General features: G+C 45.5%; 10 pseudogenes; all 10 read left to right on the top strand.

Annotated features, from left to right (window-relative positions):
- Positions 1-22,471: 22,471 nt before the first annotated feature.
- On the top strand, positions 22,472-22,577 carry LOC141160413 (U2 spliceosomal RNA; annotated as a pseudogene).
- A 5,633-nt stretch (positions 22,578-28,210) lies between these two features.
- Positions 28,211-28,316, top strand: LOC141160464 (U2 spliceosomal RNA; annotated as a pseudogene).
- Positions 28,317-29,168: 852 nt separating this feature from the next.
- LOC141160384 (U2 spliceosomal RNA) lies at positions 29,169-29,278 on the top strand (annotated as a pseudogene).
- Positions 29,279-30,091: 813 nt separating this feature from the next.
- On the top strand, positions 30,092-30,193 carry LOC141160365 (U2 spliceosomal RNA; annotated as a pseudogene).
- An 823-nt stretch (positions 30,194-31,016) lies between these two features.
- Positions 31,017-31,118, top strand: LOC141160317 (U2 spliceosomal RNA; annotated as a pseudogene).
- Positions 31,119-31,977: 859 nt separating this feature from the next.
- On the top strand, positions 31,978-32,087 carry LOC141160377 (U2 spliceosomal RNA; annotated as a pseudogene).
- Positions 32,088-32,908: 821 nt separating this feature from the next.
- On the top strand, positions 32,909-33,026 carry LOC141160333 (U2 spliceosomal RNA; annotated as a pseudogene).
- Positions 33,027-33,858: 832 nt separating this feature from the next.
- LOC141160458 (U2 spliceosomal RNA) lies at positions 33,859-33,960 on the top strand (annotated as a pseudogene).
- An 831-nt stretch (positions 33,961-34,791) lies between these two features.
- Positions 34,792-34,907, top strand: LOC141160336 (U2 spliceosomal RNA; annotated as a pseudogene).
- Positions 34,908-35,739: 832 nt separating this feature from the next.
- LOC141160467 (U2 spliceosomal RNA) lies at positions 35,740-35,845 on the top strand (annotated as a pseudogene).
- Positions 35,846-72,089: the final 36,244 nt, after the last annotated feature.

Consider the following 72,089-nt stretch of genomic DNA (forward strand, 5'->3'; position numbering starts at 1 on the left):
CAAATGCTGTGAAAAAAACTTGCACAGCACTGGCACAGACCTGCCTGGCAAAACTTGATAGGAACTGATGTAACCTAGTCCTGAAAAGGACTCCAATTACAATTAGTCTTTACTCCCACAATCTATCTATTTAAGAGCACAGACCTGCCTGATAAAAGTCGTAGGAAATGCTGTAACCTAGTCCTTAAAAGGACTGCAATCACAACTATTCCCTACTCCCAAGCTATCTGTATATTTGTGCGAAAATTGGCTTGAAATTAACAAGGTATAGCGCACACAGCAACAGTGGTGCCGTCTAACACGCAGCTGCAGCAGTGAGAAAATGGTGGCGACGGGGAAAATGGCTTGGTCTTATAGGGCAAGGACATGTGACATACACTGCCAATCACACATGCCCTTGCTTGTGTGAAAAAAAGCACTTCGCTCCGTGTGTGCGCTGCTGATAGGCTGACAGATTGCACCTCCCCACTGCAAATGCGGGAAAGAGAAAAAAAAATGGAGATCTTCATTGTTCCTGCAGAGATCCATCCCCTGCCCCTCCCCCCGCCCCGCTGTACACTCAAACTGCGTATTAACATTAATTTTCATCATTACTGAGAAAAAATCCAGTTATGATTTTGGTGCACGAACAGTTATCGAACATAACCTTGAACAGCCGAATTTTTCTCAAATTGTTCGTGTTCGCCGACCGGCTCGAACACCGCCCAAAACAGCTCGAATTTGAGATTGGCGAACAGTTCGAGTAGAACAACGCTCATCTCTATTGCTTAGATGTGAACTGCCTCCCGCCATCATAGACACTCCTTTTAATGATGCTCCAAAGGTTCTGAATGGGGTAGAGGTCAGGGGAGCATGGGGGTCACACCATAAGTTTGTCCCCTTTTATGCCCATATCAGCCAGAGATGCAGATGTTTTATGTGCAGCATGAGATGGTGCATTATCATGCAGAAAAATGATCTTGCTGTGAAATACACGGTTCTTCTTCTTGAACCATGGCAGGAAGTGCTGTTTGAGAAAATCCACATACATTATGGAGTTCATCTTTAGCGCCTTCAGGGATCCTAAAGGGGCCGACAATCTCTCTCCCCATGATTCCAGCCCAAAACATTACTCCACCTCCTCCTTGTTGGCGCTGTAGCCGTGTTTGCGTGGGGTGTCCATCAACCAGCCATCCTCCACTCCATCCATCTGGACCATCGAGCGCTGCACGGCACTCATCCGTGAACAAAACAGTTTTGAAATCAGTCTTCATGTAATGTTTGGCCCACTGGAGCCGTTTCTGCTTGTGTGAAGTGGATAGAGGAGGTCGACAGGATGGCGCATGCACAGCTGCAAACCTCTGAAGGACCCTGCATCTTGTTGTTCGGGGGACGTTGGAGGCACAAGCAGCTTCAAAAACTTGTCTGCTGCTATGACAAGGCTTTTTTGCCGCTGCTCTTTCAACCTGACGTAATTGCCTGTAGGAAAGAGTCCTCAATTTGCCCTTATCAGCACGCACACGTGTGTACTGTGAATCAGCTACATACTTCTTGATTGCCAAGACACTTCATCCTGATCATCGCACAATGTTGATTGTAGTCATGCCTTGACCTAAACACTCCACAATTTGTTGCTTCTCAGCAGCCGACACATCCTTTTTCTTTCCCATTTTGGCAGAAAATGTAGGCTGCTTAATAATGTGAGAGAGCCTTCTTAAGTAGTCTTGCCTTTCATTGGACACACCTGCCAAACTAATTAGCACAGGTGTCTGCAATTGCTTACAGTGATATAAAGAGCCCTGACACACATCACCATCAATGAGTTTAACTGACAAACAAACAAATTCTTCCCTTATCACTCCTAAACACTTTTTGTATAATAATTTGGAACGCAGTGTACATGTGCTTTTCCACAAAACACCAGTGGTTCACGTAGTGAATCTTACAGTTCTAACTTGCCAACCGTGGTCTGTATGGAGTTGTTCAATAAAGGGCCCAAAATTAAGATAACATAGATGGGAGAGGTCTCTATGAATAGGAATTCCTAAGTATTTGATACCCTGTGAGGGCCAGGCAAAGGGAAAGTTGGACTGGATGGAATCCTATATGGATTTGGGGAGGGAGACATCGAGGGCCTCAGACTTCGCTGCATTGATTTTAAAATTTTACCATGTAACAAAGTGATCTATTTCAGCCATAACAGCATGGATGGATATATGTGATTGAGTGATATATACTAGGACATCATCAGCAAATAGAGAGCACTTGTACTCGGTGCCTCCCACCTCAATCCACCTAATATTGGGGTTATGGCGAATTGATGAGAGCAGGTGCTCCGTCACTAGGATGTATAAGAGAGGGTACAGAGGACATCACTGCCTTGTCCCATTGGTGATTGTGAAAGGTGATGAAAATGTTCTGACGCACCCCCTGAGCCTTGGGACACCCGGAGCCGGACCCTTTTTGGTGGATGCTGGTGGTTGTAGTCTTCGTGGCGGCGACCCAGTTCCGTGGTTCAGGGCGGTCAAACCAGTGGCGGAACTATTTATGTGGTTTTCATGTTTAAATGTCCGACTACGCCACCCGTGGATTGCGGTCAGAGTGAACCGCCGCTACAGGGCAGACCACTGAGGCTGGTGTTGTGGGTGCAGCAGAGCGTAGCATAACTCCCCACGGGAGGAGTATAGCCTCAGGGCAGTGTATGCGGAGGATGGGGGTGATGGTGCAGGGCAGCAGCAGTAACGACACGGAGTCAGTGATGCAGTTCAGGGCCTTTACTCACAGTTCTTATTATCCAGACCACGTCTGCAGGTAACGGCTGCCCACGTCGTACTGTGCTCACCAGGTGAGGGGCTCAGACAACTCCCAGATAACTTTGGAGCACTTCACAGGACCCCCTTTGTGTGTCCTTTGTCTGGCCTTTCTTACCAACACTTCTGTCCGGCTGCCTCGGGCCTCCTCTTGGTAAACTTGGCACCAGTTTCCCTGACCCTATGTGGTGCCTTCCTAGCGGGTGTAGCGAGGGGCTGCGCCACATAAATTGTCAGAGCCTCCGGTTTCTAGCTGAGGGTCGTTTCCTGCCTCCACTTGTTCGGGGACCGGTCTCCCCCTTTGGCCTGACCCCTCCACGCAGGTGGATTCGGGCGTGCGGTGGCGACTCGCCCGTCCGCACCCCTGGGATCCCTTCATTCCTCGTTCCTGGAGCCTTCTCCGCTCCTCTTCCTTCCTTCTCCCTCTTCCAGGCCTGGGCCTCTGTTACTAGGCCCGCCTCCGGAGCAGAGCTCATGCAGAGCCCCTGCTCCCTGCCACTTCTGCTCAGACTTCTCTGCACTGAACTAAGATGGTGCCCACCTTTTATACTCCCTTCTCAATGCACCCAGGAACTGCTTCCTCCCTGCTCCTGCACTACAGGGTTCCCCTTCCTCAGTGTTCCCTCCCCCCACTCCAGCCAGGGACAGGGACTGTCGTGCCCATCTCAGGGGCATATTGGTCGCCCTGCCCCACGGCAATGTGGTGTAATGCATGCAGGTGTCGGGTCCTGATCCACACTCCATCCTTACCTGAGAGTGAGATATCACACCTCTGGGTGAGGTGCAATACGTCTGTAGCAACCGAGCCCTCAGGGTGCTACAGTTCCATTTATCTTCAGCCTAGGTGACGTATTGCGATACAGGGCCGTGATTTTGGCTATAAAAGGGTCCCCTAGACCCCTACCCCAAGCTTTTTAAGAGAATCATATATGGCGTGCCAGGAGACTCTATGGAATGCTTTCTCAGCATCCAACGAGAGTATCTAATTACAAATTTTTAACTGCATCTAGCCCATGAAATACTTTGTGCCTAGTAGCAGTGTCTGCTAGTGAGTGGATTATCCCGGCTGTTAAGCAAGCTGCACCACCTGTAGTTTAGACACTTAATTTTTTCAAAGGAAATGCTTCGGGACCATGGGATACTTAGTGAAGAGCATCAGGAGGCACCCCAAGGCATAGGGGCTGGGACTGGCAGTAGGATGCCTTGCGGTGGACAGCCGAGCTCGATCCTTATAAAAGCTTTTTAACTGCAGCAGCTTTAGTGGACGCTACTGGAGCTGGAATTACCGCGGCTGCTGGCATGAGACTTGCCCTCCAATAGATCCTTGTAAATGGATTTAAAGTGTATTCATTCAAATTAGAGAGACAATTTAAATTAAAAAGCTTAGAGCTGCCTCCACCACAGGGGGGCTCGCTCGACCCACCAGCGGACAGGCACCAGTATTGGGAGAGGGGGGCTGGCCGTCAGGGTTCACCGCGGCTCTGGCACAAACCCGGCGACACGGAGGTGGCACGGGCAGGAGCGGACTGGCCGTGTCGGCTTCTCACTTTTTGGATTTTAGAAGGGCATGACATACCTATATCTGTGTCTCCCCCTCCTTTTACTCCTCCACCTCTTTTATTTTCGCATGACTATATGTACTTGTCACTTTTCCAAGTGTTAGTTATGTCTTCTGAGCAGTTTGTCAGCTTTTGGACACCTTTGAAGGTGTTTTCTATGTGTTTCTATGTGTTTTTGTTTGCCTGCCATTGGTTTTAACGGTGTTCGAAGGTGTTCGACGAACAGTTCGACGAACAGTTCGGCGAACACACGGGTGTTCGACGAACCGAACCGAACTCGAACACTACGGGGGTGGCTCAACACTATTTAGGAGTTATAGGTGAATGTTGAAATAAATGCGCAATTTTTGCACCTAAATTATTTATTGCCACAAAATCTTTTTTAACATCCTATTTGAGGAAAAGTCGCCGAGTCTCAAGCCGGAATTCCAAAAAATGTAGTCACAGAGGAGAAATACATAGTGCAAAGTAGTCAAAATGACTACCTCAGTAGTTCTAGTGTTAAATCACCCACTTTCGCCCCATTCAAAATAAAATAATAATAAAAAAAAACCACATACACATATTTGGTATTGCCGCGTTCAGAATAAACTGATATATCTATTAAAAAAAGAATTAATCTGATTGGTAAACGGCGTAGTGAGAAAAAAATTCTAAACGCCAGAATTACGTTTTTTGGTCGCCACAACATTGCAATAAAATGCAATAACGGGCGATCAAAACATCAGATCTACCCCAAAATGGTGTCAATAAAAACTTCAGCTCGGCGCACAAAAATAAGCCATCACCCAGCCCCACATCCCGAAAAATAGAGACGTTACGGGTCTTGGAAAATGGCGTAATTTTTTTTTCTTCTTAACAAACTTTGGATTTTTTTTTCACCACTTAAATAAAAAAGTACTTATACATTTTTGGTATCTACAAACTCGTAATGACCTGGAGAAAAAGAATGGCAGGTCAGTTTTAGCATTCAGTGAACGTGCTAAAAAAAAAAAAAAAAAAAAAAAAAAAAATCTGTGGTATTGTACTTTTTTGCAATTTCACTGCATTTGGATTGTTTTTCCTGTTTTCCCGTACACGATATGATAAAACCAGTGATGGTGCTTAAAAGTACAACTCGTCACACAAAAAATAAGCCCTCACATGGCCATATTGACCAAAAAATAAAAACACTATGGCTCTGGGAACAAGGGGAGCAAAAAACGAAAATGCAAAAACGGAAAATCCCAGGGTCCTTAAGGGGTTAATACTACGAAACATTAAATTAGACTGGATCCAAAGACAGTGTTAGGTTGCATCGAGACCTTTAAAATGGTATATCCAGCCAGTGTGAGACCAGCCCAGGGCTCTACCGTGAATTCAGTCTCCCAACCAAGGAACAGGAGTTTCCCAGGGGAGGAAATTGCACGACCCACCTCGGGGTCCTGGGATACCCCAGCACCCCTGGAACATTTGTGTGCTGAAGATTTAGTGGTAGCAAAGCAGATACTGAGAGAAGAGTGTCATGCATTCTCCAAAGATGACTCTGATATAGGTTATATCCCATCATTGCATTTAAAAATCAATTTGAAAGACACAACCCCAGTAACCAGAAGTTACATGTCTGTGCCGAAACTATTACATCGTGAAGTGAAAGAGTATTTACAAGATCTAATCAACGGAGGTTGGGTCCAAAAGTCGAAGTCGTCTTATTCCTCTCCTAATGTCTGTGTTAGGAAGAAAGACGGTAGGTTGAAACTCTGCTGTGATTACCGGGAACTAAATCGAAAGTCAGTACCTGATTGACACCCGATACCAAAAATCCAAGATAGGCTGGATAGCCTATCAGGAAGTACCTGGTTCCCTGTCCTCGATCAGGGTGAGGCATACCACCAAAGGTTTGTCAAAGAGTCCAGTAGACCCTTGACAGCATTCATCACACCGTGGGGATTGTATGAGTGGATCCGTATACCGTTTGAGCTCAGTTCAGCTCCAGCAAAATTCCAGAGGAGCATGGAGACATGCTTAGAAGGATTGAGGGATGATATCTGCCAGCCGTACTTGGATGACAATGTGGTACACAACAAAACCTTCCGGGAGCATGTTGAACACGTGAGGACCGTTTTACAACGGTATCAACAACACGGAGTTAAGTTGACCCCAAAGAAGTGTGAACTGTTCAAAAGGCAAGTCCAATTTCTAGGGAAAATTGTGTCCGGAGAAGGATATAGCATGGACCCAGCAGAAATCTCTCTGGTACTGGCCTTAAAAGACTAGCAGCATTCTACTGTCGGGGAGTTGAGGCAGATCTTAGGATTCCTCTCCTACTTTCGTACTTACATCCGGAATTTCTCCAGGATTGACGCCCCATTATGCCTCCTCTTGGGGGGACGAGAAAGTCAACAACATCCATGGAGAAAAAGAAGAATGCGGGCAGGACTGGGCTTAAAAGAAACAACGCAGTTTCGTTCCAGCAGCCTATTCTCTGGACAGCAGTCCACCAGGAGGTATTGGAAGAACTAATAGATTACCTGGTAAAACCACCCATCTAGGGATATCCTAATTTCAACTTACCATTTGTTCTTCATTGTGAAGCTTCTCAAGTTGGACTGAGAGCTGCCCTGTATTATTATTATTATTATTATTTATAATTATAGCGCCATTTATTCCTTGGCGCTATACATGTGAAAAAGGGGTATACATACCAGAAAAATTACAAAAATCTTGAACAAAACGTGACGACTGGTACAGGAGGAGCGAGGACCCTGCCCGCGAGGGCTCACAGTGTACAAGGAAAGGGTGAGGATACAGTAGGTGAGGGCAGAGCTGGTCATGCAGCAGTATGCTGAAGCGAGAGTTACTGCAGGTTGCATGCTTGTCGGCTTGTCGGAAGAGGTGGGTCTTCGGGTTCCTTTCTAAGGTTTCCACAGTAGGCGAGAGTCTGATATGTTGGGGTAGAAAGTTCCAGAGTAAGGGGGATGCAAGGGAGAGGAGATAAGAGGGGATTAGAGCAGGAGATCTTCTGAGGATTGGAGGTTGCATGCAGGTATGTTATCGGGAGACTAGGCCACAGGCAGGTTGTGGATGGCTTTGTATGCCATGGTTAGGGTTTTGAACTGGAGTCTCTGGGCAATGGGGAGCCAGTGAAGGGATTGACAGAGAGGAGAGGCCAGGGAATAGTTGGGGGACAGGTGGATTAGTCGGGCAGCAGAGTTTAGGATAGATTGGAGGGGTGCAAGAGTGTTGGAAGTGAGGGCACAGAGCAAGAGGTTGCAGTAGTCGATGTGGGAGATGATGAGGGTGTGCACTAGTGTTTTTGCAGATTCATGGTTGAGGAATGTGCGGATCTGGGAGATTTTTTTGAGTTGGTGTCTGTAGGACGTGGAAAGGGCTTGGATATGTGGTTTGAAGGAGAGATCAAAGTCCAGGGTTACCCCGAGGCAGCGAGCTTGCGGGACTGGGGAGAAAAAACAGCTATTATTGATGTTGATGGGGGCATGAATGAGACGGTGGAAAGATGATGAATTCTGTTTTGTTCATGTTAAGTTTTAGAAATCTAGCAGAGAAGAAGGATGAAATAGCAGACAGACATTGAGGGATTTTGGTTAGTAGGGAGGAAATGTCAGGTCCGGAGAGGTAAATCTGTGTGTCATCAGCATAGAAGTGATACTGAAAGCCGTGAGACTCTATGAGCTGTCCCAAGCCAAAGGTGTAGATGGGGAAGAGGAGAGGTCCTAGGACTGAACCTTGGGGGACACTGACAGATAGGGGGCAAGATGAGGAGGTGGTGTGTGAGTGGGAGACACTGAATGTCCTGTCTGTTAGGTATGAAGAGATCCAAGATAGGGCCAAGTCTGTGATACCGAGGGATGAGAGAGTTTGTAGTAAGAGAGAATGGCCCACTGTGTCGAAGGTTGATGGCAGGTCTAGGAGGAGGAGGACAGAGTAGTGTCACTTGGATTTGGCAGTTAGTAGGTCTTTGGTGACATTAGTCAGGGCAGTTTCAGTAGAATGGTGCAGTTGGAAGCAAGATTGGAGGCGGTCAAAGAGAGAGCAGGAGGAGAGGTGGGAGGACAGTTCAAAGTGGACATGTTGTTCCAGTAGATGTGAGGCATAGGGGAGAAGTGATATGCAATGATAGCTAGTCAGAGAGGATGGGTCAAGGGAGTGCTTTTTGAGGATGGGTGTGATCGAGGCATGTTTGAAGCATGAGGGGAAGACACCAGTTGTTAGTGACAGGTTGAAAATGTGGGTTAGGGTTAGGATGAAGATAGTGGTAAGGTTGGGGATGAGGTGGGATTTGGTCAAGTTCACAGGTGGTGAGGTGTGATTTGGAGAGTAAAGAGGAAAGTTGATCTTTCGTAATGGTGGAGAAGCTGGGTATGGAAGAGGAGGATTGAGTAGGTGGGAGGAGGGGTTGGGGGGACTTTAAGCAAAAACTTTGTCTTATGGTGTCAATCTTCCGCTTGAAGAATGAGGCAAAGTCTTCTGCTGAGATGAGAGGAGAGGAAGGAAGCACAGGGGGGTGGAGGAGAGAATTGAAGGTGTTGAATAGTTGTTTGGGGTTGTGAGAAAGGGAGGATATGAGAGATGAGAAGTATGTTTGTTTTGCTGTAGTGAGTGTGGACTTGAAGGTCGTGAGGAACTGTTTGTGATGAAGTGCTCATTGGAGTGAGACCTTTTCCATCTACGCTCAGCAACACTGGAGGCCTGTCGCAGTTCCTTGGTTAGGCTGGTGCGCCGGGGTTGCCTGTTCATTGTGCAAGCTTTGGTATGTGTGAGAGGGGCTACCAAATTGAGTGCTGCAGTTGTTGTGGTGTTATATAATGTGGCAGCAACATCTGAATCATGTAAGGAACTGATATCTGTAAGAGGGAGGAGGGATTCAGAGAGTGAGTGTAGGTCAAGGTGTTTGAGGTTTCTGTGAGGGTGTGCTAATTTGTGGAGTGGGGATTGTTACACTGGAGAGGAGAGGGTAGAGAATGTAAGTAGGTTGCGGTCAGAAAGAGGGAGGGGTGAGTTAGAGAGGTTAGACAGGTAACAGAGGTGGGTGAAGATGAGTTCCTGAGTGTGGCCATCTTTGTGAGTGGCTGCAGAAGACCATTGAGTAAGGCCGAAGGAGGAAGTGAGGAATAGATTATTAGAGGCAGCTGAGAGAGAAGTGTCAATGGGGATGTTGAAGTCACCCATGATGATAGTGAGGATGTCAGCGGAAAGGAAGGGAAGTAGCCATGTGGTGAAATGTTCTAGGAAGGTGGTGGTTGATCCTGGGGGGTGGTAAATGCCAGCCAGTTGGAGGTTGCAGTGCACTTCAAAAGAGAGGAGAGTAGGGGATGGTGGCAGTGGGATTTTGATGAAGGAGCAGTTATCTGGCAGGAGAAAGCCAACTCCTCCACTATGCTTGCCAATGGGGCGGGGTGTGTGGGAAAGGTGGAATCCGCCATATGAAAGTGCAGCTGAAGAGGCTGTGTCAGAGGGGTTGAGCCAGGTTTCGGTGATGACGAGGAAGGAAAATTTGTTAGTTATGAAGAGATCAAGGATGTAGTAAAGTTTGTTGCAGACAAAGCAAGTGTTCCAGAGAGCTCCTGTTAGTGGGACTGGGGAAGCAGGGGCTGGGCGGATGTGTATGAGGTTAGAAGGGTTGTGAGAGTTTGTGATAGATCGTGGATAGGAGGTGGAAGTGACTGTGGGGATGTGATGATGGGGTCCAGCATTTGGGGAGATATCGCCAGCAGTGAGGAGGAGCAGAGAAAGTGTTAGTACGTGGGAGCAGGAGAGAGCATAAGGTGGCTTTCTGTGCTTAGAGACACAGGATTGAATGTTGAGGAATAGTTCAGAGGAAGAGGTGAGATGAATGGGGAGGACGGAGGGAGAGATGAAGAGTTCCTTGCTAGGTTTAGGGATTAGGGGTGGTTCTAAGTAAGTGAAGGATTAAGGGGGTGAGAGAGAAGACAAACACAAACATTGTTTACAGTGTCCAATTATCCAGTTCCCTTCAGTTCCAATTCAGGTATAATTCATATCTCACACTTAAGCAATACACTTAAGGCAATGCACTGCAGACACATCTATAGCAGACTCCTTGTTCACAATATGTGTGCTACAGAATGCAGTCAGGTGTGAACCAGAGGGGAGTGGTCTGTTCTCATCTTGATCAGCTGATTAAGACTAAGCCAGATGCAGGGTATTCAAGAGCCAAGTAAACATGGTCATAAATAAGGCTATGTGCCCCGATGCAGAAATGCTGCATATTTTTTACGCTTCTCCCTGGCAGGAAAAATGCATGCGTTTTTTACATGCGTTTTTCCCGCCAGGTAGAAGCGTTTGTAAAGCGTCTTTGCATGCATTTCTGCATGCGGGTTATCAAGCGCTTTTCCAAGCGATTTTAGCAACACTAGGAAAAGTGCTTGACAACTTGTTCACACTATATAAATCCATGTAACCGGCATGGATTTATAGTAGTGTGACCAAGTTAGTTAAAAAAAAAAAAAGAATAAGAATGGTAAAAAATAAAAAAATAAAGTGACGTCATTGAGCCATGTGATGGGTCACATGACTCAGTGACGTCATGGCAGGTCCTTCACAACAGCGCGAGCATTGCAAGAGACCGGACGAGCAGACAAAACACCGGGAGGACAACGGAAGGTGAGTATAAACTTAATTTTTTATTTTAAATTCTTTTTTTTACAGTTTCTATTGTACCCAGGTCTGGATGAGAGTCTCCTCTCCTCCAGACTTGGGTACCATCCGCACATAGAAACGCATAATATCCGTGTGTACAAATGTACGGACACGGATATTATGTGTTTCAATACAAGTCAATGGCGGCGATTACGCTGTGTGTCCGCAAAATTAATGGACATGCTGCGGATTTTTGAGCGCAGCATAAATGCTGCGGAAAAATTCGCAGCATGGGCATTGACATTGCGGCTTGTCATTGGGGACCATGGGGGGCGGATTACCAAGCGTTTCCCAAGCATTTATGCTGCGGAAATTCCGCAGCATAAATGCTTGGAAAACGCATAGTGGGCACACAGCCTAAGAGTGGGGGGTATTAGTTAGTTGAGAAACATACCATGTGCATATAGAAGCAGAGGAAGGGAGAAGTCAGGATGGGAAAGCTGGGTCACGTACCATGTATATAGAAGCAGAGGAAGGGAAAAGTCAGGATGGGAAAGCTGGGTCTTGTACCTGTGGGAGGAAAGGATAAACAGCATCAAGATGGGAAATTGAGAGTCATTGGTTACGGTTCCAGAATGTTGACAGACGCCGAGAAGAATTACCATCTACATTCAGGAAAACTGGAGATCCTGGCCTTGAAATGGCCTATCTGTGAACGATTTAGAGTTTATCTCTATTACAGCAAAGAGCTTGAGGTATACACTGGCAACAACCCTTTGACCTATGTCCTCACTATAGCCAAACCGAATGCGACGGGTCAGAGATGGGTCGCTGAACTAGCTGATTCCAATTTCAGTATCAAGTACAGGCCAGGAAAATGCACTGCGGATTCTGATGGATTGTCGAGAATACCATTAGAGCCTAAGCAGTTCATGCAAGAATGCTCGGAGGAAGTGAGTCTGGAAGCTATTGAGAGCACTACCCAAGCAGTACAAGCTCATCAAGAGGAAGACACACCATTGTGGTGTCCGTTGACAGTGGAAACCAGTGTAAAAGTAAAAGAACATGATCACCCCCCTGTCCATTCAACAAGTACCAAAAGGAACAATCCATAAATCACAACAGGAAGATCAGATAATTGGCAGAATACTACTTTATGTGGACCAAAATCGGTTTCCAAGAAGACGGGAGAGAGATAATGAGTCACCAGCAGCATCTGTTTTAGTTAAATAATGGACGACGCTCTACCTCAGTGAAGACAGTATCCTGTATCGTAAAGGAGGACATAACTGGCAGTTGGTACTACCCAGAGTATTCCATAGGTTGGTCCTCAAAGAACTCCATGAAAACATGGGACACCTGGGAGTGGAAAGGACAACAAGCTTGATCCGTGAACATTTCTTCTGGCCTACATGCAGTGAGATATTGAGAGGTATGTGACCAGGGAGTGTGGGTTTCTGAAAGATAAATGTCCCAACACATTAACCCGGGGAAGTATGGGCACCATCCAAACTACGTATCCATTTGAGATGGTCTCAATAGACTTTCTACATCTTGAGACATGCAAGGGTGGTTGCGAATACATATTGGTGGTGATGGACCATTTTACTAGATTTGCTAAAGCATATGCCACCACCAATAAATCTGGTCGAACAGAGGCAGAGAAGATCTTCAATGATTTTGCTTTGAAGTTTGGGTTCCCTACAAAGTTACACCACGACCAAGGAAGAAAGTTTGAGAAGCAGCTCTTCCCCAAGTTAGGAAAGTACTGTAGAATTCAGAGATCCCACAAAACACCATATCACCCAGAGGGTAATGGACAAGTGGAACATTTTAACCGGACATTATTGTCAATGATGCGCACTTTAACAAGTGATGAGAAGAAAGACTGGAAGAGTTCTCTGACAAAAGTGGTACATGCCTATAACTGTCCAAAGAGCGAGGCAACAGGTTACTCACCTTTCTTCCTATTGTATGGACGATTGCCAAGACTGCCAATCGACATCATGTTCGATACTCCGGTGTCAGAGACTTACAAAACATATCCGAAGTACGTTCGGAAATGGAAGGAACGAATGACAGAGGCATACAACATAGCGTCCAAAGTGGTTACGCAAGGGCAGAGCAAGAGTAAGGAGTACTATGATCGAAAATGTTATGGAGCAGAATTGATGCCGGGAAGCCGGGTGCTAGTCAAGAACGTACGTGAAAAAGGTGGCCCAGGAAAGCTTTGTTCATACTGGGAATACAAGGTGTATGTGGTCGTAAAGAGGAAAGCCGATGACAGTCCAGTGTAAAAAATTTGATTAGAAACAGGGGACAAGAAAACCAGAATAGTGCATAGGAATTTATTACTACCCTGTGATTATCTCCCACCACAACAAGACTTCCCAGAAGCTGAACGACATCGACCGAGATCGACTAAGGGACCACCACAGACTGAAGCTCCGGAGGTGGATAGTGATCTTGAATGTTCCAATGAGGAACAACACACCGTTGTATTTCTCGGTCCGGCAAGGAAAAGGATGTACCATCCTCAGGAGATTGAACTAAGTCCCAAGGCTCCTAAGTTTGTACCAAGGAATACAGATGAAGTCCAATTCAGATCTGATGATCGAACAGCGATCACTGAAGAGACCGATCGACACTCAGGAGGAGTGGAATTACCAGACCGTGTGGAAACAGACAATTCAGGAGAACTTACAGAGGCAGCTCCAAGAGCATCTGAGGAAGCACGAGAAATGAGTGCTGCGGACGAAACTTGTGTAACCGAAGAACCCGTGGTACCTGAGGAACAACCAACCAGGAGGATGTCGACTCGAGAAGTGAGGAGGCCCGTGATGCTGACGTACGACACACTTGGTGAACCGAGTCAAGTGCCAAGGACTGTTGACTGGAAACAGGTATCTCTGCCTATGGACCAGGTAAGCCCACTTGAGTGGTATTCACCACCGAGAGGCAGTATTGAAGATGTTGCCTGGTGGAAAGACTTGTTTTCATGCTTTGATTTTCCTTAAAAGACTTTGTAGAAACAAAGAACCGTTAAGGCCTAGTGAGAGAAAGAGCTGGTTGAAGATGTAAGAAAAGCTCCAGCTGAAGAGATGCTGATTGTGTTGTATTAATTGTTGATTTCTTAAAGGAGTCTCACAAGAAAAAGGTCATAGAATAGGTTGTTATCAATGTTTATAAATATTATACCAATTTGACAATGCTAATTTGTATATAAAGTTACTCAACTTTCACCACTGTCTTAGAATTGGTCAGGTTGACCAATTAAGGCGAATGTCGAGGATGACATTCAAAAAGGAGGGAAGAGTGTGACATGCAGAAGTAGTGCTGTTGCTTCAAAAGCACCTAGCAACTATAAGAGTTAAAACAATCACAGGAGACAGGGAGTGTGGTGCTTCAGAAGCATCCAGCAGCTAGAGGGGTTAACACAGTCACAGGAGACAGGGAGTGGTTAGCAAAGCCCCAGGGGGATTGTGGGCAACTTGTTTATTAGTCTGGCTGCAGCCGAAGGGAAAGGTGGTGTGTGTGATTTGTACCACACAGAAACGCTGGCAATTGAACAGGATTCAAGTCAAGAGGGAAGCTGAGTGCAGGTCAGATAGACTTCCTGAACTAGCATTGCAGGTTATCATTGGGCAGGAAGATTAGGACTGGAAGGAATTGTATTACAGGGATCATCTCCCTCATAAAACCCTCCCCCCTCCATCTCGATGCAAGATAAAGAATGCTGTGTACTACTGTGCCTTTGTGAAGGAAAAGCCTGTGGTTATGGGTGCATAGAAGTGTGCTGCTAATGAGACTTGATCTGTGCTGTACTATGCTACTAAGAAAGACTGTTTATTAATGTGCCTTAAAGAAGAAACTGTTTGCTACTGGAGCCTGTTGCTCAAGAGACTTAAATTGCACTGGCCATGCGGCTTCATATTAAATGCTATTGTTCAACTGTTCAAGAGGACTCTTGTCAAATGTGTCTGGTCAGCAAGTGAATCCATTTACGTGTCTGTGCCTGAGGGTCAATACCCCTGTATGACTGAGAGAGCTGCAGTCTATAGTCGCCCTGAGTAACGGTTCTTCCTGGATACCAAAGAATTCATGAAACCTGTCTCACCCCTATCTAAACTTAGGCGCCGTGCACATAACATTGGTGGCTCGTACAGGGACTCCTGTGCAGGAATCAGCATGTAGAGGGAGAAGAGGCAAAGTGTCTGGAAAACACAGCAGCACAGCACCTCAATTCAACCCAACTCTGCTACACCAGTTAAAGGGGACCAGCCCTAGAGAAAACTCACTAGCAGCAATGGATGTGGAAATACAAATGGACAGAATTAGTGAGCTGCTTCTTCAGTTAACCTGTGAAGAATTGAGAACAGTAGCAGAACATATAAATATGTTAAAAGAACAGATTTGTACGTGTCTGTGCCTGAGGGACAATACCCCTGTATGACTTAGAGAGCTGCAGTCTATGGTTTCCCTGAGTAACGGTTCCCCCAGGATTCCAAAGAATTCATGAAACCTGTCTCTCCCCTATCTAAACTTAGGCGGCGTGCGTGTAACAGTAGGCTCCACAATCATGGGGAAGACTGCTGACTTGACAGGTGTCCAGAAGGCAGTCATTGACACACTCTGCAAGGAGGTTAAGCCACAAAAGGTCACTGCTAAAGAAGCTGGCTGTTCACAGAGTGCTGTATCCAAGCATATTAATGGAAAGTTGAGTTGAAGGAAAAAGTGTGGTAGAAAAAGGTGCACAAGCAACTGGGATAACTGCAGCCTTGAAAGGATTGTTAAGGAAAGGCCATTAAAAAATTTTGGGGAGATTCAAAAGGAGTGGACTGCTGCTGGGGTCATTGCTTCAATAGCCAACACACACAGACGTATCCAAGACATGGGCTACAAGTGTCGCATTCCTTGAGTCAAGCCACTCATGAACAATAGACAATGCCAGAAGCATCTTACCTGGGCCAAGGAGAAAAAGACCTCGACTGTTGCTCAGTTTTCCAAGATGTTTTCAGATGAAAGTAAATTTTGCATTTCATTTGGGAATCAAGGTCCCAGAGTCTGGAGAAAGAGTGGAGAAACACACAATCCAAGCTGCTTGACGTCTATTGTGAAGTTTCCACAATCAGTGATGGTTTGGGGAGCCATGTCGTCTGCTAGTGTAGGAGTGTAGGTCCACTGTGTTTTATCAAGACCAAAGGCAGTGCAGCCGTCTACCAGGAAACTTTAGAGCACTTCATGCTTCCCTCTGCCGACCAGCTTTTTGGAGATGGAAATTTCATTCTCCAGCGGGATTTGGCGCCGGTCCACACTGCCAAAAGTACCAATACCTGGTTTAAAAAGAACAGCATCACTGCGCTTGATTGGCCAGCAAACTCGCCTGACCTTAACTTCATAGAGAATCTGCGGCGCCCCTGAGGGTTCAGTCGCCACAGATGTACTGCACCTCACCTGAGGTGTGGCACCTCCTTCTCTCAGGTAATGAGGGAGTACTGCCCGGGACCCCAACTCCCGCATTCAACACTACACTACTCCAGGCTGGCTGGAAGGGCATTATGCACTTCTTCTGCTGCCCTGTCCCCGGCTGGAGTGGGGGGAACCAAAGAGAGGGGGAACCAGTAGTGGGTGTGGATGGAGGACATAGAACAGGGGAGCACTTAGAGAATAGATATATAAAGAGAAGCCATCTTAGAATAGCCAGTGCAGTCAGTGAGTAGTAAGGAGAGGAGAGGAGGGGAGCAGAGTCTCTTCAGGAGCTCTACTCCATAAGTAGGGCCTAGTAAGAGAGGCCCAGGAGGGGAGCAGAGGAGAAAGGCTCCGGTAACAGAAGGGATCCCAGGGGGTACGGTGAGTGCAGGACGGCACCCGTATGCCCGAATCTGCCGAGAGTCAAAGGGATCAGGCCGCAGGAAGGGAACCGGTCCCTGGACCAGCCGTGTTTCTCCAGGTCTCGACTGGAAAACCGGAGGCTTCTGCACTTCCATGGTGCAGTTGCCACAGCCTCACCCTAGTCTCCGTGAAGGGCATCAAGTAGGTCCGGGAACTCCAGGTTGCCCAGAGGGACCTCAGAGCACCCGATCGGGACTGTGTGTGGGGAGCGCAGGGCAGGAGGGAGAAGACCCAGAGTGGGAAGTCGGCCAAGGAATGGACATAAAGAAAGGAGGTCCCGTTAAGTGCTTCGAATATATCTGAAGAAGTGCTGAACCCCTGCCTGGCAAACGCAGCACGACGCGGGAGTCTGACACCTGGACAGTGCACCCGAGGAACCTACAAAGAACTGTGAGTAAACTCGGATGATTGCACTCCAATGTCTCTGTCAGTTATTTCCACCACGCTACCGCGCCTGCACTACAACGCCCAGCATCACCATCTGCACCAACGCTGCCCTGGGGGGCCCACTCTGCCTGTGGGGAGCAGAAACATCCCAGCTGCCATCCCATCACCCCCGGAGGTCTGCAGCAGCGCCGGTACTCATTACCGGGAACTACAGGTGGCGTCACGAGACAAACTGTTAACAAAAACCCCCTTTTGAAGAGTGACCCCAGAGGACGGGCCCGGGGGCCGACTGCTGTGACATCCTACAAAGAAGGTAAAGGCCCGGGTACCGAGTTCCCCCCATATCAACCCTGGGCGAGTCATAATCTTCCTGGCATCGTGAACAGGATTTCATGCCCGTTATCATCGGGTACTTTGTGCCGTATTTGAACTGTATTTCTTCACTGAATGTGGCGCCCTCCCCAGAAGAATGGGCGCCATTATGTGCGTACTCAAAGACAACAAGGAATCACCTCCCACTGTGGGCCGGCTCCCAGAATGGTGCCAAAAGCGAGGGCCGCCCCAAGCAACAGTGACCATGTATGTAGATGTGTCTGTCAAAGTGGGGGACCGCTCCTAGGAGTGACCGACAACAGGCTGCCATGGAACCGCCCCCGAAAGGGGAGAGGAGGAAGAGAAAAGCAGTGGAGACAGGGTGTAGTCTTAACTAGTCTAGACAGACTGCACCCGGCAGCCAGCATGGAAGGAAGCCAGGATCAAGCCTCCACTTCTGGCCTGCAGCAATAAGTGCCCCCCTCACCCTGGAGGGAGCAACAAGCAAGCTGTCCCCGGAGGATGCCGAATTCCTCCAGATCGAAGTGCAAGAGTTGAGCCAGCGTGTGGAGAAGGCCCAGCAAGCAGCGGTCGCACTGTTGAAGGAGGAGCTGCTGGCGAAAATCACAACCCGACGGCAGTCAGTGCTGCGTGCCACCTGCGGCGCCCCAGCCCCGGCGGAGCCTGATGAGCACCAGGAGGCCATGTGCAGCACAGGAGCAGGTAGGAAAAGTTCCCCTGTCCCGGGCGCTGAAAGCGCCGACCTGCTCCTGGGCCTCCTGCAGCACCCTCTGTCCCTGGCTGCGTACGCCCTGGAGCAACTCCTGTGCCCGGAAAACCCACCCCCGGGCGCCGACTCCGCAGACCTTCTGCTTGGCTCCCTCCCAGAACCGCCAGCCCCTGCACCCAAGTGGGTGCACGGAGCGCCCTCTTTTGACTGGTCCACAAAGTACGAGGACCAGCAACAACTTCCTCTAGTCCCCGCACCAGCACCCCCGGCTGCCCGCCAAGAAGGAGAAGAATGTAGGTGGGTCAAACGCGTGGGGGGGGACCTGATGGGGTTCCCGCAGTAGACCCAAGCTCAAGCTCTGCAGAGAGAGGAGTTCTGCAGACAGGAGGTCCTTCAGCTGGCAAGAGAACGGCGCACCCGGCAGGTGCGCTGGGAACAGATGGAGGCCAGGAACAAGGCCTCCAACGCCCACGTCCGTCAAACAGAGTCCATCCGGCCTAGTCCCGTGCAGAGGGACTAATAGTCAAGTTTGATTTAGAAGCCGGATGGGGCTTTATACGAGATCTGGAATTTGACATAGACATTTTTGTCAATCGGCGGGATGTCAAGCCCCACCTGGAACAGGGCCATCCCGACCGAAATCTCTACCCTGGTGACCATGTCACCTACACCAGGCACCAAGGGGAATGTGGGTGGTATGCCCTCCAAGTGCATAGTGTGGTCGAGGAGGAGGAGGACATGCCCCTGCAGCCTGAGGCTGATGACCCGGCTGGGTCAGTCGGCAAGAACCAGGCATACCCCCGGCAGGAGACACCATCACTAAGTCAGAGTGAGTGGAAACTGTAAAATAGTTACCCATAAGGGTACAGTAAAGAAAGTTTATTTTTGTGTGAACTGAAAAATGAATATGTGCATTTAGTTACCCGTGAGGGTATAAAGACTGTAGGTTATGGACGGTGAATAACTGAAAAACTGTCCCTTGTAAATAGTTGCACTTATTAAAGTGCCCCCTATTGGTTTTATATCAAAAGACCACTGAACAAAAACCTGTTTGGCGTGGCCGAAGACGTGGTCCAACACTTGGATCACTTATGCCCTGTAGCCATGCCCAGGGCTTACGTTGGGGGTTTTCAGACGGGTCCCTCATGCTGCTCATGTTGCACCTTTACCAGTGAGATGGACACCTGGTATTGGGACTCACCGTAACTTTAAGAAAATGTTTTATAAGTGTAAAGGAAAAATGTTATTTAAAAGGTCTTATACTGTTTTGATAAATGTAACCAGTAACATTTAAGAAAAAGTGCCTCCCATAAAGGGAAGAAAAAGTTGTTTATTATCTTATATGCGAATGCATTCTAAAATTATGCATGTCTGTAATATACCGTGTTTTACTCTGTTCTAGCCCGCGGACATGCTGTGTTTTGCCGGGGGGGAATGTGGCGCCCCTGAGGGTTCAGCCGCCACAGAGGTACTGCACCTCACCTGAGGTGTGGCACCTCCTTCTCTCAGGTAATGAGGGAGTACTGCCCGGGACCCCAACTCCCGCATTCAACACTACACTACTCCAGGCTGGCTGGAAGGGCATTATGCACTTCTTCTGCTGCCCTGTCCCCGGCTGGAGTGGGGGGAACCAAAGAGAGGGGGAACCAGTAGTGGGTGTGGATGGAGGACATAGAACAGGGGAGCACTTAGAGAATAGATATATAAAGAGAAGCCATCTTAGAATAGCCAGTGCAGTCAGTGAGTAGTAAGGAGAGGAGAGGAGGGGAGCAGAGTCTCTTCAGGAGCTCTGCTCCATAAGTGGGGCCTAGCAAGAAAGGCCCAGGAGGGGAGCAGAGGAGAAAGGCTCCGGTAACAGAAGGGATCCCAAGGGGTACGGTGAGTGCAGGATGGCACCCGTACGCCCGAATCTGCCGAGTGTCAGAGGGATCAGGCTGCAGGAAGGGAACCGGTCCCTGGACCAGCGGTGTTACTCTAGGTCTCGGCTGGAAAACCGGAGGCTTCTGCACTTCCATGGTGCAGTTGCCACAGCCTCACCCTAGTCGCCGTGAAGGACATCAAGTAGGTCCGGGAACTCCAGGTTGCCCAGAGGGACCTCTGAGCACCAGATCGGGACTGTGTGTGGGGAGCGCAGGGCAGGAGGAAGAAGACCCAGTGCGGGAAGTCGGCCAAGGAAGGGACATAAAGAAAGGGGGTCCCATTAAGTGCTTCTAATATATCTGAAGAAGTGCTGAACCCCTGCCTGGCAAACGCCTGGACAGTGTACCCGAGAAACCTAAAAAGAACTGTGAGTAAACTCGGATGACTGCACTCCACTGTCTCTGTCAGTTATTTCCACCACGCTACCGCGCCTGCACTACAACGCCCAGCATCACCATCTGCACCTACACTGCCTCGGGGGGCCTGCTCCGCTTGTGGGGAGCAGAAACATCCCAGCTGCCATCCCATCACCCCTGGAGGTCGGCAGCAGTGCCGGTACTCATTACCGGGAACCACAGGTGGTGTCACGAGACAAACTGTTAACAAAAACCCCCTTTTAAAGAGTGACCCCAGAGGACGGGCCCGGGAGCCGACTGCCGTGACATCCTACAAAGAAGGTAAAGGCGCGGGTACCGAGTTCCCCCATATCAACCCTGGGCGAGTCAAATCTATGGGGTATTGTCAAGAGGAAGATGAGAGACACCAGACCCAACAATGCAGACGAGCTGAAGGCTGCTATCAAGGCAACCTGGGCTTCCAAAACACCTCAGCAGTGCCACAGGCTGATCGCCTCCATGCCACGCCGCATTGATGCAGTAATTGATGCAAAAGGAGCCCCAACCAAGTATTGAGTGCATTTGCTGAACATACATTTCAGTAGGCCAACATTTCGGATTTTAAAATCATTTTTCAAGCTGTTGTTATAAAGTATTCTAATTTACTGAGATAATGACTTTTGTGTTTTCATTGTCTGTAAGCCATAATCATCTACATTAACAGAAATAAAACTTGAAATAGATCACTCTGTTTGTAATGACTTTATATAATATATGAGTTTCACTTTTTGTATTGAAGAACTGAAATAAATTAACTTTTTGATGATATTCTAATTTTGGGAGAAGCACCTGTATCTCTGTTTCAGTTAATGGATGTGTTTCAACCTACATATGAAAATGATTATCCTTATTATCTCTTTGGTGCAATTGGTTACTCATATGGCAGGTGTAGATGATTTTCTCATTTAAGAGAATCGAATCTAATTAGCAAATGCCACTCTGATCAATTTCTGATCAGGGCTTGATCAGAGTGTGAGCATAGTGTGATCCGATTCTCTCAGATGAAAAGATGGATAAAAAAATGTCTTCATCTTCTCCATTTGGACTATAATCCGAGTGCAGTCCTATGGATTCCCTGGACTCATTGACTTGCATGGCTGAGTGCAATCCAAATATCGGATCAAACTCGGGCATGCAGTGATTTTTTTTCCTCAGACAGACACGGTCTAAGGAAAAAAGTGGACATGTGCATGGCCACATAGACTAACATTGGACAAAACATTGGATTGCATTTGGACCAAAAATACGATCTTCTGCACCTGACCATACACCTGACTATAATCCTACAAAATCCCTGACTTTGTGCAAGTGTGCCTACAAGAATTGATTCTGTCTTGAAAGCAATGGGAGGTGACGCCAAATATTGATTTGATTCACTTGAAATTTTGTAAAGTGATAAAAATAAACTATTAACATGTCTACTTTGGAAAGAATTCTTAGTTTGCAGCATACCTGCATAACACTTTTGAACATTACTGTATATACTGTATAACATCTTTACGCCTAACATCAGGTTACTTCAGTTCCCAGATATACTGTCACTGTCTAGAAGGTTGATGGATCTTTTATACTGGCAGTGAACTCCATTTAATAATAGACATGTAAATTATCCTTTTTATCCTCATGTTTAAACACCATATACCTAGTCAGTGGCCTTGTTATCAGCTGCTACTCTTTTAACTCAACTGTCCCATCAGTTGGGTGTTGCTGAGTAGCACGCATTTAAAAAAAATTTGGGGGCCGCTACGATTTCTTTAGTGAAATGTTGGCTCCCTCTGGTGGAGCACTGACTTCTTTAATTTTCTAAGGGGAGTCTTTGTCCCTATCCCTACAATGGGTGCCTTCTTGAAGCCCGGGTGCTGTCACAGGTCAAAACCAATTCAGGTTATCGCTTCTGGGCCTTTTGGCAGACATCAAGTGTAGTATCTGTTCTCATTTAGTATATGTGTTTTGCTTTTACCAATATATTGTATTGTAATATTATCTATCTATCTATCTATCTATCTATCTATCTATCTATCTATCTATCTATCTATCTATCTATCTATCTATCCCTTCCTTCCTGAGATAAGCTGCAATAATGCATTTGTCCTTTGCTACACCGTTGCACACATACCATATACCTAGTCAGAGGCCTTGTTATCAGCTGCTACTCTTTTAACTCAACTGTCCCATCAGTTGGGTGTTGCTGAGTACCACGCGTTTAAAAAAAATTTGGGGTCCGCTGCGATTTCTTTAGTGATATGCTGGCTCCCTCTAGTGGAGCACTGACTTCTTTAATTTTCTATCTGCCCGGGTCGAAGGTCCGGGCAGTATTATACTGTGAAACCTTCACTAATTATTTAATCTTTTTGTCACTGTGTGTCCACTTTTTCACGTGTGTCCTGGTCCTTACTAGGATTTTGTCGGGATGCGGCTACCTAACGGGTTCCTCTCTTGACAGGTCTAGGGGGGAGTGTGTGGCCATCAAGATCCGCTCCCCCCTGAACCCTCTGGCTCTCCTCTTTTGGGAGGAGAGCATTGTTGGCTCCCCTCTTCTGGGAGGGGAGCACAGTCTTTGGCTCCCTATGCCTTGCTCGGGTGAGAACTCGGGCAGGTGCTGGGGGTAAGACTGGGTCGCCTCTGGCTTCGGCTGGAGGTGGCTATTTGTCCCTGTTCCTCGCTGTGGCCTTCTGGCTCGGAGGGACGGGGAATGTTTTGGGGGACCCTTCTCCTGTTGGAGAGGGTATCATGTTGACCAGCATCCTAATGCACTTTTTTGTGGCACTTGTCACTTTTTTGAGCGCACTCGGGTTTATAGACGAATTCAGGCTTTCGATAAAAAAAAAAAATCTGTTCTCATCTATAATATAACCGGGGATACGTACCTCTGACTAAAGCCTCGATAGACTGCGCATGCGTGACGTGCAGTCTGGCTCCAGACAGAAGCAGGCATCCAGCCGTTACAGGTAAGAGGAGGTGTATGGCGCCGGAGATTGCGGTATGCGTAGGCACTGAACGCATACCGCGATCTCCGGTGCCATACTTACATACTTACCTGACCGGGAGGAGTGTTGCTGCGGTGCCTCTCTTCGCCTGAGACCGGGGCAGGAGTGAGGCGTCGGATCGACGCATGCGCATAGCACTATCCGGCGCCATTTTACTGAAGACACATTTACAGTGTGTCTTCAGCAAAATGGCACCGGACAGCGCGGTGCTACGGTGCAACACTCCTTCCCCGGCCTCCAGCAGAACAGGACGCAGCAGCACTGGAGTACAGAGAAGAAAGGTGAGTTTAACTGTTTATTTTTTTTTTGTATGTGTGTACAGTGTGAAAGGGATGAGGGGGCCACACATACCAGGATTGTGGGGTGAGGGGACCATGCATATACCAGGATTATGGGGTGAGGGTACCACGCATACCAGGATTGGGGGGTGAGGGGTACCATGCATACCAGGATTGGGGGGTGAGGGGTACTACACATAGCAGGATTGGGGGGTGAGGGGTACCACATATACCACGATTGGGGGGTGAGGGGTACCACACATACCAGGATTGGGGGGTGAGGTGTACCACACATACCAGGATTTGGGGGTGAGGGGACCATGCATTTACCAGGATTGGGGGGTGAGGGGACCATGCATATATCAGGATTCTGAGGTGAGGGGTACCATGCATGCCAGGATTGGGGAGTGAGGGGTACCACACTTACCAGGATTCGGGGGTGAGGGGACCATGCATATACCAGGATTGGGGGGTGAGGGGTACCATGCATACCAGGATTGGGGGGTGAGGGGTACCATGCATACCAGAATTGGGGGGTGAGGGGTACCACACATACCAGAATTGGGGGGTGAGGGGACCATGCATACCAGGATTGGGGGGTGAGGGGACCACACATACCAGGATTGGTGGGTGAGGGAACCATGCATTCAAGGATTGGGGGATGAGGGGTATCACGCATACCAGGATTGGGGGGTGAGGGGTACCACACATACCAGGATTGGGGGGTGAGGGGACCATACATATACCAGGATTGGGGGGTGAGGGGACCATGCATACCAGGATTGGGGGGTACCACACATACCATTATTGGGGGATGAGGGGCCCATGCATACCAGGATTGGGGGGTGAGGGGACCATGCATACAAGGTTTGGGGGGTGAGGGGACTATGCATACCAGGATTGGGGGGTACCACACATACCATCATTGGGGGATGAGGGGCCCATGCATACCAGGATTGGGGGGTGAGGGGCCCATGCATACCAGGATTGGGGGGTGAGGGGACCATGCATACCAGAATTGGGGGTAAGGGGACCATGCATACTAGGATTGAGGGGTGAGGGGACCATGCATACCAGGATTGGGTGGGTGAGGGGATCATGCATACCAGGATTGGGGGGTGAGGGGACCATGCATACCAGGATTGGGTGGGTGAGGGGATCATGCATACCAGGATTGGGGGTTGAGGGGACCATGCATACAAGGATTGGGGGGTACCACACATACCATTATTGGGGGATGAGGGGCCCATGCATACCAGGATTGGGGTTGAGGGGACCATGCATACTGGGATTGGGGGGGTGAGGGGACTATGCATACCAGGATTGGGGGGTGAGGGGACCATGCATACCAGGATTGGGGGGTGAGGGGACCATGCATACAAGGTTTGGGAGTGAGGGGACCATGCATACCAGGATTGGGGGGTACCACACATACCATTATTGGGGGATGAGGGGCCCATGCATACCAGGATTTGGGGGTGAGGGGACCATGCATACCAGAATTGGGGGTGAGGGGACCATGCATACCAGTATTGGGGGGTGAAGGGACCATGCATACCAGGAATGGGGGGTAAGGGGTACCATGCATACCAGAATAGGGATGAGGGGTACCATACATACCAGGATAGGAATGCGGGGTATCATGCATACCAGGATGGGGGATGGGGTGCCATGCATACCAGGATGAGGGGTATCATGCATACCAGAATAGGGATGAGGGGTACCATGCATACCAGGATAAGGATGAGGAGTGCCATGCATACTAGGATGAGGGATTGGGTGCCATGCATACCAGGTTTCTGGAATGAGGAGGCCATACATACCAAAATTGGGATGAGGGGTGCCATACATACCAGGATAGGGATGAGGGGTACCATGTATGCCAGGATAGGGATGAGGGCTACCATGTATACCAGGATTGGGGATAAGGGGCCTATGCATACCAGGATAGGGATGAGGAGTGCCATACAGACCAGGATAGGGATGAGGGAGCCATGCATACCAGGATTGGGGATGAGGGGTGCCATGCCTACCAGGATTGGGGATGAGGGATGCCATGCATACCAGGATTGGGGATGAAGGGTGTCATGCATACCAGGATTGGGGACGAGGGGTGCCATGCATACTAGGATTGGGGATGAGGGGTGCCATGTATACCGGGAATGGGGATGAGGGGTGCCATGCATACCGGGATTGGGGATGAGGGGTGCCATGCATACCGGGAATGGGGATGAGGGGTGCCATGCATACCGGGAATGGGGATGAGGGGTGCCATGCATACCGGGAATGGGGATGAGGGGTGCCATGCATACCAGGATTGGGGATGAGGGGTGCCATGCATACCAGGATTAGGGATGGGGTGTGCCAAGCAACCCGGGATTGGGGATGAGGGGTGCCATGCATACCGGGATTGGGGATGAGGGGTGCCATGCATACCGACATTGGGGATGAGGGGTGCCATGCATACCGACATTGTGGATGAGGGGTGCCATGCATGCCGGGATTGGGGATGAGGGGTGCCATGCATACCGGGATTGGGGATGAGGGGTGCCATGCATACCAGGATTGGGGATGAGGAGTGCCATGCATACCGGGATAGGAGATGAGGGGTGCCATGCATACCGGGATTGGGGATGAGGGGTGCCATGCATACCGGGATTGGGGATGAGGGGTGCCATGCATACCGGGATTGGGGGTGAGGGGTGCCATGCATACCAGGATAGAGATGAGGAGTGCCATGCATACCAGGATTTGGATGAGGGGCCATGCATACCAGGATGGAGATGAGGGATGGGGTACCATGCATACCAGGATGAGGGATACCAAACATACCAGGATAGGGATGAGGGATGGGGTACCATGCATACCAGGATAGGGATGAGGGGTGCCATGCATACCAGGATTGGGAATGAGGGGTGCCAAACATACCAGGATTGGGGGTGAGGGGTGCCATGCATACCAGGATTGGGGGGTGAGGAGTGCCATGCATACCAGGATTGAGGGTGAGGGGTGCCATGCATACCAGGATTGGGGGTGAGGGGTGCCATGCATACCAAGATTGGGGGTGAGGGGTGCCATGCATACCAGGATAGGATGGTGGGGACAGGATGGGGGCAGCACAAATACCAGGAGGGGGGCAGCACATACCAGAATGGAAGACCATATACCAATAAAAATACTCGCCACCCGGGCATAGAATGGGTTCAATAGCTAGTTTAGTATATGTGCATTGCTTTTGCACACACACCATATACCTAGTCAGTGGCCTTGTTATCAGCTGCTACTCTTTTAACTCAACTGTCCTCAATCTTTGTCCCTATCCTTACAATGGGTGCCTTCTTGAAGCCAGGGTGCAGTCATAGGCCAAAACCAATATAGGTTATCGCTTCTCGGTCTTTTGGCTAACATCAAGTTTAGTATCTATTCTCATTTAGTATATGTGCTTTGCTTTTACCAATATATTGTATTGTAATGTTATCTATCTATCTATCTATCTATCTATCTATCTATCTATCTATCTATCTATCTATCTATCTATCTATCTATCCCTTCCTTCCTGAGATAAGCTGCAATAATGCATTTGTCCTTTGCTACACCGCTGCACACACACCATATACCTAGTCAGTGGCCTTGTTATCAGCTGCTACTCTTTTAACTCAATTGTCCCATCAGTTGGGTGTTGCTGAGTACCATGTATTTAAAAAAAATTTGGAAGCCCTCTACGATTTCTTTAGTGAAATGCTGGCTCCCTCTGGTGGAACACTGACTTCTTTAATTTTCTTTCTGTGGATGAAAAAAAAGATATAAAAAAGTTTGGTCTGAGATGTTGTTTTAAAGTGCTACCTATGTCTGTAAATCAGAGCATCCTATTGGTTTTCACCCAGGCAGATAGATTGCTTGCAATAGATGCAATGAGTGATTGGAACAATGGAATAATGCTAGAGAATTGGACAATAGGACAATGGAATAATGCAAGAATGGAACATCATTGCACGTGTCATAATGGGCTCCTGGACTTTATCTGGCTGTGCTGCTGCAGTCAGCTTCAGTCTGTAGGGAGCCTGCAGACTAGGAAGAAGGTGTACCGCTCTTTGTTTGTTCACAAGTTATCCTCTCCCCATCCCCTTGTCTTGAGGCACGTGGGACAGCGGGGGGGAGGGGAGAATGTGTGAAAATAGGCGGACTTATGCAGATTAAAAATGCATGCTTGGGCTGCAGCTTCAACAAGCAGTAAAGTTGTGGGTTTTAAGGTGTCTTTTGATGAGCAACATGTCTTCCTAAGGGGTGTCTTTGTCCCTATCCCTACAATGGGTGCCTTCTTGAAACCAGGGTGCAGTCATAGGCCAAAACCAATTCAGGTTATCGCTGCTCGGCCTTTAGGCTAACATCAAGTGTAGTATCTGTTCTCATTTAGTATATGTGCTTTGCTTTAACCAATATATTGTATTGTATTGTTATCTATCTCTCTATCTCTCTATCTATCTATCTATGTATCCCTTCCTTCCTGAGATAAGCTGCAATAATGCATTTGTCCTTTGCTACACTGTCGCACACACACCATATACCTAATCAGTGGCCGTTTTATCAGCTGCTACGCTTTCAACTCAACTGTAACATCAGTTGGGTGTTGCTAAGTACCAAACATTTAAAAAAAAGTTGGGGGGCCTCTATGATTTCTTTAGTGAAATGCTGGCTCCCTCTGGTGATGCACTGACTTCTTTAATTTTCTATCTGTGGATTAAAAAAAGATATAAAAATGTTTGGTCTGAGATGTTGTTTTAAAGTGCTACCTATGTCTGTCAATCAGAGCATCCTATTGGTTTTCACCCAGGCAGATAGATTGCTTGCAATAGATGTAATGAGTGAATGTAACAATGGAATAATGCAAGAGAATGGGACAATGGCACAATGGAATATTGCAAGAATGGAAGAATGGAACATCATTGCACGTGTCATAATGTTCTCCTGGCCTCTATCTGGCTGTGGTGCTACAGTCAGCTTCAGTCTGCAGGGCGCCTGCAGACTTGGAAGAAGGTGGACCGCTGCTTGTTTGCTCGCTAATTAGTTATCCTCTCCCCATGCCCTTGTCTTGAGGCGCATGGGACAGCGGGGGGAGGGGAGAATGTGTGAAAATAGGCATACTTATACAGATTAAAAATGCGTGTGTGGAGTTCAGCTGCAACAAGCAGTAAAGTTGTGGGTTTTAAGGTGTCTATTGATGAACAACATGTCTTCCTAAGGGGAGTCTTTGTCCCTATCCCTACAATGGGTGCCTTCTTGAAGCCAGGGTGCAGTCATAGGCCAAAACCAATACAGGTTATCACTTCTCGGCCTTTTGGCTACCATCAAGTGTAGTAACTGTTCTCATTTAGTATATGTGTTTTGCTTTTACCAATATATTGTATTGTAATGTTATCTATCTATCCATCTATCTATCCCTTACTTTCTGTGATTAGCTGCAATAATGCATTTGTCGTTTGCTACTACGTTGCACACACACCATATACCTAGTCAGTGGTCTTGTTATCAGCTGCTACTCTTTTAACTCAACTGTCCCATCAGTTGGGTGTTGCTGAGTACCACGCATTTAAAAAAAATTAGGGGGCCGCTACGATTTCTTTAGTGAAATACTGGCTCCCTCTGGTGGAACACTGACTTCTTTAATTTTCTATCTGTGGATGAAAAAAAAGATATAAAAAAGTTTGGTCTAAGATGTTGTTTTAAAGTGCTACATATGTCTGTCAATCAGAGCATCCTATTGGTTTTCACCCAGAGAAAGATTGCTTGCAATAGATGTAATGAGTTAATGAAACAATTGAATAATGCATGAGAATGGGAAAATGGAACAATGGAATAATGCAAGAATGGAACATCATTGCACGTGTCATAATGGGCTCCTGTCCTTTATCTGGCTGTGCTGCTGCAGTCAGCAGGGAGCCTGCAGACTAGGAAGAAGATGGACCGCTGCTTGTTTGTTCACTAATTAGTTATCCTCTCCCCATCCCCTTGTCTTGGGGCGACTGGGACAGCATGGGGGATGGGAAAATATTTGAAATTAGGCAGACTTATGCAGATTAAAAATGCATTCGTGGGCTGCAGCTGCAACAAGCAGTAAAGTTGTGGGTTTTAAGGTGTCTATTGATGAACAACATGTCTTCCTAAGGGGAGTCTTTGTCCCTATCCCTACAATGGGTGCCTTCTTGAAGCCAGGGTGCAGTCATAGGCCAAAACCAATTCAGGTTATCGCTTCTCGGTCTTTTGGCTAACATCAAGTGTAGTATCTGTACTCATTTAATATATGTGCTTTGCTTTTACCAATATATTGTATTGTAATATTATCTATCTATCTTTCTATCTATCCCTTCCTTCCTGAGATAAGCTGCAATAATGCATTTGTCCTTTGCTACACCATTGCACACACCATATACCTAGTCAGTGGCCTTGTTATCAGCTGCTACTCTTTTAACTCATCTGTCCCATCAGTTGGGTGTTGCTGAGTACCACGCATTTAAAAAAAATTTGGAAGCCGCTGCAATTTCTTTAGTGAAATGCTGGCTCCCTCTGGTGGAGCACTGACTTCTTTAATTTTCTATCTGTGGATGAAAAAAAAAGATGAAAACAAGTTTGGTCTGAGATATTGTTTTAAAGTGCTACCTATGTCTGTCAATCAGAGAATCCTATTGGTTTTCACCCAGGCAGATAGATTGCTTGCAATAGATGTAATGAGTGAATGGAACAATGGAATAATGCAAGAGAATGGGACAATGGAACAATGAAATAATACAAGAATGGAACATCATTGCACGTGTCATAATGGGCTCCTGGCCTTTATGTGGCTGTGCTGTCGCAGTCAGCTTCAGTCTGCAGGGAGCCTGCAGACTAGGAAGTAGGTGTACCGCTGCTTGTTTGTTCATTAGTTATCCTCTCCCCATCCCCTTGTCTTGAGGCACATGGAACAGCGGGGGGGAGCATGTGTGAAAATAGGCAGACTTATGCAGATTAAAAATGAGTGTGTGGGCTGCAGCTGCAACAAGCAGTAAAGTTGTGGGTTCTAAGGTGTCTATTGATGAACAAAATGTCTTCCTAAGGGTAGTCTTTGTCCCTATCCCTACAATGGGTGCCTTCTTGAAGCCAGGGTGCAGTCATAGGCTAAAACCATTTCAGGTTATCACTTCTTGGCCTTTTGGCTTACATCAAGTGTAGTATCTGTTCTCATTTAGTATATGTGCTTTGCTTTTACCAATATATTGTATGGTAATGTTATCTATCTATCTATCTATCTATCTATCTATCATTCTTTCTATCCCTTCCTTTCTGAGATAAGCTGCAATAATGCATTTGTCCTTTGCTACACCATTGCACACACCATATACCTAGTCAGTGGCCTTGTTATCAGCTGCTACTCTTTCAACTCAACTGTACCATCAGTTGGGTGTTGCTGAGTACCACGCATTTAAAATAAAATTGGAGGGCCGCTACGATATCTTTAGTGAAATGCGGGCTCTCTCTGGTGATGCACTGACTTCTTTAATTTTCTATCTGTGGATGAAAAAAAAGATATAAAAAAGTTTGGTCTGAGATGTTGTTTTAAAGTGCTACCTATGTCTGTCAATCAGAGAATCCTATTGGTTTTCACCCAGGCAGATAGATTGCTTGCAATAGATGTAATGAGTGAATGGAACAATGGAATGATGCAAGAGAATGGGACAATGGAATAATGGAATATTGCAAGAATGGAAGAATGGAACAACATTGCACGTGTCATAATGTTCTCCTGGCCTTTATCTGGCTGTGCTGTTGCAGCCAGTTTCACTCTGTAAGGAACCTGCAGACTAGGAAGAAGGTGGACTGCTGCTTGTTTGCTCACTAATTAGTTATCCTCTATCCATGCCCTTGTCTTGAGGCGCGTGGGACAGCAGGGGGAGGGGAGAATGTGTGAAAATAGGCATACTTATGTAGATTAAAAATGTGTGTGTGGACTGCAGCTGCAACAAGCAGTAAAGTTGTGGGTTTTAAGGTGTCTATTGATGAACAACATGTCTTCCTAAGGGGAGTCTTTGTCCCTATCCCTACAATGGGTGCCTTCTTGAAGCCACGGCGCAGTCCTAGGCCAAAACCAATACAGGTTATCGCTTCTCGGCCTTTTGGCTACCATCAAGTGTAGTACCTGTTCTCATTTAGTATGTGTGTTTTGCTTTTACAAATATATTGTATTGTAATGTTATCTATCTATCCATCTATCCCTTCGTTCCTGACATAAGCTGCAATAATGCATTTGTTGTTTGCTACACCGCTGCACACACACCATATATCTGGTCAGTGGCCTTGTTATCAACTGCTACTCTTTTAACTCAACTGTCCCATCAGTTGGGTGTTGCTGAGTACTACGCATTTAAAAAAAATTTGGGGGCAGCTACGATTTCTTTAGTGAAATACAGCTTCCCTCTGGTGGAGCACTGACTTCTTTAATTTTCTCTCTGCGGATGAAAATAAAGATACAAAAAAGTTTGGTCTGAGATGTTGTTTTATATTGCTACCTATGTCTGTCAATCAGGGCATCCTATTGTTTTTCACCCAGGCAGATAGATTGCTTGCAACAGATGTAGTGAGTGAATGGAACAATGCAATAATGCTAGAGAATGGGACAATTGAATAAAGGAATAATGCAAGAATGGAACATCATTGCACGTGTAATAATGGGCACCTGGCCTTTATCTGGCTGTGCTGCTGCAGTCAGCTTCAGTCTGCAGGGAGCCTGCAGACTAGGAAGAAGGTTGACCGCTGCTTGTTTGTTCACTAAATAGTTATCCTCTCCCCATACCCTTGGCTTGAGGCGCCTGGTACAGCGGGAGGGAGGGGAGAATGTGTGAAACTAGGCAGACTTATGAAGATTAAAAATGCGTGTGTGGGCTGCAGCTGCAACAAGCAGTAAAGTTCTGGGTTTTAAGATGTCTATTGATGAACAACATGTCTTCCTAAGGGGAGTCTTTGTCCCTATCCCTACAATGGGTGCCTTCTTGAAGCCAGGGTACAGTCATAGGCCAAAACCAATTCAGGTTATCGCTTCTCGGCCTTTTGGCTAACATCAAATGTAGTATCTGTTCTCTTTTAGCATATGTGCTTTGCTTTTAACAATACATTGTATTGTAAAGTTATCTATCTATCTGTCCATCTATCTATCTATGCCTTCTTTCATGAGAAAAGCTGCAATAACGCATTTGTCCTTTGCTACACCGTTGCACACACACCACATACCTAGTCATTGGCCTTGTTATCAGCTGCTACTCTTTTAACTCAACTGTCCCATCAGTTGGGTGTTGCTGAGTACCATGCATTTAAAAAAAATTTGGGGGCCGCTACTATTTCTTTAGTGAAATTCTGGCTCCCTCTGGTGGAGCACTGACTTATTTAATTTTCTTTCTGTGGATGAAAAAAAAGATTGAAAAAAGTTTTGTCTGAGATGTTGTTTTAAATTGCTACCTATGTCTGTCAATCAGATCATCCTATTAGTTTTCACCCAGGCAGATAGATTGCTTGCATTAGATGTAATAAGTGAATGGAACAATGGAATAATGCAAGAGAATGGGACAATGGAACAATGAAATAATGCAAGAATGGAAGAATGGAACATCATTGCACATGTCATAATGGGCTCCAGGCCTTTATCTGGCTGTGCTGCTGTAGTCAGCTACAGTCTGCAGGGAGCCTGCAGACTAGGAAGAAGGTGTACCACTGCTTGTTTGTTCACTAATTAGTTATCCTCTTCCCACCACCTTGTCTTGAGGCGCATGGGACAGCGGGGGGGAGGGGAGAATGTGTGAAAATAGGGAGACTTATGCAGATTAAAATGCGTGTGTGGGCTGCAGCTGCAACAAGCAGTAAAGTTGTGGGTTTTAATGTGTCTATTGATGAACAAAATGTCTTCTCAAGGTGAGTCTTTGTCCCTATCCCTACAATGGGTGCCCTCTTGAAGCCAGGGTGCAGTCATACTCCAAAACCAATTCAGATTATCGCTTCTCTGCATTTTGGCTAACATCAAGTGTAGTATCTGTTCTCATTTAGTATATGTGTTTTGCTTTTACCAATATATTGTTTTGTAATGTTATCTATCTATCTATCTATCTTTCCCTTTGTTCCTGAGATAAGCTGCAATAATGCATTTGTCCATTGCACACCGTTGTACACACACGATATACCTAGTCAGTGGCCTTGTTATCAGCTGCTACTCTTTTAACTTAACTGTCCCATCAGTTGGGTGTTGCTGAGTACCACGAATTTAAAAAAAAAATGGGGGCTGCTACGATTTCTTTAGTGATATGCTGGCTCCTTTTGGTGGAGCACTGACTTCTTTAGTTTTCTATCTGTGGATGAAAAAACATATAAAAAAGTTTGGTCTGAGATGTTGTTTTAAAGTGCTACCTCTGTTTGTCAATCAGAGCATCCTATTGGTTTTCACTATGTCTGTCAATCAGAGCATCCTATTGGTTTTCACTCAGGCAGATAGATTGCTTGCAAAAGATGTAATGAGTGAATGGAACAATGGAATAATGCAAGAATGGAAGAATGGAACATCATTGCACGTGTCATAATGGGCTCCTGGCCTTTATCTGGCTTTACTGCAGTCAGCTTCAGTCTGCAGGGAGCCTGCAGACTAGGAAGAAGGTAGACTGCTGCTTGTTTGTTCACCAATTAGTTATCATCTCCGAATCCCCTTGTCTTGAGTCGCATGGGACAGCGGGGGGAGGGGGGGTGAAATTATGCAGACTTATGCAGATTAAAAATTCGTGCGTGGGCTGCAGCTGCAACAAGCAGTAAAGTTATGGGTTTTAAAGTGTGTTTTGATGAACAAAATGTCTTCCTAAGGGTAGTCTTTGTCCCTATCCCTACAATGGGTGCCTTCTTGAAGCCAGGGTGCAGTCATAGGCCAAAACCAATTCAGGTTATCGCTTCTCTGCCTTTTGGCTAACATCAAGCGTAGTATCTGTTCTCATTTAGTATATGTGCTTTACTTTTACCAGTATATTGTATTGTAATGTTATCTTTCTATCTATACATCTATCTATCTATCCCTTCCTTCCGAGATAAGCTGCTATAATGCATTTGTTCTTTGCTACACCGTTGCACACATACCATATACCTAGTCTGTGACCTTGTTATCAGCTGCTACTCTTTTAACTCAACTGTCCCATCAGTTGGGTGTTGCTGAGTACCATGCATTTAAAAAATATTTGGGGGCCGCTACGATTTCTTTAGTGAAATACTGTCTCTCTCGTGGAGCACTGACTTCTTTAATTTTCTATCTGTGGATGAAAAAAAAGATATAAAAAAGTTTGGTCTGAGATGTTGTTTTAAAGAGCTACCTATGTCTGTCAATCAGAGCATCCTATTGGTTTTCACCCAGGCAGATAGATTGCTTGTGATAGATGCAATGAGTGATTGGAACAATGGAATAATGCAAGAGAATGGGACAATAGAACAATGGAATAATGCAATAATGGAAGAATGGAACATCATTGCACGTGTCATAATGGGCTCCTGGACTTTATCTGGCTGTGCTGCTGCAGTCAGCTTCAGTCTGCAGGGAGCCTGCAAACTAGGAAGAAGGTGGACAGCTGCTTGTTTGTTCACTAAATAGTTATCCTCTCCCCATCCCCTTGTCTTGAGTCGCCTGGAACAGCGGGGGGGAGGGGAGAATGTGTGAAAATAGGCAGACTTATGCAGATTAAAAATTCGTGCGTGGGCTGCAGCCGCAACAAGCAGTTAAGTTGTGGGTTTTAAAGTGTCTGTTGATGAACAACATGTCTTCTTAAGGTGAGTCTTTGTCCCAATCCTTACAATGTGTGCCTTCTTGAAGCCAGGGTGCAGTCATAAGCCAAAACCAATTCAGGTTATCGCTTCTCAGCCTTTTGGCCAACATCAAGTGTAGTATCTGTACTCATTAAGTATATGTGCTTTGCTTTTACCCATATATTGTATTGTAATGTTATCTATCTATCTATATATCTATCCATCTACCTCTATTTATCCCTTCCTTCCTGAGATTAGCTGCAATAATGCATTTGTTCTTTGCTACACCGTTGCACACACACCACATACATAGTCAGTGGCCTTGTTATCAGCTGCTATTCTTTTAACTCAACTGTCCCATCAGTTGGGTGTTGCTGAGGACCATGCATTTAAAAAAAATTTTGGGTCCTCTCCCCATCCCCTTGTCTTGTGGCGCATGGGACATGAGGAGGGGAGAATGTGTGAAAATAGGCAGACTTATGCAGATTAAATATGTGTGCATGGGCTGCACCTGCAACAACCAATAAAGTTGTGGCTTTGAAGGTGTCTATTGATGAACAACATGTCTTCCTAAGGGGAGTCTTTGTCCCTATCCCTACAATGGGTGCCTTCTTGAAACCAGGGTGCAGTCATAGGCCAAAACCAATTCAGGTTATCGCTTCTCGGCCTATTGGCTCAGATCTGGTGGTGGTTTGTCTGTCATCAGTTTTGGTTTCTCTAGGTGCTTGGGGTACCCCGCCTCTCGGCCTTGGGTGCGGGTCCCACTCTTCTAGTGGGATCCAATCCCTTGTTGCTATTGGGAGGTGGGCTTAGTCCCTGAGCAACGGGCTGCGATCCCCTTAGCTTCTCACGTGTTCTTTGCTACAAGACACTGGGAAGTGCAGATTTACAAGAGATTGTGAATTTGCTCCTTTGTGGCGAGTGAGATGGAGGTTGACCCCAACCTCGTGGCTCAGTATGCGATGCTTAAGAATACGATTCATGTTCATTTTTCAGATGGTGGCGCAGACGAAAGGAAGCTACAGTATTGTAGTCCAGGACGTGCTCGAGGGCTTGTTCCATGTCCGGATAAGCGAAATTTTATCCATCCAAGACTACCCGAAACATGGAGACTACGACATCACCTTTACAGGACAAGGTATTTTTCAGGATGTCTTGATTAGAGCAAGTCGGGAAAAGGATAGCCCAGTATTAAAGGGAATACAGATTATCGAGCGCGTCCTGGATGAGGTAAAAATGGTCGTAGTAAAAGTATTTTCTCCTTTTATAAGCTCTGTCGAATTAACATGTTTTTTAGCACATTATTTCAAAAATATTAAATGCATTGGAAAAGTGTTAAATGAATTTAATATTTGGACATCTAAATGGAAATTTCTGGTGACATGTATAAGGGATGTAGAATTTCCTAATGGTATCAAACTTCCCTCTACCCGTTTCAAAATAGGACATACAAATGCTGACTTTTTCTTTTCTGGAATGCCTGTCTTTTGCAGGAATTGCGGCAAATATTGTCACACTAAAGAACGTTGTGCGGTGACCTGTAGAAACTGTGCCAGTTGTGAACATAGCACAAAAGAATGTATGCATGAAAAAAGGTGCAGTTTTTGTAAGACCCCAGGTCATTTTTATGTTTCTTGTCCACACAGGTTTAGAGAGGAGGAACAGGGACAAGAAGGGAGGACCAGGACATCCGAACCTCAACCAAAAGGCCAGACGGCTCCACATGAGGAGGAACAATCTGGAGCCTCAGAAGTCAAAAAGGGCGTGCCAGAGGAGGAGGTGCTTTCTGAGGCAATGAAGGATGACTCTGACATAATTAAAAATTGGCTAACAGAAGTGAGGGCAGACAAAAGGAAGGCGTAAAAGGACAAAGGTGCAAAGGGGTCTCCTAATCTGGGTTCAGAGTCTGAAGGTGAGGAGTGGTGCAAGGTGGGTTCCAGGAATAAGAAAAAAAGGGGGAAAAAAGTTTGTCCTGGTGGCGTGGTTAGGGGAGAACAAATGGACACTTCTCCTGGCGGGGAGATGGAGTTTGGGCCCCCGGGGTTTCCGGACCCCGCTGTTCCCAGTGAGGCTCCGCACCCTGCTGTCTCAGAGGACTCAGGGTCTCTACCCTGCGCACAACCTACTCCCGTATTTCGGCCTCCCGTAGGTCAGACAGGGGCGGCAAGGCCCATTGGGGACCCACCTGACAAGGACTTAAATGCTCAACCCATGGAGACCCAGGGAATTGCACTAGTCTGTAGCCTCCTGAGCTTCTCATACGGAGCTGCGGGTCATTTACTCGAAGAGTCTTGTTCCTCCTCCGAAGATTCACTTCTTACAGTGCAATCGGGAGATTAAAGCGGTACGAGTACAAGTGGTCTGGCCGGTTCAACGGATATGATGCGCCCCCTGGGCCATGGAGTACTCGGCAGCCGGGCCTCTTATGGATGCCGGTATGGGGAATATCACGGTGGCTGGCCCGGTCCGTGACCCAGGGCGGTCTGTAAAAAGGGGGGTATTTATAAGGGTTTTAAGTGTTCGTGACGCCACCTGTGGAATGCGGCTAAGGGGTGCTGCCGCTGCGGAGCAGTCCTCTGGAGCTGGTGTTACGGCAGCAGGGATGGTGTGGCTCTCCACAGGCAGAGCTAGCTCTAGGGCAGCGTGAGGTGTAATGGATGGTGGTGCAGGGGAGAGATGGCAGGACGGTCCCTGAGGAAAGACGGACACTCACACGGGGGGTAAGCTTCAGTACCTTTACTGGTGATGTTGCAAGCATGGTCCAGGGTACTCCGGGTGAAGGGCGCACTTCTGGACTCTCCCCAGTGAGCGGGTATAGGGCCTCCTGATCCGTGGCTTTACTCATTAAGCTTCTGGCCTGCCTGGAACTAGGCCTAGCTTGATTACTGTCTCTCTTTGCACCTGCTGACCTGGTGGTAGGGCCTTCTTTTGGAGATCACTCTCCCTGTACGCTGGGGCCTCCGTGACTCCAAGCCCTGGTACTGTAGTCAGCGTTTGGTAAACCTGGGACCTGTAGTCCTCCAGGGGTTCCGGTGGTTCCTACTGGGTATAAATGTCCCTGTAGGCGCGGACCCGGTGTCCGGTATATATATCTCATGGTGAGCCTGGTATGCTCCTCTGCCCCCTCGCTACTTCTTCCTTCTCCTCTCCCCTTCGGCCCACTCAAGGCCCTCACACGTGCTGTAGGCCTTGGCTCGCCTAAGCACAGCAGCCAGCGCGCTGCCTCTTCGCTGCTCTCTGAGTGTCAGCACGCTCTCAGACCCTCTCTCTGTCTGACTTCTGCCTAAAGACTAAACTGAAACTAAACTGCCTGGCTCCACCCTCCCTATATATATCCCTAACAGGCTCCCTCTGCTGGTCTGAGGTGGTAGGGTGGAGGTGTGTGAATGTGCGAGGGCCTCTTGTGGAGAAGTCCATCTATGCACCCTTCTGGGTTCTGTGGCACCTTGCGCAGCAGGGCGCCACAGATAGGTTTTAAAGTTTTTGTCCCTGTGATATAACATCCTAACCTATTCTGTGTGATGGCTGAAATATTTGGTTTTTCCCTAAATGTGAGGGGTATAAAATCCAGAAATAGAAGGATAACGCTTTTGAATTTTCTTTCATGTTTATCGGCATCTGTGTTTTTTCTTCAGGAGTGCAATATCCCACATACCTTGTCCTTTAAAAAATATGAGGAAGACTGGAAGCATGGCCCATCTGTCTGGTCCGGGTCTAATGCTGTGGGATCGGCAGGGGTAGCTATGCTTTTTAAAGGTGATGTTCGCATTGATTTTACTCAAGAAATTTTACCAGGGCGTATTTTATTGGTTAAAGCTTTTATTAATGATATAAAATGGCAGTTTTTACATTTTTATGGGTCTCCAGATAAAAATGAAAGGGCATAAATGTTGGAGATTTTGCCACTTTTTATTAATACATCTGAACCTTTTATCCCAGCTGGTGATTTTAACCGTATTTTAACCACTTCGCGCCAGAGCCTGTTTTTGCCTTCGTGACCAGGCCAATTTTTTCAATTCTGATCACTGTCAGTTTATGAAGTAATTACTCTGTAACGCTTCAACGGATTCCCCTGATTCTGAGATTGTTTTTTCATGACATATTGTACTTCATGATAGTGGTAAAATTTCTTCGATATCACTTGCGTTTATTTGTGACAAAATCGGAAATTTGGTGAAAATTTTGAAAATTTTGCAATTTTCAAACTTTGAATTTTCATGTCCTTAAATCAGAGAGATGCAGTACAGACCAAAACTTTGGACATACCTTCTCATTTAAAGATTTTTCTATATTTTCATAACTATGAAAATTGTACATTCACACTGAAGGCATCAAAACTATGAATTAACACATGAAATTATATACTTAACAAAAAAGTGTGAAACAACTGAAAATATGTCTTATATTCTAGGTTCTTTAAAGTAGCCACCTTTTGCTTTGATGACTGCTTTGCACACTCTTGGCATTCTCTTGATGAGCTTCAAGAGGTAGTCACTGGAAATGGTTTTCACTTCACAGGTGTGCCCGGTCAGGTTTAATAAGTGGGATTTCTTGCCTTATAAATGGGGTTGGAACCATCAGTTGTGTTTTGCAGAAGTCAGGTGGATAAAAGCTGATAGTCCTACTGAATAGACTGTTAGAATTTGTATTATGGCAAGAAAAAAGCAGCTAAGTAAAGAAAAACGAGTGGCCATCGTTACTTTAAGAAATGAAGGTCAGTCAGTCCGAAAAATTGGGCAAACTTTTAATGTGTCCCCAAGTGCAGTTGCAAAAACCATCGAGCGCTACAAAGAAACTGGCTCACATGAGGACCGCCCCAGGAAAGGAAGACCAAGAGTCACCTCTGCTTCTGAGGATAAGTTTATCCGAGTCACCAGCCTCAGAAATCAAAGGTTAACAGCAGCTCAGATTAGAGACCAGGTCAATGCCACACAGAGTTCTAGCAGGAGACACATCGCTACAACAACTGTTAAGAGGAGACTTTGTGCAGCAGGCCTTCATGGTAAAATATCTGCTAGGAAACCACTGCTAAGGACAGGCAACAAGCAGAAGAGACTTTGGGCTAAAGAACACAAGGAATGGACATTAGACCAGTGGAAATCTGTGCGTTGGTCTGATGAGTCCAAATTTGAGATCTTTGGTTCCAACCACCGTGTCTTTGTGCGACGCAGAAAAGGTGAACGGATGGACTCTACATGCCTGGTTCCCACCGTGAAGCATGGAGGAGGAGGTGTGATGGTGTGGGGGTGCTTTGCTGGTGACACTGTTGGGGATTTATTCAAAATTGAATGCATACTGAACCAGCATAGCTACCACAACATCTTGCAGTGGCATGCTATTCCATCCGGTTTGCGTTTAGTTGGACCATCATTTATTTTTCAACAGTACAATGACCCCAAACACACCTCCAGGCTGTGTAAGGGCTATTTGACCAAGAAGGAGAGTGATGGGGTGCTCTGCCAGATGACCTGGCCTCCACAGTCACCAGACCTGAACCCAATCGAGATGGTTTGGGGTGAGCTGGACTGCAGAGTGAAGGCAAAAGGGCCAATAAGTGCTAAGCATCTCTGGGAACTCCTTCAAGATTGTTGGAAGACCATTTCCGGTGACTACCTCTTGAAGCTCATCAAGAGAATGCCAAGAGTGTGCAAAGCAGTCATCAGAGCAAAAGGTGGCTACTTTGAAAAACCTAGAATATAAGACATATTTTCAGTTGTTTCACACTTTTTTGTTAAGTATATAATTCTACATTTGTTAATTCATAGTTTTGATGCCTTCAGTGTGAATGTACAATTTTCATAGTCATGAAAATACAGAAAAATCTTTAAATGAGAAGGCGTGTCCAAACTTTTGGTCTGTACTATATGTCACACAAAATAGTTAATAAATAACATTTCCCACATGTCTAATTTACATCAGCACAATTTTGGAACCAACATTTTTTTTGTTAGGAAGCTATAAGGGTTAAAAGTTGACCAGCGATTTCTCATTTTTCCAACAAAATTTACAAAAACATTTTTTAGGGACCACATCTTATTTGAAGTGACTTTGAGGGGCCTTTATGCTTTATGACAGAAAATACCCAAAAGTGACACCATTCTAAAAACTGCACCCCTCAAGGTGCTCAAAATCACATTCAAGAAGTTTATTAACCCTTCAGGTGTTTCACAGGAATTTTTGGAATGTGGAAGAAAACAATGAACATTTAACTTTTTTTCACAAAAATGTTACTTTAGACCCAATTTTTTTATTTTCACAAGGGTGACAGGAAAAAATGGAATACACAATTTGTAGTGCAATTTCTCATGAGCACGCTGATACCAGGGAAAATCACTGTTTGGGCGCACTGCATGGTTCGGAAGGGAAGGAGCGCCATTAGACTTTTTGAATGTAAAATTTGTTTGAATAATTAGCAGACGCCATGTTGCGTTTGGAGAGCTCCTGATGTGCCTAAACAGTGGAAACCCCCCACAAGTGACACCATTTTGTAAACTAGACCCCTTAGGGAACTTATCTATTTGTGTGGTGAGCACCTTGAACCCCAAGGTGCTTCACAGAAGTTTATAATATTGAGCTGTTAAAATAAAATGTTCACATTTTTCCCACAAAAACGTTTTTCATCCCTAATTTTGCATTATCATAAGGGTAATAGGATAAATTGCACCATGAAATTTGTTGTGCAATTTCTCTTGAGTATGCCGATACCCCATATGTGGGGGAAAACCACTATTTTGGCGCACTGCAGGGTTCGGAAGGGAAGGAGCGCCATTTGACTTTTTGAATGTAAAATTTGTTTGAATAATTAGCAGACGCCATGTCGCATTTGGGGAGCCCCTAATGTGCCTAAACAGTGGAAACCCTCCACAAGTGACTAGAGATGAGCGTTGTTCTACTCGAACTGTTCGCCAATCTCAAATTCGAGCTGTTTTGGGCGGTGTTCGAGCCGTTCGGCGAACACGAACAATTTGATAAAAATTCGGCTGTTCGAGGTTATGTTCGATAACTGTTCGTGCACCAAAATCATAACTGGATTTTTTCTCAGTAATGATGAAAATTAATGTTAATACGCAGTTTGAGTGTACAGCGGGGTGGGGGGAGGGGCAGGGGATGGATCTCTGCAGGAACAATGAAGATCTCCATTTTTTTTTCTCTTTCCCGCATTTGCAGTGGGGAGGTGCAATCTGTCAGCCTATCAGCAGCGCACACACGGAGCGAAGTGCTTTTTTTCACACAAGCAAGGGCATGTGTCATTGGCAGTGTATGTCACATGTCCTTGCCCTATAAGACCAAGCCATTTTCCCCGTCGCCACCATTTTCTCACTGCTGCAGCTGCGTGTTAGACGGCACCGCTGTTGCTGTGTGCGCTATACCTTGTTAATTTCAAGCCAATTTTCGCACAAATATACAGATAGCTTGGGAGTAGGGAATAGTTGTGATTGCAGTCCTTTTAAGAACTAGGTTACAGCATTTCCTACGACTTTTATCAGGGAGGTCTGTGCTCTTAAATAGATAGGTTGTGGGAGTAAAGACTAATTGTAATTGGAGTCCTTTTCAGTACTAGGTTACATGAGTTCCTATCAGTTTTTGCCAGGCAGGTCTGTGCCAGTGCTGTGCAAGTTTTTTTCACAGCATTTGGCTGAATCTAGCAAAGCTAATCCTTTTTGGCCTATTGCAGAGTGTGTTAGTCAGTGGAGTAGCCTATCTGTGTTGCAAGATATAACACCTGTGTATAGAATACCAATTTTTTTACTGCACCTAGTGAAGTAAAATCTTTTGGGCATAGCATCATTCTATTAGTCCATCTATACTGACCTCCATCAGGTTGCAAACTGAATATAATTTTTTTCTGCATCTAGCTCTGAAAAAATATTTGGGCTTCTAGCGGTGTGTGGGACTTGGTCTATTAGTCCATCTATACTGACCTCCATCAGGTTGCAAATTAAAAATAATTTTTTTCTGCATCTAGCTCTGAAAAAATATTTGGGCTTCTAGCAGTGTGTGGGACTTGGTCTATTAGTCCATCTATACTGACCTCCATCAGGTTGCAAATTAAAAATAATTTTTTTCTGCATCTAGCTCTGAAAAAATATTTGGGCTTCTAGCGGTGTGTGGGACTTGGTCTATTAGTCCATCTATACTGACCTCCATCAGGTTGCAAATTAAAAATAATTTTTTTCTGCATCTAGCTCGGAAAAAATATTTGGGCTTCTAGCAGTGTGTGGGACTTGGTCTATTAGTCCATCTATACTGACCTCAATCAGGTTGCAAATTAAAAATAATTTTTTTCTGCATCTAGCTCAGAAAAAATATTTGGGCTTCTAGCAGTGTGTGGGACTTGGTCTATTAGTCCATCTATACTGACCTCCATCAGGTTGCAAATTAAAAATATTTTTTTTCTGCATCTAGCTCTGAAAAAATATTTGGGCTTCTAGCAGTGTGTGGGACTTGGTCTATTAGTCCATCTATACTGACCTCCATCAGGTTGCAAATTAAAAATAATTTTTTTCTTCATTTAGCTCTGAAAAAATATTTGGGCTTCTAGCAGTGTGTGGGACTTGTTCTATTAGTCCTTCTATACTGACCTCCAGCAGGTTGCAAATTGAATATAATTTTTTTCTGCATCTAGCTCTGAAAAAATAGTTGGGCTTCTAGCGGTGTGTGGGACTTGGTCTATTAGTCCATCTATACTGACCTCCATCAGGTTGCAAATTAAAAATAATTTTTTTCTGCATCTAGCTCTGAAAAAATATTTGGGCTTCTAGCAGTGTGTGGGACTTGGTCTATTAGTCCATCTATACTGACCTCCATCAGGTTGCAAATTAAAAATAATTTTTTTCTGCATCTAGCTCTGAAAAAATATTTGGGCTTCTAGCGGTGTGTGGGACTTGGTCTATTAGTCCATCTATACTGACCTCCATCAGGTTGCAAATTAAAAATAATTTTTTTCTGCATCTAGCTCTGAAAAAATATTTGGGCTTCTAGCAGTGTGTGGGACTTGGTCTATTAGTCCATCTATACTGACCTCCATCAGGTTGCAAGTTAAAAATAATTTTTTTCTGCATCTAGCTCTGAAAAAATATTTGGGCTTCTAGCGGTGTGTGGGACTTGGTCTATTAGTCCATCTATACTGACCTCCATCAGGTTGCAAATTAAAAATAATTTTTTTCTGCATCTAGCTCTGAAAAAATATTTGGGCTTCTAGCAGTGTGTGGGACTTGGTCTATTAGTCCATCTATACTGACCTCCATCAGGTTGCAAATTAAAAATAATTTTTTTCTGCATCTAGCTCTGAAAAAATATTTGGGCTTCTAGCAGTGTGTGGGACTTGGTCTATTAGTCCATCTATACTGACCTCCATCAGGTTGCAAATTAAAAATAATTTTTTTCTGCATCTAGCTCTGAAAAAATATTTGGGCTTCTAGCAGTGTGTGGGACTTGGTCTATTAGTCCATCTATACTGACCTCCATCAGGTTGCAAATTAAAAATAATTTTTTTCTGCATCTAGCTCTGAAAAAATATTTGGGCTTCTAGCGGTGTGTGGGACTTGGTCTATTAGTCCATCTATACTGACCTCCATCAGGTTGCAAATTAAAAATAATTTTTTTCTGCATCTAGCTCTGAATAAATATTTGGGCTTCTAGCAGTGTGTGGGACTTGGTCTATTAGTCCATCTATACTGACCTCCATCAGGTTGCAAATTAAAAATAATTTTTTTCTGCATCTAGCTCTGAAAAAATATTTGGGCTTCTAGCAGTGTGTGGGACTTGGTCTATTAGTCCATCTATACTGACCTCCATCAGGTTGCAAATTAAAAATAATTTTTTTCTGCATCTAGCTCTGAAAAAATATTTGGGCTTCTAGCAGTGTGTGGGACTTGGTCTATTAGTCCATCTATACTGACCTCCATCAGGTTGCAAATTAAAAATAATTTTTTTCTTCATTTAGCTCTGAAAAAATATTTGGGCTTCTAGCAGTGTGTGGGACTTGTTCTATTAGTCCTTCTATACTGACCTCCAGCAGGTTGCAAATTGAATATAATTTTTTTCTGCATCTAGCTCTGAAAAAATAGTTGGGCTTCTAGCGGTGTGTGGGACTTGGTCTATTAGTCCATCTATACTGACCTCCATCAGGTTGCAAATTAAAAATAATTTTTTCTGCATCTAGCTCTGAAAAAATATTTGGGCTTCTAGCAGTGTGTGGGACTTGGTCTATTAGTCCATCTATACTGACCTCCATCAGGTTGCAAATTAAAAATAATTTTTATCTGCATCTACAGTACCTCTGAAAAAATATTTGGGCTTCTAGCGGTGTGTGGGACTATTTGTATTAGTCCATCTATACTGACCTCCATCAGGTTGCAAATTCAAAATAATTTTTTTCTGCATCTAACCCAGCCAATAGTTTGGCCTAATACCACAGTTTGGCCACTCAGCTCTGCTCGGTTACCATCCATTGATTTTTTGTGCAAACAACTCCAGAGTTGTGAATTAGTTAACCACCAAAATGAGTGGAAAAAGGCCTGCTGCTGGTGGAAAGGGGAATAGGCGTGTTGGGAAGGGGAAAAAAGGTTGTGTCCGTGGGGTAGGTGTTAAAGCAGCAGTAACATCTACAGAAGAAAGACCATCTTCCAGCCAAACTAAAATGTCTACTTCTTTTAGCGGACAATGTGATAAGATCCCTTTCTTACGGCCACGCCAATCGCTACAAATTCCAGATGAGGCACAAAAACAGCAGGTGCTTCAACGGATATCAAGTGCTCCTTTAAGTGGGCTCTCCTCCACATCAACTTCAACATCACAAATACTCCAGTCCTCAAAGGTGTCACCCAAATCGCACTTGCTTCCTCACAGCTCCCAAATCTCCAGCTGCCCGTCTGAGTATGAGGTAGAACAGATGGTTGAGTCTGCAGAGCTGTTTACTCATACTATAGCCTGGGAATCAGAGGTCGACTCCAGCGCTTCTGTGAATCCAGACGAGGAAATGATCTGCACTGATGCCCAGAATCTTTATGAGTCGGATCCAGGACCAGACGCAGAAGGTTCTGACCATAATGTAGACCCTCATTCCCAAACTGTAACTCCTGTTGGTGGAGACAATGAGGAAGACGATGATAAGACTCAAATACCTGATTGGAGCGACAACTTTAGTTTTTTGTCAGGGCAGGAACAGGTTGGCTCTGAGGACGACGGGTGTGATAACGCACAGGGTGATGATGATGAGGTCGGAGATCCCACTTACTGTCAACCCACAGTCAGCCAAGAGATGAGGTCAGCAGAGGAGGTGGAGGAAGATGCTAGTGACGACGAGGTCAGGTTGCGCCTTCCTGGACAGAGACGTAGTACTGGAAGCACGTCAACAACTGCATCCTCAAACACAACTCTGCCTCTCACCACAAGTCGTGGTGGCTCTTCAGGTCGCATGGGTGCTAAGCCTTGCATAGCCTGGGCATTTTTTCAGATCGATAAAGATGACCCAACTCGTGTTATCTGTAACATTTGTCAGCAAAAGCTAAGTAGAGGCCAAAAAATACATAGTTTGAGTACTTCATGCATGAACCGGCACATGGACATGAAGCATAAGTTGCAGTGGGAAGCTCAGTGTGCTACAATGCGGCCTAGCCGGCCGGGCCAATCACCGTCTGCCATATCTTGTGCATCCGCGGCCTCTTCATCCTCTGTGACTGGGGGGACAGCAGTCACACCTGTTTTGGGGCGCAGACCTGCCACCTCTTTACCCGCAACAGCCAGCGTGATTGGCAGGTCATCATTTTCTTTGGAGGTGGTAACACCAGCTGGTGTTGAGCGCTGTCCGACATCGATAGCACCACCTTTGGATCAAGGCAACCTAACATGTCCGCCTGCATCTTCCTCACAGACCGGCAGTTTGCCGGGGACACCCTTATCAACCCCGTCTAAGCACAATAGCCAGCCCTCGGTCCCTCAGATGTGGACAAGTAAAAGACCATTTCCTCCTAGCCATGAGAAAGCTAAGAGGTTGAATTTCACCATCTGCAAGCTCTTGGCTACAGAAATGCTGCCTTTCCGCCTGGTGGACACAGAGGATTTTCGAGACCTTATGTCCGTCGCAGTGCCCCAGTACCAGATGCCCAGTCGGCACTACTTCTCAAAGAAAGGTGTGCCTGCGCTCCACCAGCATGTCGCACACAACATCACCGCTTCTTTGAGAAACTCTGTGTGTGACAGGGTGCATTTCACCACAGACACTTGGACGAGTAGGCATGGACAGGGGCGTTACATGTCACTGACTGGGCACTGGGTAACTATGGTGACAGCAGGACAAGGGGCTGCTGTCCAAGTCTTGCCGTCCCCACGAGTTGTGCGTCAATCCTCTTTATGTCAAAGTTCCTCCACTGCTTCTGCCTCCTCAACCTCCTCTCGGTCTTCCACCTGCACCGAAAGCCTGTCTGGTCATGCCACAAGCTTTCTAACTGCGCAGAAGGGATCCTGCACACCTCCTTACTATGCTGGCAGTAGGGCTCAACGTCATCAGGCGGTTTTTACATTGAAATGTCTGGGAAATGTGAGTCACACAGCTGAGGAGTTGTGGTCAGCTCTGGAGAACCAATTTCATGAATGGTTGTCTCCACTGGACCTGAAACCAGGGAAGGCCGTGTGCGACAATGCTGCAAACCTGGGTGCGGCCCTTCGCCGGGGCAATGTCACACACGTGCCTTGTATGGCTCACGTGTTGAACCTGGTTGTCCAGCAATTTTTAGCCCACTATCCCAGACTAGATGGCCTTCTGCAGAGGGCACGGTCGCTGTGTGCTCACTTCCGCCATTTGCATCCCGCAGCTCAGCGACTTACATCTCTACAGAAGTCGTTGGGCCTGCCACTTCACCGGCTAAAATGCGATGTGCCTACCCGGTGGAATTCAACTCTGCAGATGTTGCAGCGACTGTGGCAGCACCGACAAGCCCTGGTGCAATACGTTCTGACGTATAGCCTGGGCCAACGAGATTCAGAGGTGGGGCAAATCACGCTGGAGGAGTGGTCTCAGATCAGGGACCTATGCACCCTTCTGCACAGTTTTGAAATGGCGACGAAGATGTTTAGTGCTGACGATGCCATTATCAGCATGACTATTCCGGTGATTTACATGCTGGAGCACATGTTAAACAGAATTCGGAGTCAGGTGGTGGCACAAGAGGAGGTGGAGGAAGTAGAGGAGGAGGAGTTGTGTGCGGAAGGGCTAACATCTGCAAGGTCCAGACGGTCGGCAGCACCAAGGCGGCAGGCATGTGAGGGTGGGGGAGATGGTTTTACCAGGGCGCATGGTAGCAGCCAAACTAGTGAGGAAGGTGCAGGAGCCCAGGAAGAAGTGGAGGACGAACTGATGGAAGACTCATCAGATGAGGGAGACCTTGATCACATTTCTGTTGTGCGAGGTTGGGGGGAGAGGACAGAGGAAGGAAGCATGATTGTTACCTCGCCACCAACACAACAGGGACTTGGTGCTCCTGGATGCGCAACACACATGAGTGCCTTCTTGCTGCACTACCTGCAACATGACCCTCGAATTGTGAGAATTAGAAATAATCCTGACTACTGGGTTGCCACACTGTTAGATCCCCGGTACAAAAGTAAATTTGCAGAAATTATTCCTGCCATAGAAAGGGATGCACGCATGCAGGAGTATCAGCAGAGACTGTTGCAGAATCTTACATGTGCTTTTCCACAAAATACCAGTGGTGCACGTAGTGAATCTCACAGTTCCAACTTGCCAACCGTGGGACCGTCAAGTGTTCAGCACTCAAACCGTAACAGAACCACAGTATCTGCTGGTAACATCAATTTTGCGGAATCATTTCACCACTTTTTTAGCCCATCCTTTGCAAGGCCACAGGAGACAAGAAGTCTGACACATAGTCAACGCCTAGAGACGATGGTACAGGAGTATCTCCAAGTAAACATTGAAGCCACGACTGTGTCACTGGACCCTTGCTCTTTTTGGGCTTCCAATCTGGATAAATGGCCGGAGCTAGCCACTTACGCCTTGGAGATCTTGTCATGCCCCGCAGCCAGCGTTCTGTCTGAACGTGTGTTCAGCGCTGCTGGTGGTGTGCTGACAGATAAGCGCACGCGGCTCTCCACTGATAATGTAGACAGACTCACGTTCATAAAGATGAACAAATCATGGATCCGAAACGACTTTTCTACCCCTGTGTCATCCTGGGGAGAGTAAAAGCTTGAAGATTGGTTAAAATCACCCTACCAACCGTTTTAAGCTTTCAAATTACTAATCATGTTTATCTGTATCTTGACTGGAAAATAATTTGGGCTTTGTAGCAGTGTGCAGCACTGATCCTATTAGGCCATCTATAATAAGCTTCACCAGATTTAAAATTAAAAATAATTTTTAGCTGCATCTAGCCCGGAAAATAATTTTGGGGCTCCGAGATGCGCAAGACACATAAGTGCCTTCTTGCTGCACTACCTGCAGCATGACCCTCATATTGTCAGAATTCGAAGTAATCATGACTACACTCTTAGATCCCCCAAACTTTTCGATCAACCTTTTCATTTTAATAAAGACCAAAAAAATGGTCATTTTTGAAATTATAAGCATTAGCAGGTTGTTAGAAACTGAAATCAAACAGTTTTCAACTCAAAACTTTATTCTAGGTGATGTTACATTTTCACATAGGACCCCTTGTTCGAAAGGAGCTTCTGAACTCTCTTGTCCATTGAATTTGTCAGGTTTTGGATGGTTTCTGCTTCAATTGTTTTGCATGAGGACAGAATACCCTCCCAGAGCTGTTGCTTAGATGTGAACTGCCTCCCGCCATCATAGACACTCCTTTTAATGATGCTCCAAAGGTTCTGAATGGGGTAGAGGTCAGGGGAGCATGGGGGTCACACCATAAGTTTGTCCCCTTTTATGCCCATATCAGCCAGAGATGCAGATGTTTTATGTGCAGCATGAGATGGTGCATTATCATGCAGAAAAATGATCTTGCTGTGAAATACACGGTTCTTCTTCTTGAACCATGGCAGGAAGTGCTGTTTGAGAAAATCCACATACATTATGGAGTTCATCTTTAGCACCTTCAGGGATCCTAAAGGGGCCGACAATCTCTCTCCCCATGATTCCAGCCCAAAACATTACTCCACCTCCTCCTTGTTGGCGCTGTAGCCGTGTTTGCGTGGGGTGTCCATCAACCAGCCATCCTCCACTCCATTCATCTGGACCATCGAGCGCTGCACGGCACTCATCCGTGAACAAAACAGTTTTGAAATCAGTCTTCATGTAATGTTTGGCCCACTGGAGCCGTTTCTGCTTGTGTGAAGTGGATAGAGGAGGTCGACAGGATGGCGTATGCACAGCTGCAAACCTCTGAAGGACCCTGCATCTTGTTGTTCGGGGGACGTTGGAGGCACAAGCAGCTTCAAAAACTTGTCTGCTGCTATGACAAGGCTTTTTTGCCGCTGCTCTTTCAACCTGACGTAATTGCCTGTAGGAAAGAGTCCTCAACTTGCCCTTATCAGCACGCACACGTGTGTACTGTGAATCAGCTACATACTTCTTGATTGCCAAGACACTTCATCCTGATCATCGCACAATGTTGATTGTAGTCATGCCTTGACCTAAACACTCCACAATTTGTTGCTTCTCAGCAGCCGACACATCCTTTTTCTTTCCCATTTTGGCAGAAAATGTAGGCTGCTTAATAATGTGAGAGAGCCTTCTTAAGTAGTCTTGCCTTTCATTGGACACACCTGCCAAACTAATTAGCACAGGTGTCTGCAATTGCTTACAGTGATATAAAGAGCCCTGACACACATCACCATCAATGAGTTTAACTGACAAACAAACAAATTCTTCCCTTATCACTCCTAAACACTTTTTGCATAATAATTTGGAACGCGGTGTACATGTGTTTTTTCACAAAACACCAGTGGTTCACGTAGTGAATCTTACAGTTCTAACTTGCCAACCGTGGTCTGTATGGAGTTGTTCAATAAAGGGCCCAAAATTAAGATAACATAGATGGGAGAGGTCTCTATGAATAGGAATTCCTAAGTATTTGATACCCTGTGAGGGCCAGGCAAAGGGAAAGTTGGACTGGATGGAATCCTATATGGATTTAGGGAGGGAGACATCGAGGGCCTCAGACTTCGCTGCATTGATTTTAAAATTTTACCATGTAACAAAGTGATCTATTTCAGCCATAACAGCAGGGATGGATATATGTGATTGAGTGATATATACTAGGACATCATCAGCAAATAGAGAGCACTTGTACTCGGTGCCTCCCACCTCAATCCACCTAATATTGGGGTTATGGCGAATTGATGAGAGCAGGTGCTCCGTCACTAGGATGTATAAGAGAGGGGACAGAGGACATCCCTGCCTTGTCCCATTGGTGATTGTGAAAGGTGATGAAAATGTTCTGACGCACCCCCTGGGCCTTGGGACACCCGGAGCCGGACCCTTTTTGGTGGATGCTGGTAGTTGTAGTCTTCGTGGCGGCGATCCGGTTCCGTGGCTCAGGGCGGTCAAACCAGTGGCGGAACTATTTATGTGGTTTTGATGTTTAAATGTCCGACTACGCCACCCGTGGATTGCGGTCAGAGTGAACCGCCGCTACAGGGCAGACCGCTAAGGCTGGTGTTGTGGGTGCAGCAGAGCGTAGCATAACTCCCCACGGGAGGAGTATAGCCTCAGGGCAGTGTATGCGGAGGATGGGGGTGATGGTGCAGGGCAGCAGCAGTAACGACACGGAGTCAGTGATGCAGTTCAGGGCCTTTACTCACAGTTCTTATTATCCAGACCACGTCTGCAGGTAACGGCTGCCCACGTCGTACTGTGCTCACCAGGTGAGGGGCTCAGACAACTCCCAGATAACTTTGGAGCGCTTCACAGGACCCCCTTTGTGTGTCCTTTGTCTGGCCTTTCTTACCAACACTTCTGTCCGGCTGCCTCGGGCCTCCTCTTGGTAAACTTGGCGCCAGTTTCCCTGACCCTATGTGGTGCCTTCCTAGCGGGTGGAGCAAGGGGCTGCGCCACATAAAATGTCAGAGCCTCCGGTTTCTAGCCTAGGGTCGTTTCCTGCCTCCACTAGTTCGGGGACCGGTCTCCCCCTTTGGCCTGACCCCTCCACGCAGGTGGATTCGGGCGTGCGGTGGCGACTCGCCCGTCCGCACCCCTGGGATCCCTTCATTCCTTGTTCCTGGAGCCTTCTCCGCTCCTCTTCCTTCCTTCTCCCTCTTGCAGGCCTGGGCCTCTGTTACTAGGCCCGCCTCCGGAGCAGAGCTCATGCAGAGCCCCTGCTCCCTGCCACTTCTGCTCAGACTTCTCTGCACTGAACTAAGATGGTGCCCACCTTTTATACTCCCTTCTCAATGCACCCAGGAACTGCTTCCTCCCTGCTCCTGCACTGCAGGGTTCCCCTTCCTCAGTGTTCCCTCCCCCCACTCCAGCCAGGGACAGGGACTGTCGTGCCCATCTCAGGTGCATATTGGTCGCCCTGCCCCACGGCAATGTGGTGTAATGCATGCAGGTGTCGGGTCCTGATCCACACTCCATCCTTATCTGAGAGTGAGATATCACACCTCTGGGTGAGGTGCAATACGTCTGTAGCAACCGAGCCCTCGGTGCTACAGTTCCATTTATCTTCAGCCTAGGTGACGTATTGTGATACAGGGCCGTGATTTTGGCTATAAAAGGGTCCCCTAGACCCCTACCCCAAGCTTTTTAAGAGAATCATATATGGCGTGCCAGGAGACTCTATGGAATGCTTTCTCAGCATCCAACGAGAGTATCTACTTACAAATTTTTAACTGCATCTAGCCCAGGAAATACTTTGTGCCTAGTAGCAGTGTCTGCTAGTCAGCGGATTATCCCGGCTGTTAAGCAAGCTACACCACCTGTAGTTTGGACACTTAATTTTTTCAAAGGAAATGCTTCGGGACCACGGGATACTCAGTGAAGAGCATCAGGAGGCACCCCAAGGCATAGGGGCTGGGACTGGCACTAGGATGCCTTGCGGTGGACAGCCGAGCTCGATCCTTATAAAAGCTTTTTAACTGCAGCAGCTTTAGTGGACGCTACTGGAGCTGGAATTACGCGGCTGCTGGCATGAGACTTGCCCTCCAATAGATCCTTGTAAATGGATTTAAAGTGTATTCATTCAAATTAGAGGGACAATTTAAATTAAAAAGCTTAGAGCTGCCTCCACCACAGGGGGGCTCTCTTGACCCACCAGCGGACAGGCACCAGTATTGGGAGAGGGGGGCTGGCCGTCAGGGTTCACCGCGGCTCTGGCACAAACCCGGCGACACGGAGGTGGCACGGGCAGGAGCGGACTGGCCGTCTCGGCTTCTCACTTTTTGGATTTTAGAAGGGCATGACATGCCTATATCTGTGTCTCCCCCTCCTTTTACTCCTCCACCTCTTTTCTTTTCGCATGACTATATGTACTTGTCACTTTTCCATGTGTTAGTTGTGTCTTCTGAGCAGTTTGTCAGCTTTTGGACACCTTTGAAGGTGTTTTCTATGTGTTTCTATGTGTTTTTGTTTGCCTGCCATTGGTTTTAACGGTGTTCGAAGGTGTTCGACGAACAGTTCGACGAACAGTTCGGCGAACACACGGGTGTTCGACGAACCGAACCGAACTCGAACACTACGGGGGTGGCTCAACACTAGTCATGATAAAAACTTTCAGGAAAAGTGGACCTTGGGAATGTAACTGGGAAGGTCCCTTTGAAATAATCGATACCATGGGACGAGTTGTGATCCTAGTGCAACCAGCATCTAACATGGTTAAAAATACCCGCAGACAACAAAAATTGTGGGTACATGTTGATCAATGCAAATTGTACATTGCAAAATAATGATACTGCATTTCTTTTAGGAAGAAATGGATTCCAATAAGAGCTGGAATACGGAATACCATGTCCTTGATGGGAAGAATTCAATACCAATCCTTCAAGAAAAGAAAAAGTTTCCCAGGAAAAGCTACTACCTGATGGGAACCACATTTCTGTTACTTTGTACTATTTCAATTGTGATCTACGCAGAAGACATTTTTTATCATGGAACGAATACTAGTGAAGTGAATGGACATATCAAAGGAACTTTACATTCACGAAAACCAAGAGGATCAAGTATACAAAATCTAATAGATGAAGACATACCAGACGATTCAGTAGATATTACTGGAAACATTTGCATGGGTTATGGTGTAGAATGCTGTATTGAACTGCACTTCATACACGACACTAACATAATATTACATGCTGCCACAGGACCGAAGTCTAAATTTACAAAGTTACAAGGAGATTATATACATAATAATAAGACAGGCACATGGGAATGCAATCCTACAGATGTGTTATACTGGAATATAGAGATAAGAGGTGAAGAGAAAGCTGTATGATCGGGTGATATTACTAATGATATGCTCGTAAAAGGGACAGTTAGAACATCCGAAACAGAGATTGTGTTAAAAACACAACTTTTTGGGAAATTTTGGATCATTCATTACTTTCTATTACAGAAGGAGATGAGGATTGGGTAAAAACATGGAATTTCCAGATAACCAGAGAACCAGTACACGTACAAGTATCTGTAGTTTTTACAGTAACAAATACTATCGCTCCAGAAGTAAGGGTTGCACCACAAGCAGTACATAGTCAAGAAAATATGTCTCCTCTTTTATTAAAATGCAACACAAGGTTAGAGTTACCTCCCAAGTCTTTGTTAACATGGACCAGAAACAAATTATTTTTGGGAAGTTTTTCAAATGGTCCAACAAATGTTATACATAGAAGTCAAAACGGGAATGTGAGATGGTTGGATAAGAATTTTGTTTTTTCTCTAGAGAATCCATCTCCTAAGGATTCTGGACTTTACCAAAGTTGCGTTTTAACTAAAAATAATTACAAACAGTGCAAAGATGTAAATGTAAATGTTTGGTCAGCAGTAGATAATGTATGTACGCAGACGAAGGGTAAGCACGAAACGTGCGTCGGGGCATCCCTGCTCCACTGATGCCACCCCCTTACGGACTTTTGGTTCCTTCATTGCCACTTTACTGTTCTCAATCGGAGTTCTCTCCCTTTGGTATGTATGTAGTGGTGACCTGGCCAGCCACCCACAGCCATATAGGCGGTGTATGATGATGGGGATGTGTGTATACATATATTTTTGGTAAAAAAGTATATTGATAGTGCATTATACATTGATTATAGGGAGCTAATATATATACACACTTTTTGGGCAATGTTAGGATGAGGCTGCATAATATTACATTTGATGATAGCAGTTCTAAATAATAACAATATGTTGTGTTACATCTAGTCTAGCTTTGGAGGTGGCTATGTGGAGAGGGTCTTTGTGGAGGTTATTTTAATCTTTACCCCTTTTACCGCACTTATTCCTGTATTGTCTGATCTCTGATATACAGTGCCTACAAGTAGTATTCAACCCCCTGCATATTTAGCTGGTTTGATAAGATGCAAATAAGTTAGAGCCTTCAAACTGTAAACGAGAGTAGGTTTTATGAACAGAAGCATAAATCTTACAAACCAAAAAGTTATGTTGCTCAGTTGAATTTTATTAAATTTTGAACATAAAAGTGTGGGTCAATTATTATACAACCCCTATGTTTAATATTTTGTGGAATAACCCTTGTTTGCAATTACAGCTAATAATCGTCTTTTATAAGACCTGATCAGGCCGGCACAGGTCTGTGGAGTTATCTTGGCCCACTCCTCCATGCAGATCTTCTCCAAGTTATCTAGGTTCTTTGGGTGTCTCATGTGGACTTTATTCTTGAGCTCCTTCCACAAGTTTTCAATTGGGTTAAGGTCGGGAGACTGACTAGGCCACTCCAACACCTTGACTTTTTCCCTCTTGAACCAGGCCTTGGTTTTCTTGGCTGTGTGCTTTGGGTCGTTGTCTTGTTGGAAGATGAAATTACGACCCATCTTAAGATCCTTGATGGAGGAGCGGAGGTTCTTGGCCAAAATCTCCAGGTAGGCCGTGCTATCCATCTTCCCATGGATGCGGACCAGATGGCCAGGCCCCTTGGCAGAGAAACAGCCCCACAGCATGATGCTGCCACCACCATGCTTGACTGTAGGGATGGTATTCTTGGGGTCGTATGCAGTGCCATCCAGTCTCCAAACGTCACGTGTGTGGTTGGCACCAAAGATCTCGATCTTGGTCTCATCAGACCATAGAACCTTGAACCAGTCTGTCTCAGAGTCCTCCAAGTGATCATGAGCAAACTGTAGACGAGCCTTGACATGACGCTTTGAAAGTAAAGGTACCTTACGGGCTCGTCTGGAACGGAGACCATTGCGGTGGAGTATGTTACTTATGGTATTGACTGAAACCAATGTCCCCACTGCCATGAAATCTTCCCGGAGCTCCTTCCTTGTTGTCCTTGGGTTAGCCTTGACTCTTTGGACAAGCCTGGCCTCGGCACGGGAGGACACTTTCAAAGGTTGTCCTGGCCGTGGAAGGCTAACAGTAGTTCCATAAGACTTCCACTTACGGATGATGCTCACAACAGTGGAGACAGGTAGGCCCAACTCCTTGGAAAGGGTTTTGTACCCCTTGCCAGCCTTGTGACCCTCCACGATCTTGTCTCTGATGGCCTTGGAGTGCTCCTTTGTCTTTCCCATGTTGACCATGTCTGAGTGCTGTTCACAAGTTTGGGGAGGGTCTTAAATAGTCAGAAAAGGCTGGCAAAAGAGATCTTTAATCCACACATGTGAAGCTCATTATTCTTGGTGCCTGAACTACTTCTTAATACTTTTGGGGGACCAAACAGAATTCTTGTGGTTTGAGGGGTTGAATAATAAATGACACTCTGAATTAACTTTTAACGTTTTAAAAAAAAAAAAAAAAATTTGCTGCAGTGCATTTCCCACTTCCAGGCTGATCTACAGTACAAATGTCACAATGCCGAGTTAATTCCGCATGTGTCAACCAGCTAAATCTGCAGGAGGTTGAATACCACTTGTAGGCACTGTATATGTTTTCAGTAAATTTTGATGTGAAGTACTTTTCTAATTACTTTGTGGGCTCCTTTATCGTTGTTTTTCTCATTTTGTATGTGTATTTATGGTTGACAATGGAGTCCTATGATGTCCGTAATGGTAGTATGGAATTTATATAGTGAACAATTATAAACACAATGTGTTATATATACTACGTGTCTAAGATTAGCGTTTTTTATACAAATATCCCCAGTGTAAATCACATCTCATTAACATGGAGATGGGAATAGATCAATGGTTTAGGAAAAGAACTTCAACACAGGTTAGAAGTAAGAGGGGGATATTAGAAGGTATTTTGGGGGGATTAGGAACAGTGGGAAGTTTAATTAATACTACGGACATTCATACACTTAAATCAGATTTGGAAAATATTGGGTATGTTGGAGGTAAAGGAGTAAAAATTCAGAAAAGTTTGAATCAACACCTTGAAAAGATGGTTTTGAACACGGCTGCTGTCCTGGGATCTTCAGTGTCACATCTACAAGATGCTACTTTAGCTCTAGTAAAAAGTGAACAGGAATCCCAAGTGGCCAGAGCATGTCTAGAAATTCAGATTGAATATTCCACCAATCTGAAAATGATTGCACAAGCATTGCAAAGTGGAATTACACCTTTAGGAATAATGAGAAATTTGCCTACAGAATATAATTTTGCATTAAATCATACAGATTGTGGGTAAATAAGTGGTTAGGATGTGAACAGAACATTTGTATAGGAACACCACTAATCCCAATATCGGGAAGAGAAGAAACCATGGTTCCTATATCTGTTCTGGGCATTCCTGTTAGTAATACACAATTACTATATTATCAATTACAGTACACAGATTTTGCACTTGATGGTACGAACACTGAACAATTAGACATTTCTTCATGCTTAATTTTGTTTCTAAGGTAATGTGTCTACCTGGACAGGATAAAGTCATTTTCCATTCATGTTTTCACAATCATACCTCATGTCACGCTAGGGTTGGAAATGTGCGGACATTACATGATTTGGTGACTCCAATAAGTTAAAACAAAATTTGTTTCCAAGTTATGAAGTTGTTTCTGCATTCTTTTCCTCTTGTGTGCATGCTGAAAATCTGACAATAGGCTTATATTGTATGGAAGGAGATGTAAAAACTATCTCCAAGAAGGAAGGAAGTCTTAACATTACGTCAATAGGGACAAGAAATCTGAAAATCCTTCCGATACAGTTCAATTTGTCTCAAATAAATAATTTCCCATGGGATATGTGGACAAATGAGCTAAAGAAAGACAAAGGTTTGTTAAATTTATTAACAAAACAAGTAAATGAAGCTGAAATTGTATTCAGACATGAACAAGGTCGTTTAAATGATATTGAACATGAATGGACAAGTATGTCTGGCTCATCTTGGTGGAAAAATTTAGGAAAATCAGTTACTAGTTGGTCACAGTCTTCAGCGAAAATGGCAGCAGGAAATGTATTAACAAACCCAATCATAATCGTATTTATTTAGATTTTTTTGTGTATATTTTATCAGATTTTAATAACCTATAAAATTAAGAAGATATATAAAAAGATAAAGACAGAAATGAAAAAGGAGGATGATATTGTAAGAGAAATGCTAAAAAAGAAAAAATTAACTTTTTGAGTGAATTTTTATTTTAGAAGTTTTTGGGAACTCAGATGACGTTCAATACAGGTGTCAATACAAGGTGTTCAGAATAAAGAATGAATGTGATACGAATGGTGAAAAAATGAGTTTAGGATTGATTATGATATTTCTTAAATCATAATCAGGGGGGACTGTAAAATATTAATCTCTTATGATATAAAATATTACATATAAGCTCTCAAAAGCTTTGAGTCTCATGCTTAGTTAAATAGTTTTAGAGAATGACAGAGGTTATTCTGAGAACCTTGGCAGACACACCTGTTCTGTACATGAAATCTATAGGACTCGTTGTCAACATGGGTTATTTAGAGATAACTAATGATGAAAAGTCTTTAGCCATATGTTTGAAATATGCCAACATGAAGTAATTGTACACAGTCGAAAATACATACTCTATTATAGGTATGGAGGTTACTGCCATATCAGCAAAACGCCATATTGGGTTATGTAACTGTAAAAAATAGTCTCCAATGTATATCTATGAGGCAAGATGGTATATAAGGAGAGGCATCAGTATGGTGGGTAGATTCTCATACCTTGAGGTCTCCACCACGGACCATCACATACTGCAAAGACTGGATACGTAAGAACTTACAATTGTTCCTATTTTCTTTTAACCTGATACTTCTTTTGTTGTGTGCTATGAACTATTTTCTTTCCATTTTTTGTAATCACCTTTTTGAATGAACATTAAATAAGCTTTTGTTTTATCCACACAACTTAAAGATTGTTTTTTTTCACCGTACCCTTATCTAAAATAAGGAAGTGTTAATTTTTCGAACACGGGCTAACAATAAAACGTTCAAAAACGAAACTGAAATGGTTTTCCTGTGAAATATGTTAAGGATCATCCTTTCCAGGGTAAAGACTTGTGTATAAGGTAAAATAAATAACCAAAAACAAAAATACTCCTCCACACCTTGGGTCATGTTCACAAGTAGCATTTTTTATGCGTTTTTGCACTTTTGTATTGCTTTCAACCGTGACAAATGCATTCATCGGGAAATGTCATTTTAACATTTTACAACCTTATCTGGCCATGTGCTGTGTGACACATGCATACAGTGCTGAAAAGACATGGGAACAGCATGGGGAAGACCCCTGGAAGCATCTCTGACACCCAGGTCACTGCCTAAAAGTGTGCCCATCAGAAGTAATCCTTGCCACATCAGAAGATGCAAACTTGCAACTATCCCTGTGCAAGTCCTTGTCCCAGGGCAGTGTTCAATTGTACCTCCCCCATTCCTTGCACTGCAAGCACTAGTATGCAGCCTACCACCCACCCACCCACAGGTTGCAATACCATACTGCTTTCTTGCACTTGAAATTGGGCCTTTTAGGCATGTTTAGGCGGAATCTGGCCACCACGTCATGGCTGCGTCGGCAGCCTGGTATCCATACTCAGTCCCCAGCCACCCGGCGGCCGGGTGTCCACGCTTGGTCCCCAGCCGCCCCGCGGGCAAGTGCCCACACACGGTCCCCAGCCGCCCCTATTTGTCCCGGTGCGCCTTATACACAAGCGCGCATACCAAAACACTACCTGTGCCCTCCCCAGTGCATTTAGTGGGAAGGACAGCCTAACCACAAACACGTGGACAAGTGAATGTGGCCAGGGATGGTCCATCTCACTCACGCCTTCACACTGGGTTAATATTGTGGAAGCCAGGACACAGCTGGACACTGGGATGCAACATGTCCTCCAGACATAGAGGATTGCGAGTCCTGGGTCAATCAGGCTTCAACACAAAGTTCAGAAGGTAGACAGCAGCAGTGGTCAGCCTCCTACACAACGAGTAAATTATTCATGATCATGAGGCCATCCATCTCCTTAACTTTCTGTTCCTTGGAATGCAAGCGCATGTATGTAGTAGCGGCTAGGCCTGAGGTGGTCAGAGTGACGTGGAGGTCACAGTAGCTTAACAAGACAGTTTTAGTGCCCCTTGGAAGAGTGGTGGAGGTTAAAGTGGAATAAAAAGACAATATCAATGCCCCGTGGAAGAGACGTGGAGGTCACAGTAGCTTAACAAGACGGTTTTAAAGCCCCTTGGAAGAGACGTGGAGGTCACAGTAGCTTAACAAGATGATTTTCATACCCCTTACAAGAGCCATGCAGTACAGCATATTAAAAACATTACTTCCATTATTGGGGAGTGGGTCTCCCATAGTCTTTGCCTATTCCTTCCAAGCAAAAGCTGCCAAAAATTAGGACGGAGGAACTTGCAATGCTGGCAACACGGACCACGGTCACTCTGGTGGTATAGTGGTGGTGGAGGCTGAGGATAAGGAGAAGAGCAAAAAACAGCCGAAATATATATTGCCTGTTAAATGTGAGGCCCAAACTAATATTTTCTCTGACCATAAAATGCTGTATTTTAATATAAAAACAAGTGCAAATTAGAAAAGGGGGAAAAAGTCTTGGAAAATGAATACATCTCTTTTAAATGATCCCCAGGTTTTATCAGATTTTATTAGTTTTTATAAAAAATGTAAAAAAACAAAAATCCTAATATGTCAGAAAAGTATAAACAAAGCCAAAGAAAAATTTGATTTTTATAATAATTTAAATATCCATCTCCAAACCCTATATAAACTCAAAGCGAATGAGTTGGACGTAGAAAAAGATATACTAAAATTAAAAGAAGAAATTACAAGATGTTTAGAGCAAAAAGGGAAAGAGCTGTTATTCCTTTCCAGAGTCAGACATATGGAAGAGGATGAAAAATGCTCCAGGTATTTTTTTTTTTAAAAAATTAGAGATACGAAAACTTGTATTGAAAATATAGATGGTGAAAAAAATATGAAAGAAATATTAGACAAAGTCCATGAATATTTTTCAAATCTTTTTAATAATAAAATAATCGATCAAAAAATAATGCACAATTCCTTGGAAAAAATAACCTCCTGTTGGGGGGACGGTTGCAAAGACTTTATTAAATAAGAACGCAACCGACCCTGGGGTCCGCGATGCAGCCTGGTGGACTGCTGCCGAACTCTCCCCGGGTGAGAAGGGAAGACAACCAACTAAAGATAACCCTTCCGTGTTAACTTCACACCGGACAGGGTATAGCGGTACGCTCTATCTCCGTTAACTGCACGGAGGGAGAGAGACCGGCGACGCACCTAACAACAATCTTAGCCCTTCGTGTTAAAGCACACGGAAGGGTAAGACGGTTCGCACAATCTCCAAGAACCGCAGGGAGACGTGCGACCGTGGGAACAGCAGTAGCCCTGTCTTTGATACAGGCGCTATGCTATGGGGATTGGCGCTAAAGCGGTTCACACTATCTCCAAGAACCGCAGGGAGACGTGTGACCGGACTAGGAGCAGTAGCCCTGTCTACGGTACAGGCGCTACGCTATAGGAGACGACGTTAGTGTGCGGGAGTGATTTCCGCCAGGTACTCGTGCACTCAGCCGGCGTGCTACCGGACTGAGCCGACCCGCTCAATATGGCTCTTAGAGGAGCTCAGGAGAGATGCGTGCACAACCAAACAACTAGCTCAAATTATCTGAGCGCGCCACCATGTTTGTGGGCGGACCTTTTAAAAACTAAACCCTGCCCCACTGTCGCACCATTGGTGACGTCGCCTGTGACCAATCAGGCGGTGCCAGGTCACCGGGTCAGCTGGTTCCTGAACCACCAATCACGGTGCGCCATGTCACGGGCATGCTCAGTGCGATGCATTTTAGACTTAGGCTGCGGTGCTCTAGTCTCTCTCCGCAACCTGTGCTTCATGTTGCTAGGCACAAATACACAAGATACCACTTGTACCTCTCGTGCATTGGCCAGGCGTTGGGACCAATAGTGATGCTGAGCAGCATCATCCCTCGCTGATCCAGCATGGGAGACCACAGAATCCACTGATGATTCAGAACCCATTTCTGATCCAGCAAGCGCTGGGCGCCTAACGTTATCCCCCATTCTAACCTCCCCCTCCACTTGATGCTCATATTCCTCCATGAGCAGGGGGGCATGAATGTGGTCCACAGGCTCCCAGGAGTGATCCTCAGATCCATGACCTCTCCAGTGTACGAGGTAAAAAATTTTCCCCCGAACTATCTTAGACCCCACAATCACCTGTACCTCAAAGTCATCACTCCTGGTGTCTGGAGCAGATTGGGGATCCGAAAATTTGTTCAGACGAACCGGCTTGAGAAGCGACACATGAAAGGTGTCGTGAATCCTCAAGTGTCGAGGTAATTGTAACCGGTACACTACGGGGTTTATTTGGGCCAGGATTCTGATAGGACCAATAAAATGGGGAGCAAACTTAGCAGATTCCCCGCGTACCCTAATGTTGCGAGCCGCGAGCCACACTCTGTCGCCCGGGGAGAATACGGGGGCTGGACGACGATGAGCGTCAGCCGACTCTCCCATCCGATTCTTGGAAGCCAAAATAGCCTCCTGGTTATGATCCCAAACCTCCCGCGCCTCCTGAGCCCAATCTCTGACCCTAGGTTCCACAGAGGAAACCGGCATAGGAACCGGGACTCGCGGATGTTGGCCATTATTTAGGAGAAACGGAGTGCATTGGCCAGGCGTTGGGACCGACGGTGATGCTGAGCAGCATCAGCCCTGGCTGAACCAGAATGTGAGACCACAGAATCAACTGATGATTCAGAACCCATTTCTGATCCAGCAAGCACCTAACACCTCCTATAAAGACCTTGATTCACAAGAGTTTTTATCCCAGGATGTAACAGAACAGGAAATTTTAGAGACCATAAAGAGTTTTAAAACCGCAAAAAGTACCTGGGTCTGATGGTATCCCCATTAGAGATGAGCGGTGTTCGACTCGAACTGTTCGCCAATCTCAAATTCGAGCTGTTTTGGGCGGTGTTCGAGTCGTTCGGCGAACACGAACGATTTGAAAACAATTCGGCTGTTCGAGGTTATGTTCGATATCTGTTCGCGCACCAAAATCATAACTGGATTTTTTCTCAGTAATGCTGAAAATTAATGTTAATACGCAGTTTGAGTGTACAGCTGGGCGGGGAGAGGGGCAGGGGATGGATCTCTGCAGGAATAATGAAGATCTCCATTTTTTTTTCTCTTTCCCGCATTTACAGTGGGGAGGTGCAGTCTGTCAGCCTATCAGCAGCGCACACAAGGAGAGAACTGCTTTTTTTCACACAAGCAAGGGCATGTGTCATTGGCAGTGTATGTCACTTGTCCTTGCCCTATAAGACCCAGCCATTTTCCCCGTCGCCACCATTTTCTCACTGCTGCAGCTGCGTGTTAGACGGCACCGCTGTTGCTGTGTGAGCTATACTTTGTTAATTTCAAGCCAATTTTCGCACAAATCTACAGATAGCTTGAGAGTAGGGAAGAGTTGTGATTGCAGTCCTTTTAAGGACTAGGTTACATAATTTCCTACAATTTTTATCAGGGAGGTCTGTGCTCTTAAATAGATAGGTTGGGAGTAAAGACTAATTGTAATTGCAGTCCTTTTCAGGGCTAGGTTCCTCAGTTCCTATCACTTTTTGCCAGGCAGGTCTGTTTTAGTGCTGTGCAAGTTTTTTTCACAGCATTTGGCTAAATCTAGCAAAGCAAATCCTTTTTGGCCTATTACAGAGTGTGTTAGTGAAGTAGCCTATCTGTGTTGCAAGCTACACCACCTGTGTATAGAATACAAATTTTTTTACTGCACCTAGTGAAGTAAAACCTTCTGGGCATAGCATCATTCTATTAGTCCATTTATACTAACTTCCACCAGGTTGCAAATTCAATATAATATTGTTCTGCATCGAGCTCTGAAAAAATATGCAGGCTTCTAGCAATGTGTGGGACTTGTTCTATTAGTCCATCTATACTGACCTCCATCAGGTTGCAAATTCAATATATTTTTTTTCTGCATCTAGCTCTGAAAAAATATTTACGCTTCTAGCAATGTGTGGGACTTGTTCTATTAGTCCATCTATACTGACCTCCATCAGGTTGCAAATTCAATATAATTTTTTTCTGCATCTAGCTCTGAAAAAATATTTCAGCTTCTAGCAGTGTGTGGGACTTGTTCTATTACACCATCTATACTGGCCTCCATCAGGTTGCAAATTCAATATAATTTTTTTCTGCATCTAGCTCTGAAAAAATTTTTCGGCTTCTAGCAGTGTGTGGGACTTGTTCTATTAGGCCATCTATACTGACCTCCATCAGGTTGCAAATTCAATATAATTTTTTTCTGCATCTAGCTCTGAAAAAATATTTCAGCTTCTAGCAGTGTGTGGGACTAGTTCTATTAGTCCATCTATACTGACCTCCATCAGGTTGCAAATTCAATATAATTTTTTTCTGCATCTAGCTCTGAAAAAATATTTAGGCTTCTAGCAGTGTGTGGGACTTGGTCTATTAGTCCATGTATACTAACCTCCACCAGGTTGCAAATTAAAAATAATTTTTATCTGCATCTAGCTCTGAAAAAAAATTTAGGCTTCTAGCAGTGTGTGGGACTTGTTCTATTAGTCCATCTATACTGACCTTCATCAGGTTGTAAATTCAATCTAATTTTTTTTCTGCATCTAGCTCTGAAAAAATATTTAGGCTTCTAGCAGAGTGTGGGACTTGGTCTATTAGTCCATCTATACTAACCTCCACCAGGTTGCAAATTAAAAATGATTTTTATCTGCATCTAGCTCTGAAAAAATATTTCAGCTTCGAGCAGTGTGTGGGACTTGTTCTATTAGTCCATCTATACTGACCTCCATCAGGTTGCAAATTCAATATAATATTTTTCTGCATCTAGCTCTGAAAAAATATTTCGGCTTCTAGCAGTGTGGGGGACTTGTTCTATTAGTCCATCTATACTGACCTCCATCAGGTTGCAAATTCAATCTAATTTTATTCTGCATCTAGCTCTGAAAAGATATTTAGGCTTCTAGCAGTGTGTGGGACTTGGTCTATTAGTCCATCTATACTAACCTCCACCAGGTTGCAAATTAAAAATAATTTTTACCTGCATCTAGCTCTTAAAAAATATTTAGGCTTCTAGCAGTGTGTGGGACTTGTTCTATTAGTCCATCTATACTGACCTCCATCAGGTTGCAAATTCAATATAATTTTTTTCTGCATCTAGCTCTGAAAAAATATTTCAGCTTCTAGCAGTGTGTGGGACTATTTAAATTAGTCCATCTATACTGACCTCCATCAGGTTGCAAATTCAATATAATTTTTTTCTGCATATAGCTCTGAAAAAATATTTAGGCTTCTAGCAGTGTGTGGGACTTGGTCTATTAGTCCATCTATACTAACCTCCGCCAGGTTGCAAATTAAAAATAATTTTTTTCTGCTTCTAGCTCTGAAAAAATATTTAGGCTTCTAGCAGTGTGTGGGACTTGTTCTATTAGTCCATCTATACTGACCTCCATCAGGTTGCAAATTCAATCTAATTTTTTTTCTGCATCTAGCTCTGAAAAAATATTTAGGCTTCTAGCAGTGTGTGGGACTTGGTCTATTAGTCCATCTATACTAACCTCCACCAGGTTGCAAATTAAAAATAATTTTTACCTGCATCTAGCTCTGAAAAAATATTTCAGCTTCTAGCAGTGTGTGGGACTTGTTATATTAGTCCATCTATACTGACCTCCATCAGGTTGCAAATTCAATATAATTTTTTTGGGCATCTAGCTCTGAAAAAATATTTAGGCTTCTAGCAGTGTGTGGGACTTGGTGTATTAGTCCATCTATACTGACCTCCATCAGGTTTCAAATTCAATATATTTATTTTCTGCATCTAGCTCTGAAAAAATATATCGGCTTCTAGCTGTGTGTGGAACTTGGTCTATTAGTCCATCTATACTAACCTCCACCAGGTTGCAAATTAAAAATGATTTTTATCTGCATCTAGCTCAGATAAAATATTTAGGCTTCTAGCAGTGTGTGGGACTTGTTCTATTAGTCCATCTATACTGACCTCCATCAGGGTGCAAATTCAATAGAATTTTTTTCTGCATCTAGCTCTGAAAAAATATTTCGGCTTCTAGCAGTGTGTGGAACTTGGTCTATTAGTCCATCTATACTAACCTCCACCAGGTTGCAAATTAAAAATAATTTTTACCTGCATCTAGCTCTGAAAAAATATTTAGGCTTCTAGCAGTGTGTGGGACAAATTATACTAGTCCATCTATACTGACCTCCATCAGCTTGCAAATTCAATATAATTTTTTTTCTGCATATAACTCTGAAAAAATATTTCAGCTTCTAGCAGTGTGTAGGACTTGTTCTATTTCTCCATCTATACTGACCTCCATCAGGTTGCAAATTTAATATAATTTTTTTCTGCTTCTAACTCTGAAAAAATATTTAGGTTTCTAGCAGTGTGTGGGACTTGTTCTATTAGTCCATCTATACTAACCTCCACCAGGTTGCAAATTAAAAATAATTTTTATCTGCATTTAGCTCTGAAAAAATATTTCGGCTTCTAGCAGTGTGTGGGACTTGTTCTATTAGTCCATCTATACTGACCTCCATCAGGTTGCAAATTCAATCTAATTTTTTTTCTGCATCTAGCTCTGAAAAAATATTTAGGCTTCTAGCAGAGTGTGGGACTTGGTCTATTATTCCATCGATACTAACCTCCACCAGGTTGCAAATTAAAAATGATTTTTATCTGCATCTAGCTCTGAAAAAATATTTCAGCTTCTAGCAGTGTGTGGGACTTGTTCTATTAGTCAATATATACTGACCTCCATCAGGTTGCAAATTCAATATAATTTTTTTCTGCCTCTATCTCTGAAAAAATATTTCGGCTTCTAGCAGTGTGTGGGACTTGTTCTATTAGTCCATCTATACTGACCTCCATCAGGTTGCAAATTCAATATAATTTTATTCTGCATCTAGCTCTGAAAAAATATTTAGGCTTCTAGCAGTGTGTGGGACTTGGTCTATTAGTCCATCTATACTAACCTCCACCAGGTTGCAAATTAAAAATAATTTTTACCTGCATCTAGCTCTGAAAAAATATTTCAGCTTCTAGCAGTGTGTGGGACTTGGTCTATTAGTCCATCTATACTAACCTCCACCAGGTTGCAAATTAAAAATGATTTTTATCTGCATCTAGCTCTGAAAAAATATTTAGGCTTCTAGCAGTGTGTGAGACTTGTTCTATTAGTCCATCTATACTGACCTCCATCAGGTTGCAAATTCAATAGAATTTTTTTCTGCATCTAGCTCTGAAAAAATATTTCAGCTTCTAGCAGTGTGTGGGACTTGTTCTATTAGTCCATCTATACTGACTTCCATCAGGTTGCAAATAGTGTTGAGCCACCCCCGTAGTGTTCGAGTTCGGTTCGGTTTGTCGAACACCCGTGTGTTCGCCAAACTGTTCGTCGAACTGTTCGTCGAACACCTTCGAACACCGTTAAAACCAATGGCAGGCAAACAAAAACACATAGAAACACATAGAAAACACCTTCAAAGGTGTCCAAAAGCTGACAAACTGCTCAGAAGACACAACTAACACATGGAAAAGTGACAAGTACATATAGTCATGCGAAAAGAAAAGAGGTGGAGGAGTAAAAGGTGGGGGAGACACAGATATAGGCATGTCATGCCCTTCTAAAATCCAAAAAGTGAGAAGCCGACACATTCAGTCCGCTCCTGCCCGTGCCACCTCCGTGTCGCCGGGTTTGTGCCAGAGCCGCGGTGAACCCTGACGGCCAGCCCCCCTCTCCCAATACTGGTGCCTGTCCGCTGGTAGGTCGAGAGAGCCCCCCTGTGGTGGAGGCAGCTCTAAGCTTTTTAATTTAAATTGTCCCTCTAATTTGAATGAATACACTTTAAATCCATTTACAAGGATCTATTGGAGGGCAAGTCTCATGCCAGCAGCCGCGTAATTCCAGCTCCAGTAGCGTCCACTAAAGCTGCTGCAGTTAAAAAGCTTTTATAAGGATCGAGCTCGGCTGTCCACCGCAAGGCATCCTAGTGCCAGTCCCAGCCCCTATGCCTTGGGGTGCCTCCTGATGCTCTTCACTGAGTATCCCGTGGTCCCGAAGCATTTCCTTTGAAAAAATTAAGTGTCCAAACTACAGGTGGTGTAGCTTGCTTAACAGCCGGGATAATCCGCTGACTAGCAGACACTGCTACTAGGCACAAAGTATTTCCTGGGCTAGATGCAGTTAAAAATTTGTAAGTAGATACTCTCGTTGGATGCTGAGAAAGCATTCCATAGAGTCTCCTGGCACGCCATATATGATTCTCTTAAAAAGCTTGGGGTAGGGGTCTAGGGGACCCTTTTATAGCCAAAATCACGGCCCTGTATCACAATACGTCACCTAGGCTGAAGATAAATGGAACTGTAGCACCGAGGGCTCGGTTGCTACAGACGTATTGCACCTCACCCAGAGGTGTGATATCTCACTCTCAGGTAAGGATGGAGTGTGGATCAGGACCCGACACCTGCATGCATTACACCACATTGCCGTGGGGCAGGGCGACCAATATGCCCCTGAGATGGGCACGACAGTCCCTGTCCCTGGCTGGAGTGGGGGGAGGGAACACTGAGAAAGGGGAACCCTGCAGTGCAGGAGCAGGGAGGAAGCAGTTCCTGGGTGCATTGAGAAGGGAGTATAAAAGGTGGGCACCATCTTAGTTCAGTGCAGAGAAGTCTGAGCAGAAGTGGCAGGGAGCAGGGGCTCTGCATGAGCTCTGCTCCGGAGGCGGGCCTAGTAACAGAGGCCCAGGCCTGCAAGAGGGAGAAGGAAGGAAGAGGAGCGGAGAAGGCTCCAGGAACGAGGAATGAAGGGATCCCAGGGGTGCGGACGGGCGAGTCGCCACCGCACGCCCGAATCCACCTGCGTGGAGGGGTCAGGCCAAAGGGGGAGACCGGTCCCCGAACTAGTGGAGGCAGGAAACGACCCTCAGCTAGAAACCGGAGGCTCTGACATTTTATGTGGCGCAGCCCCTTGCTCCACCCGCTAGGAAGGCACCACATAGGGTCAGGGAAACTGGCGCCAAGTTTACCAAGAGGAGGCCCGAGGCAGCCGGACAGAAGTGTTGGTAAGAAAGGCCAGACAAAGGACACACAAAGGGGGTCCTGTGAAGCGCTCCAAAGTTATCTGGGAGTTGTCTGAGCCCCTCACCTGGTGAGCACAGTACGACGTGGGCAGCCGTTACCTGCAGACGTGGTCTGGATAATAAGAACTGTGAGTAAAGGCCCTGAACTGCATCACTGACTCCATGTCGTTACTGCTGCTGCCCTGCACCATCACCCCCATCCTCCGCATACACTGCCCTGAGGCTATACTCCTCCCGTGGGGAGTTATGCTACGCTCTGCTGCACCCACAACACCAGCCTTAGCGGTCTGCCCTGTAGCGGCGGTTCACTCTGACCGCAATCCACGGGTGGCGTAGTCGGACATTTAAACATCAAAACCACATAAATAGTTCCGCCACTGGTTTGACCGCCCTGAGCCACGGAACCGGATCGCCGCCACGAAGACTACAACCACCAGCATCCACCAAAAAGGGTCCGGCTCCGGGTGTCCCAAGGCCCAGGGGGTGCGTCAGAACATTTTCATCACCTTTCACAATCACCAATGGGACAAGGCAGGGATGTCCTCTGTCCCCTCTCTTATACATCTTAGTGACGGAGCACCTGCTCTCATCAATTCGCCATAACCCCAATATTAGGTGGATTGAGGTGGGAGGCACCGAGTACAAGTGCTCTCTATTTGCTGATGATGTCCTAGTATATATCACTCAATCACATATATCCATCCCTGCTGTTATGGCTGAAATAGATCACTTTGTTACATGGTAAAATTTTAAAATCAATGCAGCGAAGTCTGAGGCCCTCGATGTCTCCCTCCCTAAATCCATATAGGATTCCATCCAGTCCAACTTTCCCTTTGCCTGGCCCTCACAGGGTATCAAATACTTAGGAATTCCTATTCATAGAGACCTCTCCCATCTATGTTATCTTAATTTTGGGCCCTTTATTGAACAATTCCATACAGACCACGGTTGGCAAGTTAGAACTGTAAGATTCACTACGTGAACCACTGGTGTTTTGTGGAAAAGCACATGTACACCGCGTTCCAAATTATTATGCAAAAAGTGTTTAGGAGTGATAAGGGAAGAATTTGTTTGTTTGTCAGTTAAACTCATTGATGGTGATGTGTGTCAGGGCTCTTTATATCACTGTAAGCAATTGCAGACACCTGTGCTAATTAGTTTGGCAGGTGTGTCCAATGAAAGGCAAGACTACTTAAGAAGGCTCTCTCACATTATTAAGCAGCTGACATTTTCTGCCAAAATGGGAAAGAAAAAGGATGTGTCGGCTGCTGAGAAGCAACAAATTGTGGAGTGTTTAGGTCAAGGCATGACTACAATCAACATTGTGCGATGATCAGGATGAAGTGTCTTGGCAATCAAGAAGTATGTAGCTGATTCACAGTACACACGTGTGCGTGCTGATAAGGGCAAATTGAGGACTCTTTCCTACAGGCAATTACGTCAGGTTGAAACAGCAGCGGCAAAAAAGCCTTGTCATAGCAGCAGACAAGTTTTTGAAGCTGCTTGTGCCTCCAACGTCCCCCGAACAACAAGATGCAGGGTCCTTCAGAGGTTTGCAGCTGTGCATATGCCATCCTGTCGACCTCCTCTATCCACTTCACACAAGCAGAAACGGCTCCAGTGGGCCAAACATTACATGAAGACTGATTTCAAAACTGTTTTGTTCACGGATGAGTGCCGTGCAGCGCTCGATGGTCCAGATGAATGGAGTGGAGGATGGCTGGTTGATGGACACCCCACGCAAACACGGCTACAGCGCCAACAAG

This window comes from Phyllobates terribilis, unplaced genomic scaffold (genome assembly GCF_046119375.1).
Source record: "Phyllobates terribilis strain yellow unplaced genomic scaffold, ASM4611937v1 Scaffold_8__6_contigs__length_399053987, whole genome shotgun sequence".
Classification (NCBI taxonomy): Eukaryota; Metazoa; Chordata; class Amphibia; order Anura; family Dendrobatidae; genus Phyllobates; species Phyllobates terribilis.